At 37.4% G+C, this 72,089-nt stretch overlaps 3 protein-coding genes across 3 annotated transcripts; 1 reads left to right on the forward strand and 2 right to left on the reverse strand.

The window, feature by feature from the left end:
* Positions 1-236: 236 nt before the first annotated feature.
* Positions 237-14,681, reverse strand: LOC140138880 (cyclin-dependent kinase 20-like). The gene is made up of 10 exons (XM_072160659.1): positions 14,652-14,681; positions 9,404-9,551; positions 8,640-8,713; positions 7,410-7,449; positions 6,678-6,866; positions 5,919-6,040; positions 4,357-4,419; positions 3,690-3,813; positions 3,061-3,216; positions 237-2,234 (listed from the first exon to the last, which is right to left on the reverse strand). The coding sequence occupies exons 2-10, from the start codon at positions 9,476-9,478 to the stop codon at positions 2,058-2,060; spliced, it is 1,020 nt and encodes a 339-aa protein (XP_072016760.1). The 5' UTR covers positions 9,479-9,551; positions 14,652-14,681; the 3' UTR covers positions 237-2,057.
* Positions 14,682-14,833: 152 nt separating this feature from the next.
* On the forward strand, positions 14,834-18,942 carry LOC140138881 (2-oxo-4-hydroxy-4-carboxy-5-ureidoimidazoline decarboxylase-like). Its single transcript, XM_072160660.1, has 3 exons — positions 14,834-14,984; positions 16,050-16,245; positions 17,394-18,942. The coding sequence occupies exons 2-3, from the start codon at positions 16,059-16,061 to the stop codon at positions 17,741-17,743; spliced, it is 537 nt and encodes a 178-aa protein (XP_072016761.1). The 5' UTR covers positions 14,834-14,984; positions 16,050-16,058; the 3' UTR covers positions 17,744-18,942.
* Positions 18,943-51,659: 32,717 nt separating this feature from the next.
* Positions 51,660-54,523, reverse strand: LOC140138882 (neurensin-1-like; the record flags this gene model as incomplete). The annotated part of the gene is made up of 1 exon (XM_072160661.1): positions 51,660-54,523. A coding segment is annotated over one exon (789 nt), but the record flags the coding sequence as incomplete, so codon positions are not given.
* Positions 54,524-72,089: the final 17,566 nt, after the last annotated feature.

A 72,089-nucleotide genomic window follows, 5' to 3' on the forward strand; every position in this document is an offset into this window, starting at 1 on the left:
GACTGATATTTCGTTCATAATTCCCTCCCAGAATTCCAAAGTATTTACCATTGTTTACAAACTGGTATACCTGTAAAAACCGCTGTGATTCATGATTTCTCCGAAATACATCGACTTGGAGCGTCAAATTTCAGGATAGTAATGAGAAAAATAGTATCTATTATGTGATACCAAAACCTCATCAACAATGAAAAAAATCGGGGATGATGCTGTCGATCGGGTTACGGACCTTTAAATCTTTAAACATAATAAAGAAAAGTATTTTCCCCACCTATTTTATAATTTTTTTAGGAATTGTAACAATTCTTTTTCTTTATTTTTTGAAAATTCTCTAAATTAAAAAAAAAATGTTTAGTCCACATGGTTTGCCAAACTTTCAATCATAGTAAATAAGCTTTTAAAATACCTAAATTCTCCATGCAGGATTTTTGGATAAAGGGTTTAATAAAAAAAAACCCATTTTTTATTTAAGGGAATATTAGAAACACTATGGTCCGTATGCACAAAAGAGTTAGACCGGGTCTAAAGTTAGACCTGGTCTAAGTGGTTGCATCAGGAATGGTCCTTTACTATTATTTCCTTCAAATAGTAGCTAGCAAATTCTAAAGATTTTAATGCAAAGTTCAAAAATAATACAAAATAACAAATAACAAATTTAAAGGAAAATGTCCTTTCTCCTGAGACTAAATTTCACTCAGACCATGTCTAACTTTAGACCCGGTCTAACTTTAGACCCGGTCTAAATTCCACTCAGACCATGTCTAACTTTAGACCCGGTCTAAATTCCACTCAGACCATGTCTAACTTTAGACCCGGTCTAAATTTCACTCAGACCATGTCTAACTTTAGACCGGTCTAAATTTCACTCAGACCATGTCTAACTTTAGACCGGTCTAAATTTCACTCAGACCATGTCTAACTTTAGACCCGGTCTAAATTTCACTCAGACCATGTCTAACTTTAGACCCGGTCTAAATTTCACTCAGACCATGTCTAACTTTAGACCCGGTCTAAATCTTTTGTGCATACGGACCTATAAGTCCAAATGATTCATAAGATAATTGCACACTTTACTCATAAGCTGCTATTGAGTCTGGATCCAACAGCATTTGGTGACTGTACATCATACTCTTTCTGGTGTCCTCCTCTGGTTCTAAATTTAGTCAAACCTTTTTATGGGATGACTTACTTGTAAAATAAATAAATTTCGGTATTTATATAGCGCCTTGCCACAGATCACGGAATGTTCATAGCGCAGTAATTTCGCTGCAATGGTGAATCATCACAATCAGATCGCATTGACTAGGCATTGTGTAGCCGGAATAGCGCAAACCTATCCGCACTTAGATTGTAACATCTACCATTTATCTGTGCAGCTCCCCAAATTCCATTGGGTGAAGGAAGTTTTTGTTAACCAAACAACTAATCACTGATTTTTTAAAAGCAGGAGGAAACCGCAGATCCCAGAGAAAACCTGCCAGAGCGAGCATGGAATCAGGATAAACCAAGTGCACATGAGTACTTGAGCCGCGCCGGGCTTGAACCCGGGACCTCAGTGGTGCAAAGCAAGGGAACTACCGCTGCGCTAACTCTCCCTCCCTCACATGTAGCTGTTATTGAATTTGGATCCAACAGGGTCTGCTCCAAAGAACACCCGTATGTTTTCCTCTGCTAAAACTGTATAAGATATGAAGTCAATAAGCAGCTAAGGTCTAAGTCCTGAGTCATGATCTAACAGTGATTGCTTCAAACAAGTCAATAAGAAGAGTGCACACTTTACACATAAGCTGCTATTGAGTCTGGATCCAACAAGAAGAGTGCACACTTTACACATAAGCTGCTATTGAGTCCAGCACACTTTACACATAAGCTGCTATTGAGTCCAGCACACTTTACACATAAGCTGCTATTGAGTCCAGCACTCTTTACACATAAGCTGCTATTGAGTCCAGCACACTTTACACATAAGCTGCTATTGAGTCCAGCACTCTTTACACATAAGCTGCTATTGAGTCCAGCACACTTTACACATAAGCTGCTATTGAGTCCAGCACTCTTTACACATAAGCTGCTATTGAGTCTGGATCCAACAGAGTGTGTTCCAAAGGCACATCTACATCGTACTCTTTCTGATGTCCTCCTCTATGTCGAAACTTTTTACTTCGTTGAGGTTTTGGCAGTTCTGTGTGGTGTGCTGGTAGTGGTGCAGTAAAGAAATATGGATGTAATAATGCCTGCAATAAGGAAAACAAGAGATAAATAGATGTAATATTATTGGCCTACTGCCTAAATCTACTGGGTAGAGATGTTATCGTAATAATGCCTAATCACAAAGAATTAATTATTTTGCACCTACATGTAGCTTTAATTATAGTTATTGTTATTTTAATATGAGCATTATGAGTGTCTACATAAAAATAAACAGCGCTTGGCAAAATGCACTCCAAGACACAAAAACATAAACAACAATAATGCAAAATTACAATTAACCTAAGAACAATTGTAAGAGATGTTTGAAAGCAGACACAGACTCGGCCTCTCTAACATTAACCGGGAGCTCATTCCAGAGCTGGTGGCTGGCAACTTAACTGAACAATCCCCAGTTCTATTATACAAATGAATAGCAGTGACCATGGTCTTCTCAAATGAGGAACCGAGTCTGTCTGCTCTCAAAGGTTACAGTTTGACTAAAAAAAGTGATTAGATTGCTCAAATATGATAGAGCTGTACCAGAAATGTATGCCATTATAAACCTGAATGGTGATTTTGAACAAATTCTTTCCTTTACTGGAAGCCAGTGTAGAGAGCTTACACTATGATAAAGCTAGCTTTCAACCCATTTTGACCATAAGTCATGCATGCACAATAGGGTGAATCTGAAAAAGATAAAATTTAGATTTTTTAATGAGCTACCCTCTCATTTGGTACATTATGGTTAAAAAACATCGCATGAAAAAAATTCAGTCACTGGCCAAGTTCACCTTCTGATAGCTATTAACGGCCTGTATAAGATGTTTCCCTCCAAGTCTAACCTCTTTCACATCACTTTAACAAACCTACCTCAGCAGCAGATATTCTCCGATTAGAAGGATACACTAAGAACTTCTTGAGTAGATCTAATGCCTCAGCTGATGCATCTGGCACTACTTTTTCAAGTGGAATTGGTGGATTCTCTGGAAAAGTGATTTTGTTATAGTCTGGTAACTCTTCCATACCCTGGAAGAATACAATAGAACAATTTTGTTTTAAAAACCATTGAAAGAAAGGAAGTAATATTTTGGAAGTTGACAATGAACTTCGTCGCCTAATTAACAAGCATAATTGTGGAAAATATACACTATGTTTGACCTGAGAAACAATTATTCTGCGAAACCTGGCACGGTGTCGACAAACTGGGTAACTATTTTACTAGTCTTAATAGCAAAAACACAACAGAAAGCATTTTTTATCTCAAAATGTCAAAACCAAGTATTATGTGACACAATCTGGTCCATGCTGGCCAAAGGCAGCAAATTTGAAATTGAGGTAAAAGGCAAAAATATGGAGTAAAAAAACAATAAAATACATAAGAAAATACACATCACAAACCTCAGAACTTCCATGGCTTCCATGGACCAGATTGTGTCACATATACTAAAGATATGACCATTGTAACTAAATTGACCTGAATGGATAAGAAGTCAACTCACTGGCCATGTTTTCTCTGTTGGAGTGCCTAATATCCTCAGGACACAGCACAATTGTTCTATGTCATTTTCACCAGGAAATAAAGGAGAGTTGTTGAGTAGCTCACCAAAGATGCAACCAACAGCCCTATAAAATGAAATCAAACATAATAATCATGTGAACACACACCCCCATGTATCTGTGCCTGCAAACGCAGAACTTGTGTATTGCTGATAAAGACATCTGAAAGGATGTTTATTTAACTATGATATAGCAGAGGTATTTCTAAAATGCATATGGCATACAATTACGATCTGCTGCAAACCGAGGAAGGTGCTCGTTTGTAGGTAGGTCCATGTTTAAATGTTAAGGCAAACACCAACGCACCCTCTTACTTATGAAAGAGAATTATTCTTCCTATATATTTTTGAGTATTATTGCATATAGGCTTTATGTGCACCGTTTATTAATTTAAAACAATTGTTGGATCTTTCCTTCATACATAGCAGCCTTACAAATGCAGCTGTTGGAGATCAGGGCTGTAGTATGGCACAAAATACTGGGGAGGCATAAACTGGGGCAGGCAGCCAGACAAAGAATTTGTGTCCATATTGATATGGTGAATGTATAATTACTCAATAATTAAGGTGGCTATGTTGAAGACAGAATTGACAATATAATAAGGCTTACCATATATCCACTCCTTCATCATATTTCCTAGCTCCATAAAGTAGCTCTGGGGCCCTGTACCACCTATCATGTGTAAAATATAAAAAGTAAACTTTATATCCCCCTGCATGTGTGGAGGTAATATTAGATGGTTTATAAGCACTGATTTTCTTCTTGTCATCGGAATGATGTATTTTTGGGCATTAATGCCTTTCTTACAGAGGCCTGTTTGGTTAATTTAATAATATAATCATCTGGGTAATTATCAAAATAGAGCTTTTAAATATCTTAGCAATTTTAAGCTTAATCCCTTTCAGTTGTTAGTGTTACGTAGATCCTGCCTCACAATAGGCGCACTCCTGCAGACAGGGTAGGGTGGGGTCACGATATTAGAAACACCAAAAAGTGAAGACATCAAAAAAAGTTCTATCTAACACAAAAAAATTCACTTGACGACACAACATCCAGCACTTCATAAAAATCCACCAATAAACACAAAAACAGCCACAAATCCATCGTCGATGAGAGATTTCCTCGTGCGGTGAAGTGCAAAACACAGTCTTCTTGTTGTGCTTTCTATAGCATCAAGCCTTTGTCCTTCTGGTGGGAACGGGAGAGTTCATTTCATGGTGCAGTCCAATATAAGGCGAGAGCTCTCTTGCAGTGTTCCTCAATCCAAGTCAGGGTAGCTATTCTCAACTGCATGCTGCCTTTGATCAAGGTGGCTATTCTTACCATATCTTTGATTGGCTCAATAGATGATATAACCCATAAGAGGGGTAAACCAATCATTAATGAATATGTAAGTATAGCACTGCATGCTATCAACACATGGGTTGAGGGTACTCCCAAACTTGAGGTGTGAGATGTGCTGCCTTTATCATACACTATGAAAATTTTACACTGAAAATAACAGCATATCACTGAAAATCATCACAACAAAGTGTAACAATGAAATTGTTTTCAGTGGTATTTCAGTGTATTTTTCAGTGGTTTATCAAGCGACTATTGTCTGCTATAATGAGCAATGATCCAGGGCACTAATTTCTAGAACAATAGAACAGAACAGCTCATTTCAGTGTGATTAAATAAATTTCTGTGGGATTAATGACTGACCAATGATTTTCAGAGGTGTTTCAGTCAAATTTTAAGTGTGGTTGGAAAATGGTTATTTGCATACAGAATAACAAAAGAACTACTTCAGTGTTATTTTCAGTGGTGCTGTTTTTGTGTTAAATTTTCAGTGTTCATTTCAGATATCAGTGTGATTTTCAGTGTAAAAAAATTCATAGTGATATGGGTTAGTTCTCACAGAAAGTCCCTCAAACATGGTTCTATGTTTTAAGAAAAAAATGCTAAAAATGTGCAACAAAACATAGCATATATATTTACCGTACCCCAATATTATTAAACATACCTTGTAGATACTTGGTGACTGTATTGCCTTCCTTCATCAGTACTGAACACTCTTGCTAACCCAAAACCCCAGTATTAACATACCTTGTAGCTACTTGGTGACTGTATTGTCTTCCTTCATCAGTACTGAACACTCTTGCTAACCCAAAACCCCAATATTAACATACCTTGTAGCTACTTGGTGACTGTATTGTCTTCCTTCATCAGTACTGAACACTCTTGCTAACCCAAAATCAGCTAACTTCAGATGTCCTGATTCACTGATTAATAAATTGGCTGGCTTCAAATCCTATCAGTTCAAGAAAGAATTAGCCTGTATTAACACTAAACACTCTTACAAACCAAAGCATAATTCATTGATGTTATGTTTTGTTTCATTGCTCAACAAATTGGTTGGCTTTAAAATTAAAAACTTTTTAATGTCTCGGATAGCAACGTTTGCATAGTAATTTTTCTGGGACATGAGAGCACATCAGACATATCGAATTGCATTCTGAATACAAGGAATGTCCTTCTGATTTCAAATAATTTTAATTTTTTGAAATTCATGATACAGTACAAATTTTATAGCAAATTATTTAAAAAAAATTTTTTGTTGATATTTAACAGTCCTTGAAGTAAACTTAAAATCTAATGATAATTATACAGTGTCAACAGTGGGAGCATTGCATATGTGAACAGGCAGAGTGTTCGATAACATGGGACAAGCTACTGAGAAGTCTCTGTGTTCAGGAACCTGGAGGGGTGGTTGCTGAGCAAAAACGCTTTACTGGTGACAGAGTCTATTTGATGTCTTATCCATATGTATAGTTAAGAGCTCAAGTGATATTTTCAGCGTTTTGTAAAGTAGAACGTCCCATACGTCCCTCCTTATGTCAGTATTAAAAAAAGAGACGGTATGGTGTCCCATAGTAGCTGTAACCTACCCTATGCATAATGGAGTTGTCATGGCAATAAGCTACACCTTTGAGTAGCATCAGCATGTAGCTCTTCACTTGTGCCTCTGTTAGTGGTAGATCAGCACTTCTCACCACTTCTGATAGGTCTGATAACATGAACTCAAACACCAACACAAATCCTGTGCCATGTGGGAACACCTCTCTCAGCTTCACCACCTACAGGATATAGAGTAAAAATATGTACATTTAAAAGTATGCAGAAACCACAACCTTAAACTGAATCCTTTGCCATCTATCAACTGTGCATGTTTATAGTACTATAGTATGATATGCTTGTTAGCAATGAAAAACATAGCGTCCATACTGTGCCCGGGAGGGGGGCACTTCAATATGAAATGGATATAGGTGTAGAGCTGACACTTTCAAAGTAAGGGGCATTCGGTGAGAGCAAAATGTTACAAATATGGGGTCATTGGGAGAGAGCATGAACTTTCTTTTTAAATGCAACCTTTGGGGGAGAGCCGAAACAGTGCCACAGACGCCTAGAACATTAAATTTCTAGCTCTAAATGGCTTCAAATTTCTTTGTTTTTTCAAAATAAGTAACAAAATCAGTGATAAATGAAAGTTGCAAAAATACACTCCAGGTATTTTCTAACATCTTTTCCAATATACACAACCTAAGCATCTCCATATTTTTAAATGAAAAACACCCAAATCCCTTGAAAATTGAATACTTTTTATGTCTTAACATACTTACATGTTGGTTTTCTTCAATTTCTTGTAGAGCCTTGATTTCCCTGATGGAAAAATTAACATAAAATCAACCTTTTATTACTTCATATCATTATGAACCATAACCTTAAAAACATCAGTCTAGAGAGGCCGTCAACCTTTTGCTATCTTGTGGGCAAATTGATATTATTGTCATGGGTGTCAAATCTGTGAAATCTTCTCGCAGCTATCACAAGAATATCTTTTATATTTTAAAGATTTATTTATATTGATTAACCCACAAGAAAAGATGGTCAAAAATGATGTGACACAGACAACTTCTAGGAGCTATTGAAATTGAACTACTCCTGTCCTGATTCAGAAATAATTTAAAAAACAAAAATTATTTTATTTTGCCAAATGAAACATAGCTAAATCATAATCATTTAGTTAGTTCTAACTAGCAATAAAAGTCCAATTTTAAATCAGCTGAGTTGTGCCACATGACAACTGTATGCCAGGGACATACTTATTCGCCTGTGAATGTGGTCCGGGAAGCTGTTCCGGGTCAGCGCATTTTGCTGTTGAGTCAGGGCGAGATGGCCGAGCGGTCTAAGGTGCTGAGCCGTAGGCCGGGATAATACGATCTGTGTGGGTTCGAGCATTGGGCTTGCCTTTGGTGAGAATTCATTAACCTTTCCCAAAATGTTCCTATAAGGTCGGGAATCCTGAAATTATGTTCAGTTACTGTGAGGTTAGTGTATCAGAGATATTTTCTCTGAAAGAGTGAAGCAGTCTCTGCTTCGAAAGCAGTACATAGAATATAATTGTAGAATTCCTTCTCGCCCCCATACACTACGTAGCACATGCAAATATATGTAGTGTATGAACGGTGTCTTGTGGTTCGGATAGTCACGTAAAGCTGGTGGTCCCGTGTACACGAAGAGTCAAATCCTGTGCATGTTAAGTGTCAGAGCTATTCGAAAAGAGAAGGGGGACCATCCCCGGTTCTGATATCTGTATACTTACTTCCTCTAAGTTCCAGAGGCTTCCAGTTTAGCTCAAATGAGCTGCTATAGGAAGTACAAGAAAGGAAAGGAAAGTTGGACAACTGCTTGGTTACTAACAAGTGTTTAGAGTTAGAGTATTGAAGTAATCCTGTGTGTAATTTTGGTTCATTTTGATGGACAGGATTTTAAGATATGACCTTGCGAAATATTTTACTATATACGGGTCACAGGTATTCTTCTTTTGTTTCCACATTGGTTGCTATTACCTTAGAGCAGTATTGGGGATTCCATCATCTAGTTTGCGAAGTGGAACCTTCTTCAGGGCCACAATATCCCCACTCTGAAATAGCAAAATAAATATCAAGTTACTGAAATGGGCAGAACAATAATAACAAAACATAATTTATAGAGTTACAAACAAGGGAAGGGGCTTATGCATCGAACACTGGAACAAAGCAACATTCAACCTGCGCACCAGCTCAAATTAATGATTCTTAATCATAATTCTTAATATAAATGTTGGTATTTATACAGCGCCTTTCACATGCATCAAAGCAAAGCACTTCACATATTCTGCTCTCATAAGTCAGCTGTCATACAATGCCCAAGGCATGCTCATACCTTTGGGTGGTGCTCAATGGACAATATTCATAACAGCTCCCCATTTAACCCCTGGGTAAACCCCAGGAGCACAAAAAGATGGCACCGCCGGGGCTCGAACTCGCAATCCACCAACAGGGGAAAGAAGAACATTGCATCACACACTAACACAATTAAACATGAAATTACAATGGAAATACTGTGCTGCTACTCTGCGATGCATGTTTCTTCTTTCCCTGTAAATTTACAGAGTTGTTTATGTTATTGTCTATAATATATCTATGCTCCACCCACCTTGAGTATGTTAATCCTTCTACAAAGTTCATTACCTACACCTGAGTCACTTTCACACTATCCCAGACAAACTTGGAATATTACCATGCATGCTACTGATAATTCTATCAAGAACAAACTGGACACCATGCCTTACCTCAATATGTTTAGCTTTGAACACAATACCATGGGCACCTTCCCCAATCCTTCCTAAAATGGAATACTGATCCATGCTATTGACAGTGTTGTTGAGTGCTGACTGACCACCTATCTTGTCAGATGATTGACTGCAAGGAATACAAACTCTGTTCAAAAGAAGAAAAGACAAGGTAAAGTAAAAGTTTTTGCAATGACTAACCGGAACTAAATATATTGGGTTATATTTAATATCCTCATCAAATGTCGGAATATGTCATTGAGAGCAAGCTGATCATTGGTCTCCTCCTCATAAGTGAATTTAATAACATCCTTGCGTAGATTGTTGAGGTGGGTAAGAAAAGACGCTAAGTCACAGAATGTGACTCTGTCATCAACGTAGCATTTCCAAATCCGAGGTGGATTAGGAGCGGTCAAAAGAGCTTCCCATTCAAAAGACTCCATAAACAGGTCAGCCACTGGTGGGGAGATTAACCCATCGTCAGGCCACCAGGTATAGGTCCTCTAATAACATGAAGTAAGCATTGTTCAAACAAAACTCCAACATACATGCAAAGTCAGAGTGTTTTCAGGAAGCGTAAATTGACATGCCGTCATGCAAAATAATTCATCTTATAAGTTAGTTTGGAGATGGGCTGAGTACGACACATCATACAACATATGACATGACCAGACTGGGTATAGTGTTCTGAGTGTATGGGAAAAGTGCCATATAGCTGAGCGGTTTTGCCATCTCTCAGTCTATCATGCCACTCGCTGTCTGGTTTTAATATCTAAATTTGTACCTGGATTATACCAATATTCTATGTTGTACCGGTATGTGAATATTAATGCACATTCTGATCAATTTAAGGGGGTACTACACCCCTAGCCAATTTTTTGCTTATTTTTGCATTTTTCTCAAAAATTATAGTGCATTGGTGACAAGTAAGATATGTAGCCTATATTATAGGGGCAAGGACTAGTTCACCACATAAACTTGTATGGCTCAAAATTCGGACCGCTCGCCATTAAGTTTACTGATTTCTGTGTTTTGAAATTTGTTGACGTTTTAATGATCCCCGATTTCCGGTCGATTATTTTAGCTGTGTCACGTCACGTGCATGACGCTGGTGGGTACCAGCCAAACTTTAAGAAGAAAAAAACATGATCGCCGATAACGATGTGATGTGGGACTTACATAGGATTACACAGAGATATTCCTTGCCAAAATTTGACCATTTCTAGGCAAGTTGGCCCTACTCTGTCTGCGTTATGTGAAAAAGGACAATTTTAAGTAAGTATACGTGCAACACTTTTGATGTTTTGGGAGACTGTGAGGGATCCGAACAAAAAAATGATGGAGCCTATTCTTGACTGTGTAATATTCCTTCAACACGCTCCCGTACGGTAACAGTCTTATACGATGGACAGATAGTATCAGTTTGTGAATGAGGACATCGTATAAGTTCCTTGTACTAGGCAAGGACTACAACTACTGCACTGAAAATTCAGCAACTCAAGGCAAGTAGTTATTGATTTATTGATCAAATATTGGTTTTCCCTCATTTTTGACTGTCTGCACTCTGTTGTCTATGCTGAAATAAAATTTCAATTGCCCCTATAATACATGTATACATATCTTACTTGTCACCAATGCCCTTAAATTTTGAGAAAAATGCAAAAATAGGCACAGAATTGGGCAGGGGTGTAGTACCCCCTTAAAAATTTTGCCGAACATTCACTGATGGTTTATCCTATTTCTTCAATTTATACTTTCAACAACAAGCAATTCTCTGAAAGATACAAATAAACACAAAGGAAGCTGAGAAGATTTAGAGACATGGGAAGCTAGCAGCTAGTACATCATGCACATGATCATCATGTACATCATGTGTAGTTGGCCCTGTACTTGGACAGTCCTTGGTCTTTGACACTGCGCCTTTTACAGTCATGATATGGTTTATGTATAGGTGACCCCGGAGTGACGTCACAAGCCGTTGACCTCCGTTGACAACAAATCTGATTCAGAAGTCAAATTTGTAGTTTTTTGTGGTTTGTCCCTTTTCAAATCGGCCAAAATACTACCATTTCTATAACTTCTCGCCATGGGGCCTCCAGCCAACAACAAAAATAAAGACTCTCCTCTACATGTTCATGTGTTCAGCTTCACATAAAATGTAATTTTTGCCAAGTATTTAACCTTTATTTTACCGAAATCGGCCGAGAAATTTGCTCGATTCGAGGTCAAAACAGAACGTAAACAACTGAATGAGCTCTGCTACAAGTCTTCAAGTAGTCGCTCAGCTGCACAATCTATTGTGGGTTGAAAAGCGTAAAGCTGAATTTATACTCGATCGCCGGGCGATTGCGATTATACGCTTTTGAAAAGCGATGGGCAATCGCCCAATTTTGCGATGCATCGCCCTTCGCTTTTGCATTTATACTTATCACAGCGATAGCGATTGCAGACGACAATTAAAATATTCTAAATGACACAAAATACAGTTTTAAAACATCAGTTGCTGTCAATAATTATTAGTGCTGGTATCGGCAAGCATTTTCATTGTCGACAATCGACAAAATTAAAAAGCCGACGTCGACAACTGTCGACAATCAGACCTAATTAATTACCCCCAAAATCGTCCCACAAACCTGGCGAATTTTGCGACGTTCCGGGTGCAAAATTCGGCAACCTACACGACGGAAAACCACGACGGCACCACACGCTGCGGGAATACCATGACAGCGATACGAACTGGCAATGAATGATTGACCCCTTTTTAGAAAACCAGGCAAGAGTTAAATATGCTAGATTTTGAGCTGAAATATAAAAAAGATACCAAACATGATCCGCAAATATGATGATTTCCCGTCCCTTCGTTCGAATTTTTTCAGTTGCTAAATGTAAACATCAGAAGTGCCGAATCACAAATTACCGATATTAATCCGCCTCATCGCGCAACTTGCTCTGAACTCCGCCCCATTTCCCCAAATATGGAGAGCGTGTGCAATTATTCCGAGCACGTGACTGTTTTGTGAGTTGGAAAATACTTTTGTATGCTCGGAGGAGGCTTAACAGTTCGTTACAATAAAGAAGTCAAGTTTATTATTAACAATACCTGGTGTCAGAGTCCCTTGGTCAAAAAAGTCCATTTAAGTATGTTTGATGCCATGGTTTAGCCATCAAACTATTTCCGCCTAGATGTATTCACGCAATGTCAATTAAACCCTGTGCAAAGTACGTATGTGACCCATCGACGTCATCATGATTCGCCTTGACCTTTTAGTGTAATGAATATTAATTATAGCTTTACAATGTACATTCACAATTGAACGCTGTGGAACGCACATACGTGTCTGTGACCCATGATGTCATTGTCAGAGATGAGAAAAAAAAAACATCGTGTGAAAGGACAAATCGCAAATAAACAGCGTCTGTGATTGGCTCATATTTTACCCATTTCACATAAATACCCAGTGTGCTTGTTTCAATAAATAAAGTTGATCATCAGGGACTTTCCCTGTTTGCCAATGTTGTGTGACAGCGAAAATGGCGACTGCTGAGTGAAAGAATTGGATGCTATACCAGCGTGTGCGATAGATCAAAAAAGTCGGGATGAAAACGCTAAAGAAACATGGCGAGAATGTCAGGGAAATCGACAAAGATGTAAAGAATAAGAGATCCCGAAAATACCTTGGTAAATTTTTGTTAAGATGTTAATCTTTTCAAGCTTTCTTAGCCAAATTGTTTGTTTACTTTTTGTCGATACATGCACAGCTCTTGTCGACAATCGGCAAAAGTGCTTTTGTCGACAATATTGTCGACAAAGCCTTGTCGATACCAACACTAATAATTATTGCTTTGAATTAATTCATCGCCAAAAATTAATAATTGAGAAAGGTTAATTAATTAGCAAAATAATAGATTCAGATGGTTGTATCTGATTGTAAGTAAATGTAAGTAAACATTGAGCATGCATGAAAATCGCTTTTCTGCAAAAGCGATCGAGTATAAATTCAGCTTTAAGTGTAGCCGACTGTAGCGTCATGTAAAATAAGTACCCGGATGACCGGGGTGACCTATACACATGGCAGCATATTCAGATAGATAAAAAAAGGCTTGACTTGAGCATGGTAGGTATTATAGAAGGAGATTCCACAGAAAAATCCTAATCCACTCAATGGGGTTAAGCCGATTACGCTATTCAATGCGTCGCGAGTCATCACTTGAATGGATTTGATCAGTGCAGTCCCTCAAACACGGCCTTTGATGTTTATGATCGTTATGCGACAATATTGATCATCTATTTTAAAATTTAATTTAAACCGACCCCCCAGGTGGCCCGTACCGGAAATGGATGGTATTAGTGCCCTTTTGCATCGATCACATGATCTTCGATTGCGTCATTGTGTTTCCGAGTTCAAGTTGATTTACTAGCGAAAACATGATCGAATTCCTTCATTTCCTTCCAAAGTTACGGTGAATTTATGTATTTTTTCTGATCGTGATTAGTAATACTGGCGGGTGTCTGCGGGACTTTTAAACCAGTGGAAATGATTTGGAAAGGTTTTCCAATACTGGCAATGTTGTTTCTACGATCCGCCAAGCTTGGCCATAAGAAATATTGGCGATATAAAATTACCGGAAGTAAATTGTTTTCCTTTGTTTATGGTCACGGCTACAATGCTTTGTGGGTAAAAATGATGTCATTCTGCATAACAGTGGTTCATAACCGGCCAAGCTCAATAGATAAGAAGCTTAGCAAATCGATAGTGCACCATTCATACCTGATTGCTCAGTATCGACTCATAACGATCATAGTACAAAGGGAACTGGGTTCATGAATTCTCCTTCTATAATACCTACCATGTCCCCCACCATCCATGTCCATGACTTGAGCTTGCAGAAAGAAGAGTCTTGGGCCATTTGGTCAGCGAACAAGTTACTACGATAGGAATTGCTTTATAATTTATTCCGTGTGGAGGTAACTTGATTTTTGACCAAGATTCTGCTCGTTGCCTTGAGCTTACTCAAAATGTTGAAGATTTGTTCATTCAGTTTTTAAGCTTACACAAAGCTACACAAAACGAGTGAAAGTCGAAGTACATCCGAATTCTGCACCCTCCTCGCAGAAAAAAATCCAGGGAGACATTTCTATTATTTTCAATAACTTTCAGCAGCACAAGCAAAATTCTCGTTTCATAATTATTCTACGATTTGTGCATTTAACATTAAATGTGTAAAATTGAATTATTTTATCACTTACAACGGAAGACGTGTTTCACGATGTTCACAGACTCGGCCCGAGACTCGGAGATGGCAGACTTCGTATCATTGTATGGAATTTCCATAGCAAATATAAACAACGGATTTAACGTGCACTTGGTGTACGACTTATGCCATTTGCTCGACACGATATGCTGATTTCATCAACCGCATGATGTGAAGACATCACTAAATCTGTAAACAGGTGTCATATGACCTTGCTGGATCAGGCTGGATTCACTACCATGCTACTGTGACAGTACAGGCATTCACCAACACATTCAGAAGTGCAGAGCATCGACACCAGTGGGGCACCAAGCTCATCCGGGAGAAGGTATAAAGTAACTTTTGATAGATACAAACGGGCTTTGTATAGTTTGGTCCAAGCAAATACTATTTTAGCATAGTTTATTGATATTTGATTTTAGCCATATATTAAAGTATTAATTAAAACATTTCCATAAAAATAGATTATTTCTTTTCCATGAAATGTTTATTGTTTATTAGCTTCTACTGTCAGATAGACTGCGAACTCAGTCCTCAATGATAGTCAGTCACTTATTTTGGTCGTTAAATGACTATCATTTGAGGACTGAGTTCTTACCATACATCTTCCGAGGTGCAGTTTCAGACAATAGCTTGGCATTATTGGGGCTATCTTTTGAACTCTTTCATGACCACTGAAGCATAGTCAAGCCTGTCAAGGACATGCACTCGGCGTGAATTGAAAGACCATGTCACTCGCCACAAAAGAATGTCAAAGGTCACCCGACACCAATTTGTACATACTTCCGCGCCTCGGAAAATGATGTTTAACGTTTAGGACTAACTGTCAGATTAGTTTGCAAGGCAAACTTTGAAAAAAAATGGGCAAAACAGACATATGTCATTTATCGGTATGACATTTTCGTTATTGATGTTGCCCTACTAGCAGAGCTAAGTACAGTATGGGTTTCTCGTACTACTGTCAGATATGCTGAGCCGAACAACTGTATGTAGGTCAAGCATAGTTCGCGGCAACGCAAACTTTAAAAAAAAACGGGCAAAACAGACACATCATTTATCGGTATGACATTAATATTGGTGCTGTCGAGTCCAGATAGCTACTACGGTATGGGTTGCCTGTACTAGGTCAAGCAAATAAAATTGGAATTTACAACCAGCGCCAATGCATGTCACTCGATAGGCATAGATCCCGGGGGATGGAGGGATAAACCCCCCCCCCAATATTTTGCCGGGGATGGTCCATACAATCATCCCTCCAATGTTGATGCCTGATAATGGGTTTCTGACCAAATTAACCTCATATTTGCCCACGTTAACATTAATTCCCCGCATTAATTACATAAAAAAAGATGTGTTTATCATGTCACATTCACAAACATACTTTGTTCCACAGATCTCTAAGATGCCATCCCCAAAATCCATAGAAGAAGTGAACCAGATGCAATATGAGCAATTCATGCATTACCTTGGTAACATTGTAGAGGAAGCCCCTTGGGTGACGTCATCCATCTGGTCATGCAGACCATTCAACGATGCCAAAGAACTACACCACACTGTATGCACACTGCTTGATGAAGTGCCATTAATAGGTGAGTTGTAAGTTGTGTGCTCAGGGGCGTAGCAAGTGGGGGGACAGTGTGGACAAAGTCCATGGGCCCTGAGGGTTTAGGGGCCCCAAGCAAAAGAGAAAATGAAATAAGCGCTGATTAAACAGATGCTAAAAGGCAGGGCCGAACTTATCTGGGCCAGGCCAAAATTTGGAGGCCCCAAACTGACCGTGAGAAAGGCATGTGGGGCCTATTATAAGATCGACAGTGGTGGCAGAAGCATTGCAAATTAGAGGGAGATAAGCATAATTTGGTACCGATCTTACTCGGACATTTGCGCACGAAATAAATTGTCAATTTCAGACGATTTTAGCCCAAAATTAAAGTGAATTTTGCTATGTAAAGGGCTAGTATGATATGCACGAAGCACGCAATGTGCAATTTTACCATATTTTGGTCCAAAACATGGTGTTGTCAGGCTAAAAGGAACATGCACAGGGCAATTTTGGGGGCTCTCTGGTCCAATGGTAAATCCAGCCCTGCTAAAAGGGCCCCGTTCTTTTTCTTGTCCATGGGCCCCCGAGGCTCTTGCTACGCCTCTGTGTGTGCTTAGGAATAGATCAATGAGCATATTGCCCTGTTTGCCCAGATACATTGTAACTTTAATCTAGACTGGTCTTGTGTTTTATAATTAGAAAGAGTATAGCCAATTGATCCAAGATAATTTGAAAAAGGCACCATGGCAATTATATTATATGTGACACAATCTGGTCCAAAAAATGCAGTTTCCAACTCACTCATTGCTCATGTGTAGGTTGCTTGGTAATTGGGGTACCCCGGTTGAAATTCATACACAGTACACACCCTTGATCTCCCTGAGGGGTTGTAGATTTGAATTGGAGCCACCCATTCATGTAACTCATTAGTAATTCACTCCCTGTGTGGATGATTAAGGTCATCTCTATCATAGGGGATTTGAACTGAAATAGCTTAATGCAAACAGGCATACATATTGCCCTGCATATGTAGGGAGAAGTATACAGATCTTTACCAGATAACATCACAGACACAAATGCTTGCCTGCTACCAATTATAATAAAAGAATCATGGCTACCCAATTTTAGTCAAGAAAGATTCTGAGTGGCAATAATAAACAATTCTTTTTCTTCCCCTTCTTTCTTTTTTTACAGTCAAAGAATCTGTGCTACGTGGTCACCCTGATCTTGCCGGCAAACTTGCACAACAGAACCAGCTGACACCAGAATCAACTAGGGAGCAAGCTGCAGCCGGTTTACCAGACCTTACACCAGAAAAAGGCAAACTCATCAGTGAGTTCAACCAAAAGTACAAAGCCAAATTTGACTTTCCCTTTGTGATCTGTGCAAGGGAAAACAAAGTGGAATCCATCATGAAAGGATTACAAATCAGGGTTGAGAATTGTAGAGAGACAGAAGCAATGACAGGTATTAGTGAAATCAAGAAGATTTGTGGATATAGAATCGCTGATTTACTATCTACTGATACTGATTCCAAAATGTAAGATGACATTTGCTTTTTGACATTGGGGGTGATGGAAGTTACTTGCAGGCATGAGAATTTTCAGGTTTAAACCTGAATTCATGGGGTTTTTTTGTTGTCTAGATTTCCGCACTTTCTTTTAATTTCAGAGGAATAAAAATCACCAAAGCCTATACTCAAGGTCTCGTACAGGGTCTCACATTCAAGCAGCAATTATCAGATAGGATTTCAGTAATTGCCATTGTGAATTTTTGTCAAAAGTGAAGCAGAAATGGTTGTGGGAATTCTAAAGAAAAGGATTTTTGTTGCCCAAGGGGTTAACCTGAATTTGTAAACTATTACTAATATGTAATTCTGTACATGGAAATAGAGTCCCCCTCATCAGTGTCTTTTCTCAACCCTATTCATGTGTTATTTATGGTCTCACATAGGGTGCTCATGCAAGACTGTATGTGTGTTTGTTTGTTTGATTTGTTGGTGCTTCCACTGTTCCAGCTACTCTTGACTATTTGTGCCATTATCAATACCGGTACATTGCACCTTCAATCATATTCAATAGGGAAATTAGTCAGAAACTTTACAATCATGAAAGAAAGTCTTGTTTTAGAGGCAGAGTGATTAGAGAAACCAGGAGCCAGTATGGACTGGAAACCAAATACAGCTGGGGCTCGAGCCTGGAACCTCGGTGGTGCAAAGCGGAATCACTACACTAACAAGCAGGTCTTGTAACCAGGATTCATAATTTTTAGATAATTATATTTCTTATGGAAATGTTATATGTCTTTAAGTGGTTATCCAGGCACAATGGACCCCCGGGAATGGACCCTCTGTTTTAAAAATGTTTTAACATTTAAACATTTTTAACAGGGGTCTATATAAAGGCTGTATCTTAAAAAATAAAGCCTTTATATAGACCTTTGATGTGAAGTAATGCCTGCCCTTAGGGAACAAGCAAAAAGACCCCTGATATTGAAGTTATGTATCATTGTTGCCTGCCCTTAGGGAACAAGCAAAAAGAACCCTGATATTGAAGTTATGTATCATTGTTGCTTGGCCTAAGGGAACAAGCAAAAAGACCCCTGATATTGAAGTTATGTATCATTGTTGCCTGCCCTTAGGGAACAAGCAAAAAGACCCCTGATATTGAAGTAATGTATCATTGTTGCCTGCCCTTAGGGAACAAGCAAAAAGACCCCTGATATTGAAGTTATGTATCATTGTTGCTTGGCCTAAGGGAACAAGCAAAAGACCCCTGATATTGAAGTTATGTATCATTGTTGCTTGGCCTAAGGGAACAAGCAAAAAGACCCCTGATATTGAAGTTATGTATCATTGTTGCCTGCCCTTAGGGAACAAGCAAAAAGACCCCTGATATTGAAGTTATGTATCATTGTTGCCTGCCCTTAGGGAACAAGCAAAAAGACCCCTGATATTGAAGTTATGTATCATTGTTGCCTGCCCTTAGGGAACAAGCAAAAAGACCCCTGATATTGAAGTTATGTATCATTGTTGCCTGCCCTTAGGGAACAAGCAAAAGACCCCTGATATTGAAGTTATGTATCATTGTTGCCTGCCCTTAGGGAACAAGCAAAAAGACCCCTGATATTGAAGTTATGTATCATTGTTGCCTGCCCTTAGGGAACAAGCAAAAAGAACCCTGATATTGAAGTTATGTATCATTGTTGCCTGCCCTTAGGGAACAAGCAAAAAGAACCCTGATATTGAAGTTATGCATCATTGTTGCTTGACCTTAGGGAACATATTGAAGTTATGTATCATTGTTGCCTGCCCTTAGGGAACAAGCAAAAAGACCCCTGATATTGAAGTTATGTATCATTGTTGCCTGCCCTTAGGGAACAAGCAAAAAGACCCCTGATATTGAAGTTATGTATCATTGTTGCCTGCCCTTAGGGAACAAGCAAAAAGAACCCTGATATTGAAGTTATGTATCATTGTTGCCTGCCCTTAGGGAACAAGCAAAAAGACCCCTGATATTGAAGTTATGTATCATTGTTGCCTGCCCTTAGGGAACAAGCAAAAAGACCCCTGATATTGAAGTTATGTATCATTGTTGCCTGCCCTTGGGAACAAGCAAAAAAGACCCCTGATATTGAAGTTATGTATCATTGTTGCCTGCCCTTAGGGAACAAGCAAAAGACCCCTGATATTGAAGTTATGTATCATTGTTGCTTGGCCTTAGGGAACAAGCAAAAAGACCCCTGATATTGAAGTTATGTATCATTGTTGCCTGCCCTTAGGGAACAAGCAAAAAGACCCCTGATATTGAAGTTATGTATCATTGTTGCCTGCCCTTAGGGAACAAGCAACAAGACCCCTGATATTGAAGTTATGTATCATTGTTGCTTGGCCTTAGGGAACAAGCAAAAAGACCCCTGATATTGAAGTTATGTATCATTGTTGCTTGGCCTAAGGGAACAAGCAAAAAGACCCCTGATAAGTTATGCATCATTGTTGCTTGACCTTAGGGAACAAGCAAAAAGACCCCTGATATTGAAGTTATGTATCATTGTTGCTTGACCTTAGGGAACAAGCAAAAAGACCCCTGATAAGTTATGCATCATTGTTGCCTGGCCTTAGGGAACAAGCAAAAAGACCCCTGATATTGAAGTTATGTATCATTGTTGCCTGCCCTTAGGGAACAAGCAAAAAGACCCCTGATATTGAAGTTATGTATCATTGTTGCTTGGCCTTAGGGAACAAGCAAAAAGACCCCTGATATTGAAGTTATGTATCATTGTTGCTTGGCCTTAGGGAACAAGCAAAAAGACCCCTGATATTGAAGTTATGTATCATTGTTGCTTGGCCTAAGGGAACAAGCAAAAAGACCCCTGATAAGTTATGCATCATTGTTGCTTGACCTTAGGGAACAAGCAAAAAGACCCCTGATATTGAAGTTATGTATCATTGTTGCTTGACCTTAGGGAACAAGCAAAAAGACCCCTGATAAGTTATGCATCATTGTTGCCTGGTCTTAGGGAACAAGCAAAAAGACCCCTGATATTGAAGTTATGTATCATTGTTGCCTGCCCTTAGGGAACAAGCAAAAAGAACCCTGATATTGAAGTTATGTATCATTGTTGCCTGCCCTTAGGGAACAAGCAAAAAGACCCCTGATAAGTTATGCATCATTGTTGCCTGGTCTTAGGGAACAAGCAAAAAGACCCCTGATATTGAAGTTATGTATCATTGTTGCTTGGCCTTAGGGAACAAGCAAAAAGACCCCTGATATTGAAGTTATGTATCATTGTTGCTTGGCCTTAGGGAACAAGCAAAAAGACCCCTGATATTGAAGTTATGTATCATTGTTGCTTGGCCTAAGGGAACAAGCAAAAAGACCCCTGATAAGTTATGCATCATTGTTGCCTGGTCTTAGGGAACAAGCAAAAAGTTCAATGAAGCTTTATGAACAAAACTAGTATCCTTATTGAAGGATCAATTCCCTTTATTGCACACATAATCAATGTTAGTTTGACCCATTTCACTTTTGTTACAGAGGCAGGTAAAAGCTCAGCTTTGTAAGCTTCCTATCAGGCCGTTGCAACTCGTATACCAGCGCAATGCAAAAAGGTGGCGACACCGTCGCGTCGGCTTCCCCCGTGTATTACCCACCAGCGCCATTGATAAGTCACGGCCGCTGCCATTAATATTGAATATTGCTACAATTCATTTGTTTATGTTTCTTATTATACTTTCTTTTATAACTATGACCATTTATACATGTACTTTAAATATTAACTGTCATGACTGTATCCGTTTGTTTGGTAAATTTTCATGAAATATTGATAAATTGAAGAATTTGTAATTAAACCCTGGGCGTCGCCATTTTAGAAAAGTGAAGAAAAAGCTAAAAGCTACCTAAAAAAATATGCGTAGTGCTGTGGAGAATTACGTTAACATGATGTCACGAATATGCTAATTAAAGAAAAATGCTGCTGCCATCTACGTCCACATGTTGCAAGCGTGACGATCGCTGACCTCACATCGACGAACGGAGTTGCAAGTCCATCGCACTTCGTGCTCTATTATACGTCCATGTTCCTATTAACTGTTTCAACTACTGAGAGTGACACATGCTTATTGTTTTGGACAGCTATTGATTTTAATCCAAGTGGTGGGTGCATGACAGGATTCCCCCATCCCCCCAAAAAGAAAAAACCATGGGCTTTCCCAGGTTGCCACACCCCATTGTCAGAACAAAAAGATTTTTGGGCAAAACATATATTTAATTTGGGGCATGCCTGGTGCCAACAGTAGTCCTGTAACAAGAAGGAAATTGATGAAGTGACATGGTAGTTGAAACAGATAATAGTTGCATTTATTATAGACTAATCCCAAAGCCATAATTGACACTTTCCTACCATTGATGAGGTTAACATCGATATCGCATGTTATGAAATAACAAAAGTGAGGTCAAGAATGATACAGAGGTATATAAACTTGATAATTGCCTAATTTTTTGGTATGGAAAAAGTAAGCTCTTTTGAAATAATATGGCAGAAAAAAGCATTCATTTTTACCCATCTAATTACATGTGACATCTTGACCTCGCAGTCATTGTCTTATGTGATATTGACGTTCACCCCATCAAAGTGTCAATTATAGGATTGGTCTAAGGCTTCTTCTATGTTTGTGTTCCCTTATACATATAAACCAAATATTGTGCCTTGTTTGTACAAATATGTTATATCAACTCAAAATTATTTGATAGAGCTATTGAAGTGTTAAACTTTGAAAATATTGATATTTAAATTTTACAAGCACTCTTTTTATACAATTATATTTTTTATATATTGAGAAACTGTTTTTCAGCTTCAGTGTTTTTTTTTCACACTTTAGCAAGATCACCAATGCCGTTATGACAGTTTTTGTGAGAGATATATAATGTCGTTAAGTGAGCCATTGTGTACCTAATGTTTTACCCAATTAAGGATTACAATAATGTGTGCTTTTTATCAAATTTGATACTAATAAAATCAAAGCAGGTAATTCCAACTCAGTCAAAATGTATCAAAACAATTTGTGCGTGTTATCATTTGTGAGTGCAGGGCATAGCCAAAAGGGGTGTAAGGGGCCCCCATATGATATCTTGTCCCTCCTTCTTTCCCGCTTGTGGAATGCTGGCCCATGTATTATTTTCACCCTTCCCCTTCCACTGTGTGGTGTTTTATAATGGTGTTCCTTTCATTCTTAAGTTAAATTCACTGTGGAAAGAGTGAACTTCACATGATGAACATCAATTCAATCTCAAATAGTGCAATGTCATCCATTGGAGTGATGTGTAGGCCATCCATGAAGAGTGATATCCAGAAAGTCACTCCAGATGACCAGAGATGCTCATTGTTTTCTATTGGAAGTTGTACATTTGCTTTTTGGGAAGAAGGTTAAGATATTAAGCTTTGGATGAAAATATCTCCGGAATTTAGCCTGTTTTTATCCATGAGAATTCCAAAATTACATTAATTTAGTTTTTTTCCCACTTTTTAAGCAAGCTTATTGTGGCCTAACAGTTTCCAAATTTTATATGCCATTCATGAGCTCGTTTAAAATGGATATAAATGAAATAATTTAAGTGCATTATGGCTAATATAACGTATTACTATATGCGCACAACAAAGTTATCCATCCATGGTCTTGGTGTGAAACGGGAAACACAGAAGATTGTATCGGGTAGTTTTGGGTTGCTTCTTGATTTGGTTGGGGGCACTCTTGCTTCTATTACATTGCCAGAAGGTAATCATGGTAATTATCAATCAGTATTAAGTATAAATGTAGCAAATGTTATATCAAATAAGAATTATAAGATCTTTGTATAAGCTGATAAACCCGCTGATAAATGAGAAGGGATGAATGAAAATGAATCTTGACGTTTTGCGTCAGTATCAGTCCTGGAGAAATTTTGCGACACCATTTGGAATAGTTTGAATTTTTCATCTGAACGTGATCTGGCTACAATCTGATGAAGAAAATCTAGCGTAGAGCCTCCCTCCGGCAATTCTAATCATCCATAGGTGTACCTCAGAGGTTGATGGAATGTCTTCCCATCATGCACTGTGATTTATAATTTCAACAGAAGATTTATAATCAGTAGCGTAGCCAGTGGGGTCGCAAGGGGGGCAGAGTGCCCCCCTGACAAATAATGAAAGAAAAAGTGCCCCTCTGACAAAAAATGAAAGAGGAAATCTGGAGGGCAAAGGAAAAGAAAAGGGCAAGAAGCCCTTTTCCGCCAAAAATTCAGCCCGATCATGGGCCAAAACAGTATAAAGTATAAAAATTTGCTCGCTGCGCGCGCACATTGTCCCAATAAAGCCCTTTTCATCCCGATCATGGGCGAAAATAGTGTAAAATACAAAATTTTTGCGTGTTATACGCGCTTATCATCCCAATAAAGCCTCTCTAAAAAACAAATCCAGTATATGTATTGTATGATGCAACTGCATTTTTTTCGTTTGTGCCCCAAAATTTTATTTTGCCCCTCCTGACCAAGAAAGCTGCCTACGCCCCTGTTTATAATTTCAACAGAAGAAATATAATATTCGTAAAGAATTAATAAATATAGGCCCTATACCTTGTGGATGTTTCCGTGTGCCATTGATTACTCCCACGCCTATTTTCAAGTGTAAATGATTATTAGTAAACATAGAAACTTAAGGGATGTAGCCGTCAAGGTGACACTCTCCGTAGAGTTTTTCGATAAATTCATTAATTTCTCAAAAAGTAAAAATAGCAGTTTAACAAATAATAGTTCAAATGAAAGCCATTATTGAGGGCATAATTATCGTATCATTAAAATAGGTCTGACACCAATTAAAACATGTGTTGTGATGTCCCAAGTTCACAGTAAAATATGCTCACGCTCTTTTTACAGATGGCCTGGAATTTCATATTTCGGTTGCAGCGATTGCCCAAAAATAGGTGGTATGCTTATGAAAAGCGTTTCCGCTTGGAATGTAGATAGTTATTGTTGCTATTACTGTTCGCGATTTTAATTTATGCACTCTTTAGCCGACAATTTTCAATGCATTTTACACATTCAAAATGTCGCTCGCGTAAATACTGATATTTTAAACAGTATCCGCTTTTTAAACAAAACAACTGTCCACATTAGTTCCCAAGACTTTGATGAAAACATAGATACCAAATCAGACTGCATGTGACGAACAGATTTTAAACTAGAATTGGAAGAACCAGCGTATGCCCTATGAAAATGCTGTTTCGTAATAAATCGCGTTGTGATAAAAAGAGGGAATTTTGGACATCCTTTTGGCTGTTTTTTATACCAAGGAAATGCGTGACCTACCCCAAACTTCTCATGTAGCCTTGACTTAATGTCCGTGGCTGTTTGATATTATTGAATTTAGACGATTTTAACTATTTACTTACATTTAACCCGATGTTTGGCCAGAGAATGTTGTATTATATTCCAAAGATGGCGACGGCTACAGACTCACTTTAAACCAGTAAAAAGGACACGTTTCTGCTCAGATGTTTCAGAGTTTGAGACCCTATATTCACGGTTTTCCTAATAGCAATTCAAACCTATGATAAATTTGGCTGGTTTGCGATATGCGATTTTTCATCCTGATGTGGTAGTGATGTCAGTACAGTGAGCATTTAATTGGGCACAGCCCACAGAATTAGGCCTACTAGCGTTCGGTCAAACAGCTGCTTCAACGCGTTGACGTTGACTGCCACATCAGGGTGAAAAATGGTAGGCCTACATGTATGACTATAAAACCTCAAACTCGCCCCTCGATAAAGGTTGGCAAATGAAGGAGGCGGCAGTTTAGCGAATATGCGAGTGCAAGCGCCGCCCTAACCGTGGAAGGTTTCCGCATACCGAATATAGGTTTATATCATGGCCTCTAGGCCTCATGGTTTATTTTTCGAAAAAAAAAGCATAATCAATTGAGAAGGGAATGGATATTGCCATAATAATATCAACATTAATGCTTGTCCATAACAAGAAGGAATGCATCACGATTGTATAATATCCAGCTTTGGTATTTCATTTGATTACACTAAACATGAAGCTTTATCTTTACTAGATTTATGCACTGAACATTTGCAGACCAGGCCTTCTACATGTAGTGAGCACCACATTAGATTGTGTTTTCAAGAAATATTTATAAAATAAATAAATAACATTAATCCATATAAGATTTATATAGCGCACCAGAGGATACAAAGCGCTGTAATTTCGCTGCTACTAGTGAATTATCAGAATCAGATATCATCAACTATGCCCATGCGCGGATTTAGAGGGGGGCACAGCCGGCCCGTGCCCCCCCTTTTGGCGGATCCAAAAAATTTAAAAAAAGAAGAAAAAAAAGAGAAGGGAAGGAGGGAAAGAAAAGAGGAAAAGAAAAGAAAGGGAAAAAAGAAAAGAAAGAAAATAGAAAACGGAACAACGTAAAAAGAAAAAAAGAAAATCTTCGGGCCTATAGCCTAATCTGTAGTGAGTATCATACACCGGGGTGGCACTCTCCAGGCGCGGATTCAGGTTGGCGGCGACCCCTTCCTCCCCCCTCCCTGAGAGGAAAAGAGAGAAGAGAAGAGAAAGAGAAAAGGAGAAGGGGAAAAGTTAAATTGCACGTAATTAGTAGGCCCATGCCAAATAAACCGCACAGTAGCTCACAGTCTGGTCTATCAGAAGTAGGCCCTACAATACTATATAGTATATAGGCCGGATTCTTTTGGGCAGTACTTGTTGGTTTCTGCTGGCCCGTCGATGATGCAGGGCCCGTCACATTTTGTCACCAAAGTCAGTATTAATACGGACTCCATGCTGACTTCGATCCATGCATGCTTAAATTGCGAATCTCCGAGTCTTAGGCCTATTAAAGTGTCAGTGTAACATTTTACAAATTGAGTTCGGGCCCTGTTTTGTTTTTAAAAGCAATGATATAGGCCTACTCTCGTATAGTGTAAAACTGATGCACCAAATGGCTTCAATTGCGCCTTCATTTTGCAAAATTTCCAAATTTCGGAGGGGAACATCAGACACCCCCTACCTATATAAACAACTGTCCGTTTTCGCTTCTGTACTTCACACCCAGAACTCTGAATTTATACAATATCAGTGAAAAAAGGTGGCTTCAGTAATTGGCCTGTCATTTCGCAAATTTTATATTTTCGGCTTTTTCAAACTCAAATTTTAGGGCCTACCCCATAATATTGCCAAAATGGTCCACCAAATGGCTTCAATTAGGTTTTTATTTTGCAAATGTTTCTCATTTCTGAGGGGGCATCCCCCTCAGACACCCCCCATGTCGCGCAACGTTATGGGTAGGCCTACATATAAAGCAATAATTTTACAAAAGAGGTCAAAACTTGGCTTCAATTGGGCCGTCTTTTTGCAAATTTTAGGCTTTTTCAAACTAAAATTTTACACAATAATGTTGACAAAATGGTCCACCAAATGGCTTCACTTGGGTCTTCATTTTCCAAAAGTTTCTCACTTATGAGGGGGGCACATCCCCCTCAGACACCCCCTGCGTCGCGCAAGCAAGCTCCGGGATGGCCACTTCGCGACCATTTTTTTGATTTTCAGGAGTGTGCCCCCCTTTCTCGAAATCCTGTATCCGCCCCTGACTATGCCGATTGTAGCCGATTAGATTGTAACATCCACTTATTATCTCAGCAGTTCCCCAAAGTCCATGGGATGAAGAAAGATGTGAGCGTTATGAATTAATAAGTGTCGCCTCCTAGAAATATCCAAGATCACCAGCTTGGATGATAAAATATTATCTAGAACCACGCATCTGTTTTTCAAGGTCTCCCTTTCATCTGTTGACCTCAAAGAAAGGATTAAAATTATTGAATAGAGTCCATGACCTGATGCAACGCATTATTAATGAGTAGCTATTAGGGACAGTCATGCTGTTATGGTTGAGCGAGCAACGTATGACCACTACACAGGTCAATGGCCTGATTGCGATCTGGCGGGTTTTTTAAAAGCACGGTCCCTGAACTACGGTGTACCATGAGGGACATGCAAACTTAAAATCATTTTTCACAAACTCAAATATTTTTTTACAAACTGAAATGATTTTCTACAAACTCAAATAGTTTTTTTACAAACTCTAATTTTTTTTTTTACAATCTCAAATAACTTTCTACAAACTCAAATCATTTTTTACAAACTTGAAATATTTTTTGCAAACTTTCGACTCCCAGCGAGACTCAGGCTATCGAGATTGATCCTTGCGCGATGCGATAATATTATTAAAAAAAAAAAAAAAAAAAGGGTCTTAGACCGCTCGGCCACACGACTTGTTGGTATCCATCTTGAATTTTTTTTACATATAATCGCAACCTCAACATAGGCTTACCACGTGGCAAGCAAAGACAGAAAACGTACCAGATTTTGGAATTTTATTTGCTTAAAACATTAATGTGTATTAATAGCGCTCAATTGTTGTTAAGAGGTGCACCATTTGATTTCCAGGGGGCATGGGAGTTTTTTGAAAAAAACTTCGCCCACTAGTGAGACGAAAAAACAACTTCGCTCACTAGTGAGATGGAAATTTTTTTTGCCTCACTGGTGAGTAAAAGAAATTTCTCCCACCCAACTTTGTATAAAGGTATACATTATAATTGAAAAATAAATATTTCACCGCGCCGCCGAAGGCGGTGAAAATAAATCCTCCCTTTGGAGGCGATAAAAAAATACAAAATTCTGCCTGACCCAAACTCCCATGCACCCCTGAGAATCTAATGGTGCGTCCCCTGCGTGATCTAAATACAGAAATCCGACAATAACTGGGCCTCTACATGCACAATACATTATAATTATATTAAAGTTTGCAACGAAAAAAATAAAGTTCGTAATAATTATTTGAGTTTGTAAAAAATCATTTGAGTTTGTAAAAAATTATCAAAGTTTGCAAAAATTATTTTAAGTTAGAATGTTCCTCATGGTACACCGTAGGCCTACTGAAAATAACATATCCGTGGGCATATGACCGAAATTGCCTAGCAATTGACGTCTCATGTCAACACAGTCTATAGTGTGATCAGAACATTATTGTCTGGTGATCATTATAGTATGATCAGTACGAAAAATCCAGATTTTCAAAAATTAAAAGAACCACTTTTTAGCGGGAATTTCCGTAAGTTACACAGCTGAAGTTATGAAAGGGTTGAAAGACTACAATATTATGGCATAAACAAGAATATGTTCGATTGGTCTTTATTCATATAGCCTGTACCCTTAACATTTCTTTAGTTGTGACTAGTGAGGGCACCGGCCCGGGGGGGGGGGGAGTCACTCTCACACAAAAGTGCTACCCACCCGCGTCCGACCACCTCTGAAATGACCAAATTGCACCCCTTAATGGCGAAACACATTCAAAATCCTACCCTAAATGGCGTAGCACATGCACAAACCATACCCTAAATGGCGTCAACTGAGAAATATCCTAATTTATTACACTAAGGTGGCGTAGGCCTAAACAGGAAAATTAACTAATTTGATACCCATGGTGTCTTTTTGATGTTGCAGACCTATAGATACTAAAGAAAATATGCACAAAAGGTAACAAGAATCAATTAAAAAGTGGTGATTTTTATCAAATTAGTGCAAACTCACTCAAAACAATAATATCATACTAACCCTAAACGTCTAAGGATTTGGCTGAAAAGGGACCCCTAAATGGCGATGCCTTCTGAAAAAGTACCCCTTTTTCAAAAAGACGTCGTCGACGCTGTGTGGTGAAAAACATACCCTTTTAGACGTTTTTCTTGGACGCGGGTGCGTAGCAAGTTAAGTAGTGAGCCAAGGGGCGACCCCCCCCCCAAAAAAAAGGATTTTTCTTTGTTCCCCCCCCCTAGTTTTCCCCCTCCTCCATTACAGACAATTCCTTATTTTGGGCCAAAATTGTAAAATATTAGGAATATTAGATGGGGAGTTGTAGCTCACCCAATGAGTACAAATTTGGATATTTCTGGGACAATTGGGATATTTCTGTTCACACCACTCAATACGTCAATTTTGATGCACTAAGCAGTGCGTAGCGTGGGTCATCATATTGGGGAGGGGGGCGACCATGATGGGGGCACCGGGTCTGATTGGGGGCACAAGCCGTTTTTGGCAACTTTCCTATGGGATTTTCTAAATTTTGCAACCGCCTATGACGCTACGCCACTGGCACTATTAGCGCTGAGATACTTTTCAAACTATAGACTAATTATACCAGAGAAGATGAGAATAGACTATTCTCATCTTCTCTGATTATACTAAAAACTGACGGTCGTGTGACTTTGGTTTTATTTTTTGACATTAGAAATTCGATAAAACCAACAAAATATCTAGTACGTAGGCCTAGCTTATGCGTTATACAGGCAGATTATCTTGCCGAGTGACAATCCGGGGTGACAACTCTTTACCCAAGACAGCATATCTCAAAGTAGTAGTGAATTTCCGAACTCGACTTGTGGTTGATAGGCTGCAATATCTCACAATGCATTCTGGGATTACTCAACCTCTGGGTGAACCTCGTTAACAACAGGTACCGGTATATAAAACCTGTAATGAAAAATATATGAACAGTGATGAAGAGCGACGTTCTCATTTCGTCCCGGCATTTCGTGCGTTCACAGGATTTTTGTACCTGCAAGCCTTCGACCTCCTTCAAGAGCTTATTGCGTTTTTCACAAGTTAGCATAGAATGTTAGATCCAGTCATTTATTATTTATTTATTTCACAATATATTTCATGCTTTAGATTGAATCACATTTTGCGTCAAATAGAGTTTTACGGACTATGATAATTAGGGCCGGATTTATCATTGGCCAGATGGGCCCGGGCCCAGGGCCCCAAATTTTGGGGACCCCAAAAATTGCCCTGTTCATCTTCCTTTTTACTTAGACCCTGTTTTTGGCCAAAATAGGGTAAAATTACTAAACTTTGCGCGCTTCGCGCGAACTGACCAATTGTATAGCAAAATTCACCTTCATTTTGGTCTAGAATAGTCTGATAATGAAAATTTTGCGCGCGCTTCGCGCACATATCCTTGTAGAATCTATGCTCGTGTCCCTCTAAATTGTAATGATCTCACCACACACCGAAATCGCCTGGCTAATAATTACTTTGTCAACAGAGATACTAAAATAAATACCGATACACGTGAATTTGCTATGCACGAGTTTGATATGAGAAGAAAATCTTTGGATACCGGGGTAGAAAATGATGAATATCTCCCGTAAATGATTTCGTATAAAGAAACCAGATGTGGTTCCTTGCACTTGAATATATATTTTGAACAGATATGATAGTCGTTAGCTTGCGTCTTGAGAGAGTAGCTTGCGTCTTGAGTCAAAAACTGACAATAATTCTGATTTACATGTGCCGAATTATATAGCGCAGTGTATAGGCCAATCGTGGAGGTAATCTAAAAGCATATGACCTATGGCGTAACATGCTCGACTGACACACAGCGAGGTCAGTCACCGAGCTAATGGGGCTATTGTCAGTAGCCTTAATAGTCAGATGTCCTTCGGCCCATTATGCGACTCAAACTATTAAACAGGTCGATACAAAATGGCCATGCGTGGCGGTGGATTCAACCTACCATGGCGATTTCTGCCATGAAGATATTGGGGCGATGACACTGTGCATCAGGCCCTGGTGATAATTTTAATAATAAACATAGGCCTGTACAGCGATTTTATGTCATATGGATAATAAATCAGGGCGGTTCGGTTCAAATATTTCGTACCGTACTGCATAAGTTTTGTAGCAGATTTTGCAATTGATATTGATAAATAAACACCGAAAGAAGATGATCACCACAATGCATGACATACTTTATTAAGACCCTAAAATAATTAATTAATTAATTAATTAATTAATTAATTAATTAATAATTAATTAATTAATTACCGACACTTATTAACAAGTGACTTAAAACACTCGACACTTGGTGCACGTCGAATTTAGGAGACGGTGAGCAATGGCATTGATTATAAAAGATGAGATAAAATCAATGATCTGACTAGATTGGCACACGTCTCCTGGTCTAGGAAGCGACGGATTCTGGTCAGATTGTAGGCTTCTCCGTAGTCCACTTGCCAATTGTGCATACTCTGGCTATTACTAGGCATGTCCACTAAAAATTGAAGTACTTTTAAATTGATTCAGACCTAACTTATTGGATGGGAATTGATGAAAGAAACATTTTGGCGTTTAAATAATCTTAATCGGACGTTTCATTCCAGAGATATGGCCTTTCGAGTGTCACGGTTTTATATAGGGCTGCTAGAACACATTAAAAAGTTAAAGTCCAAAAAGGAATACTAACAGAAAGTGCAACTTTAAGGTACTTTTTCTTAATGTATATTAACTATCTTATCTGGAACATTATATTTGCTTATAACAACATGAAAATAAGATCATCCTGAAAATTTAATCGATTTTGTTGACATACAACAAAAACTATAAGACCTCAAAACCCATGGTTTGTTTGTTGAAACCTCAAGCATGATCATAGATGGCCGCCATGGAAAATATCTCCATAGAGGAGATGAACAATAAGTGCATTATTTCAAATGAAAAGCGGTAGTCTTAAACATTGTTCAATCTTTTAAGGTCAGCACATTTTATCTTCAAAAATTATTATATTTCATCATGGCATAAGTTTGGTAACATTAATCACTACCAATTTTGAGAAATTTGCTCCAACTCAAAGGTTATCTTTACTACATTGAGCAATACACTGTGTGCATGGAAGCCATGATGGTCCCCGGCTTTTATACTTCCTATGAAATGGACATGGTAGTGAGAAGTGCACGGGGAAGTGCATGATTTGAGATGGGCCGCGGTAGGCTTAAACATTCTTAAATTTCTTAACATCCTACACATTTTGTCTTCATAAATAGTTACATTTTATGAGTATGTAAGTTTGCTTGTCTGATTCACTCCAAATTCGGAGATAATTGCGTTTGAACACCTGATGCACGGAATGGTGTCACTTCAACCTGTTGTAGTTCTCATCTCATTAAATTTTTCATTAAAAAAGTTGATCTCTTCATGCAGGAAGGTCCTCTCTATTTACTGACCAAACAGGAAAAAGTTTGGTGAATGTTTTCTGGTGGAATCAGGAATTTCATGAAACACCCTGATATAGGCCTACATTTGGATCAAAACAAGTATGTACGCCATTTAACATGCCTGGGATTTCTTGTATCGATCAGTTTCTCCATAGACAATACGTGTGTGAGTGCACGCACACAGTAAATGAAAAATCGTTCTAGTGGAAACTGTATTGAGAGTGGGCATCCCTACTATTCAGTATCGAAGTTACGTAATGTTACTATGTCAACGGGATCACGCGCTAGAGTAATGAACCACGATCGAAATGATCACCACATAAAGTATATGGCACTCGAAGGCATACCAAAGTAGCGTGATCCGGTAACCAAGAGAATTACGTCACCACTTCGATGCTGAATTACATTTAACTTTGATTTAAGCTTAAAACTCTGATTTAATTAATGTGTGCACAATTGATAGATTTTCACAACTGATCTTTTCAGTCACCGTACGCTCTGTTTGTTAGCTTCCCATAATAAACTGGCAGATTCTAAAATTAGAATTGTTCAGTATTGAAGTGTCATTATAATTATGCCATTATGATATGTTGCATTCAATAATATAAGCCTACGTAGGGCCAGAGAATGGTAGGGCCTATACTTTACTTTTACTGTCACTAATATAATTATATAAACTTTTTAATAACCATTTTATACTAGTATTTTGATGTAATAAATATCAGTATAATCTCGAGTTCAACTGAATGCGTTCATCATGATTAATAACATTTTTATTTATCAAAAATCGACCATGGCATAGTCTAGTCAGATTGCGAATCTGCCAGTTGACAGATTGGTATGATGCTGAGACAAAGTTAATCAGTCAGCCACCTGGACAACCGATTCTTTAGAAATGCTTCGTCGCGCTAAAAGTCGATCGATACATGTAAAAATCAGCACAATTCAGAGATACACCTTTTTGCTATGAAATTAATTTTCTCGGTCAAATATAAAGCAATAGTTTTTTTTTTCTTCAGTAATGTCAGTTAAAAACTTGGTGCTTGGATATACATTTAAAAAAAAAAAAATCCTGGTGTTAAAATTAAGCATCAAATTGTGTCTTTTAGTGTGATATTTTGATTTTTATAGGCCTTGAGTTCGCCCGCGAGCTTTTTACGGAATTGATTTTTTAGCGTCTCAAACTAGGCTTACTGTATTTTGCGAAACGAAACGAAACGAAATGAAACGAAACGAAACGAAACGAAACAGATTTTTAAGGTGTCCCTTAACTAGTTTATGATTTTTATGATTTGTTATTATTCATGTGTTTCAATGACCTAGATTAAATTATTAAGCATTTTAAAGTTAAATTTAATAAATTTACCTTATCCGGGTATTATAGTTGACTCATCTTGCATTAAGTTTTTTTAATGTACCCGGTAGTTGATGTTGTTGAGAAACGTGTGAACATAGATGAATGTGAAGAACTATCCGCAGGAAAATCTCATGAATTGCAAGAAACACAACCGCGGAATATAAACCTTGTACACTCTGACTACAATGGCCTACACTATGGTGCAATGAGCCCGTTTCGCATTTTTGTAAAATGCGAAACGGACGAATAACTTTTTGCATTAAAATATTTTGGGTAATTTCTTTGCATAATATCATGTATTTTGACAACATGCATTCCTGTGGTAAATATCAAAGGTCATAACCCCATACTTTGGGTGCAATGAGCCCCAAACCACTTTTTAATATGAAATCATATATCTCATTAGCAAATTATTTTAAAATTATTTATAGCTAAAGAAGTTGACCTTGACAAGAAATGTATGCATGCAAAATTTGAACTTGCTAGTGTTTATACTTTGGGTGCAATGAGCCCGTTTCGCATTTTGTAAAATGCGAAACGGACGAATAACTTTTACATGAAAATATTTTGGGCAATTTCTTTGCATAATATCATGTATCTTGACAACACGCATTCCTGTGATAAAGATCAAAGGTCACATCCCCATACTTTGGGTGCAATGAGCCCCAAACCACTTTTTAATATGAAATCATATATCTCATTAGCCAATGAAAAAATATTTTTAAATTATTTATAGCTAAAGAAGTTGACCTTGACAAGAAATGTATGCATGCAAAATTTGAACTTAATAGTGTTTATACTTTGGGTGCAATGAGCCTGTTTCGCATTTTTGTAAAATGCGAAACGGACGAATAATTTTACATGAAAATATTTTGGGCAATTTCTTTGCATAATATCATGTATCTTGACAACACACATTCCTTTGGTAAAGATCAAAGGTCATATCCACATACTTTGGGTGCAATGAGCCTCAAACCACTTTTTAATATGAAATCATAGGCCTATATCTCATTGGCCAATGAAAAATTATTTTTAAATTATTTATAGCTAAAGAAGTTGACATTGACAAGAAATGTATGCATGCAAAATTTGTACTTGCTGGTGTTTATACTTTGTGTGCAATGAGCCCGTTTCGCATTTTTGTAAAATGCGAAACGGACGAATAACTTTTTTATTTTTTCATTGGCTAATGAGATATATGATTTCATATTCAAAAGTGGTTTGGGGCTCATTGCACCCAAAGTATGGGGATGTGACATTTAATCTTTACCACAGGAATGCGTGTTATCAAGATACATGATATTATGCAAAGAAATTACCCAAAATATTTTAGTGCAAAAAGTTATTTGTCCGTTTCGCATTTTACAAAAATGCGAAACGGGCTCATTGCACCCAAAGTATAAACACGAATAATTTCAAATTTTGCATGAATACATTTCTTGTCAAGGTCAACTTCTTGAGCTATCAATGATTAAAAAATAATTTTTTATTGCCTAATGTGATATATGATTTCATATTAAAAGTGGTTTGGGGCTCATTGCACCCAAAGTATGGGGATGTGACCTTTGATCTTTATCACATGAATGTGTGTTGTCAAGATACATGATATTATGCAAAGAAATTACCCAAAATATTTAGTGCAAAATGTTATTTGTCCGTTTCGCATTTTACAAAAATGCAAAACGGGCTCATTGCACCCAGGGTATAAACACTAGCAAGTTCAAATTTTGCATGCATACATTTCTTGTCGAGGTCAACTTCTTTAGCTATAAATAATTTTAAAATATTTTTTTCATTGGCTAATGAGATATATGATTTCATATTAAAAGTGGTTTGGGGCTCATTGCACCCAAAGTATGGGGTTATGACCTTTGATATTTACCACAGGAATGCATGTTGTCAAAATACATGATATTATGCAAAGAAATTACCCAAAATACTTTAATGCAAAAAGTTATTCGTCCGTTTCGCATTTTACAAAAATGCGAAACGGGCTCATTGCACCCAAAGTATAAACACTAGCAAGTTCAAATTTTGCATGCATACATTTCTTGTCAAGGTCAACTTCTTTAGCTATAAATAATTTTAAAATATTTTTTCATTGGCTAATGAGATACCCGTAAAACCCCGTCTACAAGGATATACCTAAGAAACGCCCTCAATAAAATTGGTTGCTTGTTGTATTTGGAGTTTGAGCAAATATATACTGGCACTGGGTGGCTATGCATTCCATCTAAGTATGTTGTAACACCAATCAATTGTATTGACATAATAACGACTGTTTCGTATATCAGGATCGTATAGCTCAATTGATAGAGCGTCAGACTTTGGAACTGAAGACATGCTGAAGAGAGCATGGTCCGGGCACCGGTTCCGTTTTTTCATTCTCGTTTAATTTTAACCTTTTGACATGTTCTTTTTATCTTTCTTCAAATCTACCTTTCTACTTTTAATTTTAGGTGCGTTTTTTTTTTATTTTTTTTTTTTTAGTTTTTTTTATAGTTTTTTTAGTAATTTTGTGGTTTTATAGAAACTAGTAAAAGCATTTATTCTAAATAATAGCGAAACCCACGGTTAGACAGATGTGTTGTAACTACTTGTCTGTCCTCGTCTTTGCAATAAAAACCTATGTTGCACCTTTGTGCCATCCCAATTCTTGAGGTAGGGTGCGTTTTTGGCTTAAGCACGATTTTGTTTCTACTTGAAATGAAATCAAAATAAATATTGTTCTGTTGCCACAATTGCAGTTTTTTCAATAAAAAATAGATGAGGAATAATAATTATTCCATATTTGAATCTATTGTCCCATCAAGAATAGAGTGTCTTCAAAAACTTCAATCAATTCATCTGACAAAGGAAACTATTCTGGTCATTCAATTTTGTTTCGCTTGCACCTGTTATATCACAGGCGTTGGTAGAGAAGGCACACTTCTCTTTGTCTTCACCGAAGTAGTGATGTAAACACTAACATGATTAATTACCATAGCTAGCAATGGACATACACTATTTTTTGTTCCACTTGAACCCATACTATAGGCTATTCGCTGTCGATGTGACGTAATTAATCGGATTAACTACCATAGCAATTGATGAATACAATTTCGAATATATAGCCCTGCACTTCATCGTTCACGTGGCACCTATGCATTAAACCATAGTTGTCAAAGAAATGCTAATCACTCGCCATGTAAGATTAGTATTTATGAAAAGAGTGGTATTCAATCTATGTTTGGTGACATACGCGGGTGATAAGTGCAATCTGCTTGATGGTAGTTATTGCGATTATTACGTCACTTCGACAGCGAATTGTAGTATAGACGAATCCAACAAGCCAAGTGATGGTCAGAATTTATTCGGCCATTATACGCTGGTGAAGTTGCGTAATTAATCGGATTAATTACCATAGCAATAGGTGAAAACAATTTTGAACATATCGCGCTGCGCTACAAGCAGGTTACACTCATCACCTGTACTGTGTATGTCTGCAATCATAGATTGAATACAATACTGGTCTTTTCAAAGATCTTACAGGTGCAGCATGATATGGTTCAATGAAGAGGTACCGCCTGAACGTATCAGTGTATAACGCGGTATATTCAAAATTGTTTTCACCTATTGCTATGGTAGTTAATCCGATTATTACGTAACTTCGCCAGCGTATTGGAATAAAACAGGAGGATGTGAGTTCATAAGGGCAATGTCGGGGATAGGTCACAATCGATGTGGAGAGATGAGAGGTCCGACCAACAGCCATAGCGATTCAACTAATTCCAGCGGACGGTCTGTGGCTAGTAAGGAATCGTCTTTGACCACATGCGCAGATCTGTCTCGTCAGGAAGATATTTAAGGCTACATGCTCTTTTTGGTTGAAATTTTTGGCGGGAAATAATCCCGCCAAAACATTAAAGTAATCTTTTCCCACAACTAAATATCATAGTCAGGAAATAAATGATGCATCTGGTAGCTTAAATCATAACTTTCATTATACTTAGTTGCAATTATCCCAGAAAATTCTTGATTTGTTTTTACAGAGTCTTGAATTGTCGATGTTTTTGATCAAAAAACATCACTCGGTGTATTTTGAAACTCGAGGCATTAACTCTTCTCAAATTAGCCCCAAATCATAATTTATTATATGCACGTGTAGCAAACACCAATGGGAATAATTGGACGTTGTTTGCGGAGCCTAAATTTGGTTTGATTTTATTTCACAATAATTCTAAGGTGAGAATTTTGACCTGACATTTCCTTTTTGGATTTCAAATTTAAATTCATTGATATGTGATATTTTTAATAAATAAAGAGTACGCTTACCTTTCTGCAACACTTCCCGGTATCATTAAGCATCTGCTGATAACCAACATTTGAGCTGAAAACAGTCCTTCCTATCATTTTTGAACAAAATATGGTTCAAAAGTGCGTACCGTAAGCGCATAAACTAGCACAGCGAGGTAATGAACAGAGCTATTTACGGTGGGGTATCTATTGTAAGCTATTAGGGTAGGCCTATAGTATATCTTCCCGCAAGTGACAAGATGTGTCAAGCAGGGCGGTATATTCAAACGCTAATGTCTGGATCATTGAGTATCGATTGCGCACGTATACATGCAGCACGGATGTGTGTGGTCCTCCCCAGGTTTTGACATAAATTACAAATCACGTCGTGAATGACCCAGCGTTTTCATTTTATTATTACTAAATTAATCGTCGTTTATCACGAGTGCTAAGAGTCGTACCAGTTCAATTCATCAAAATTAATTTGTATTAAATAAAAACAACCAGACAAGTAGAGTCGTATGTCTTTCTATGACCGCATTCCTACCAAAATCAATTTTCAATACACTAGAAACGTGTTGATATGTATATCTTTGAAAATCGCCGAATGTTAACCACAGTCACCGTGGCACAGTATAGGTATCTTTACCATCCATAGTGCAAGTGGCAGTGGTTCGAACCCCGGTGAAAATTTTAGTATTTTTTATTCTTTTTACTAATGCGCTGTGCCGTTTTTCAAACACGCCCCTGAATGAAACTCGTGGGCATGTACCCTTAATATCCCGAATTTATAATAGGCCTATGCCTACCAGTTCCATCGTATAACCGATCTGCTAGAGAATATTTGTTACCATGTTTAATAAATTCGTATTTATCGTATAATAAAATGTAGCCAAATGTATATTGTGTGTCACACGGTTTTCTGCTGAACCACTAGCAGGCTATGTTACCACATCTATGACAATGACAAAGGTGAATTTTGATGATTTTTACGATCGTCCGGATGAGCAAATCACTGAATGTGTCTTTAGTTCCCTCCTCTCCTTATCCTGCCAATATTATATGAATCAAAGAAAATAAAGAAAAAATAAAATTAAACAAGAAAAAAAAGACAAAGAAAAGAAACAATAAAAGAAAAACAATAGAATAAATTAAACTAAATATGAAAAAAAATGATCACGAAAGGAGTCTTTAGAAAATGCAAGAAAATATAAATGAAAAGTTTGAACAATATTTTGTTTATAAAAGTTTGTGTGACCGTGATGAGGCTCGAACTCACCATCTTCCGATCTAAAGAACCAAAGTCTTATGCCTTGCCAAGTGAGCTATGCTCGTGAGATGCGAAATAAAGATAAAATAATACATTATATACCTGCTTGTGTCGGTAAATGATTTGCTCAAAGTCCATAATGATATAATATTGTGGAGGGCGCTAGCGTGAAATATGCTATCATCACAGTCGCTTCTATTCCTTATAGACGGGTTTCTACGGTATATGATTTCATATTAAAAAGTGGTTTGGGGCTCATTGCACCCAAAGTATGGGGATGTGACCTTTGATCTTTATCACAGGAATGCGTGTTGTCAAGACTAGCGGGACACCCGCGCTACGCGCGGGTCCCCGCTAGGTGAGTAAATGGGAGCGTTCACTAAAACGGGAGGAATTACTGAACAGGTAGAATCATTGAAAAGGTAAATTTCATTTATCTGAGTCTGACCCTCGTTAAGCCTAAGTTTCCATTTTAGCTTCTTTCTTTCTTTTTAGTTTCTTCTACATGGGCCAATTTTGTTCCATTTTTTAAAAACATTTTGCTGCTAAGCTTGCAAATTTCCGTTACCATGTTTTTTATTTACTCAATCCCGTTCCCATTATTTTCTAAATCTGTCCTTTCTTACATTTCCCTGTTGACTTCATTTTTTATTTGCTGCTTAGCTTGTGATTTCCCGTTTTCATGTTATTTATTTAGTTCTGTCCTCAGTTTAATAGTTTTTTTTATTTAAATCATCTAATTTTATTAGATTTTATTATTCTTTCCTTCTTTAGCCTATTTTATTCCCGTTTTCATTTTCTTACTGTGACAATAACTATAGGCTAACCCACATACTCGTAGGCCTACCTGTTTGTCCTCATTTTGTTTTCTTGTCGGTCGCGATCGTTCACCCGTATTATCATTCATTGCGCGACTCTGCGTCGTTTACGCGCGACATGGCGTAGTGCTGCGTTACCCGCGCGCTATCGCTGCGCTACGCGAGCGGCTTGGCATTAGATACGCCCGTACGACGCGCACGGGCTAGCTTGACAACTGACTCCCTTTTTTGTTTACCCAGCATAGCAACGTACCACATTTTCACTGATTTTGAGGCCAATTCTTGACCGTTTTCAACCAAATAAAGTTTAAACACGTTCCCGTATATTCATCGATCTCCCGTATGAATTTGGCGACATTTGGATCGAAACTGACGGAGCCTTTATAGCATACATAGATAGATACATACATACATAGATAGATACATACAACATTTCCCTATTTATAGTAAGACTAGCGGGACACCCGCGCTACGCGCGGTCCCCGCTAGGTGAGTAAATGGGAGCGTTCACTAAAACGGGAGGAATTACTGAACAGGTAGAATCATTGAAAAGGTAAATTTCATTTATCTGAGTCTGACCCTCGTAAGCCTAAGTTTTCATTTTAGTTTCTTTCTTTCTTTTTAGTTTCTTCTACATGGGCCTATTTTGTTCCATTTTTTTAATTAACATTTTGCTGCTAAGCTTGCAAATTTCCGTTACCATGTTTTTTATTTACTCAATCCCGTTCCCATTATTTTCTAAATCTGTCCTTTCTTACATTTCCTGTTGACTTCATTTTTTATTTGCTGCTTAGCTTGTGATTTCCCGTTTTCATGTTATTTATTTAGTTCTGTCCTCAGTTTAATAGCTTTTTTTATTTAAATCATCTAATTTTATTAGATTTTATTATTCTTTCCTTCTTTAGCCTATTTTATTCCCGTTTTCATTTTCTTACTGTGACTAACTATAGGCTAACCCACATACTCGTAGGCCTACCTGTTTGTCCTCATTTTGTTTTCTTTTTAATTACAGTAGGCCTACCTCTTCATGTTGTTTGTACTTTTTAACACACATCTTTTCCCCGTATTTATTACGCCTACGGTCGGTCGTTCACCCGTATTATCATTCATTGCGAGACTCTGCGTCGTTTACGCGCGACATGGCGTAGTGTTGCGTTACCCGCGCGCTATCGCTGCGCTACGCGAGCGGCTTGGCATTAGATACGCCCGTACGACGCGCACGGGCTAGCTTGACAACTGACTCCCTTTTTTGTTTACCCAGCATAGCAACGTACCACATTTTCACTGATTTTGAGGCCAATTCTTGACCGTTTTCAACCAAATAAAGTTTAAACACGTTCCCGTATATTCATCGATCTCCCGTATGAATTTGGTGACATTTGGATCGAAACTGACGGAGCCTTTATAGCATACATAGATAGATAGATACATACATACAACATTCCCCTATTTATAGTAAGACTAGCGGGATACCCGCGCTTTGCGCGGGTCCCCGCTAGATGAGTAAATGGGAGCGTTCACTATAACAGGAAAAATTACTGAACAGGTAGAATCATTGAAAAGGTACATTTTATTTATCTAAATCTGTCTCTTCTAACATTTTCTTTTTTAGTTTCCTCTGCTTAGCTTGTGATTTTCCGTTTCCATGTTATTTATTTATTTAACCCAGTTCCCATTATTTTCTAAATCTGTTCTTTCTTATATTTCCCTTTTAGCATCTTTTTTTATTTGCTGCTTGTGATTTCCCTTGTAACGGGCTCATTGCACCCAAAGTATAAACACTAGCAAGTTCAAATTTTGCATGCATACATTTCTTGTCAAGGTCAACTTCTTTAGCTATAAATAATTTTAAAATATTTTTTCATTGGCTAATGAGATATATGATTTCATATTAAAAAGTTGTTTGGGGCTCATTGCACCCAAAGTATGGGGTTATGACCTTTGATATTTACCACAGGAATGCATGTTTTCAAGATACATGATATTATGCAAAGAAATTACCCAAAATATTTTAATGCAAAAAGTTATTCGTCCGTTTCGCATTTTACAAAATGCGAAACGGGCTCATTGCACCCAAAGTATAAACACTAGCAAGTTCAAATTTTGCATGCATACATTTCTTGTCAAGGTCAACTTCTTTAGCTATAAATAATTTTAAAATATTTTTTCATTGGCTAATGAGATATATGATTTCATATTAAAAAGTGGTTTGGGGCTCATTGCACTCAAAGTATGGGGATGTGGCCTTTGATCTTTATCACATGAATGTGTGTTGTCAAGATACATGATATTATGCAAAGAAATTACCCAAAATATTTTAATGCAAAAAGTTATTCATCCGTTTCGCATTTTACAAAAATGCGAAACGGGCTCATTGCACCATAGTGTAGGCCATTGTAGTCGGAGTGTACAAGGTTTATATTCCGCGGTTGTGTTTCTTGCAATTCATGAGATTTTCCTGCGGATAGTTCTTCACATTCATCTATGTTCACACGTTTCTCAACAACATCAACTACCGGGTACATTAAAAAAAACTTAATGCAAGATGAGTCAACTATAATACCCGGATAAGGTAAATTTATTAAATTTAACTTTAAAATGCTTAATAATTTAATCTAGGTCATTGAAACACATGAATAATAACAAATCATAAAAATCATAAACTAGTTAAGGGACACCTTAAAAATCTGTTTCGTTTCGTTTCGTTTCATTTCGTTTCGTTTCATTTCGTTTCGTTTCGCAAAATACAGTAAGCCCTCAAACTAATATTACATTACATTACATTACATACAAGGCATTTATAGGGCGCCATTTCATAAAGACCACGGCGCCAAGATGGAACACAAAATATTTGAAAGGCAAAATAAAACAGCAAAATATAGTTTGCTAAAGAAAGATATTTCCCACCTCTGTAAAGCACATCGTGTGGGTCTATATATTATAGTTTTGTCAGAATTTCCGTTTTTATTTTACCCTTTTTCCCTTCATGCTCCGAAAATGTCCAACTCAGTACTTTTATCTCGTGAGCAACCAGCAGAAATAGTCGATATTTTCATTGTTGTCATCCAGGGCAATTTTCCATTGAAAAGCAAATATTGCCCGACCAGCGATTTAGTAGCCCAAATCCCCAATTGGGTTTTCTGGTAAATGAGGTGAATTTTAAAATTTGCTCCCGTGATAGCCTGCAATTTCAATTTATATGGATTCCATGATTATGAAAACCATTTTGTCTGTCTGTTTGTTTGTTTACCTAGGTTAGTCCGTATTAAGAGACGCACGCTTGAGGTCCATGGGAAAATCCACGGTCCAAACCTAGAAAAATTAGCGTGTTATTATACGGGATTTTAATCTTCTGTCCCTCCTATCTCCAGGTGATTTTGTATGACCTACCCGCCCCCCATCGCGGGTTGCCATTTTCATTACACCCTTCAGACTTGTGTTCGGGTTTGTTTTTAATTTGACATGTAGGCGTATACCTAAATGTATAGCTATGCTATATAATATTATGTAATATCATGTGCATGTATCGGCCTATAGGGTGGGGTGGGTGCAGAGGTGTGTGAGGTGGGTAGTGGGGGTGTATGTATAAGGGAAACTTTGGGGTGGTACTCAACACACTTTAACCATGACTTCAAATGCAATTTCACGTGATGAAAGATCCTCATCGTGCTATAAACATGATCAGTCAGTGGCGTAGCTGCCGGGGGCAGGGGGGGAAATTGCCCCCTGGCAAAATTTGCCTATTTGGGCCCCCGCCCCCTAGTGCAAAGATAAAAGAGGAAAAAGGAGGGAGAAAGAAGAAAAAAGAGAGGAGAGAGGGAGAAGAGGGGCAGAGAGATGGAGATCGAGAATCCATACGATATGCAATACCATACGATTATATTCAATAAGCCTGGCAAAAATTGTCTATTTGAAAAGCTCAAAGGTTGATCTAAAAAAAGGCTCGCGGGCAGAGTTTAAGCCTATCAAAATCGAAAATCTTACACGAAATTACTGAATTTCACGCCTAAGTTTAACACTAGGATTTGAAAAAAAAATACAGTATCAAGCACTACAATTTGACCTGACATTTACTGAAAAAATGAAAATGATTGCTTTTTATTTGGCCGAGAAAATTAATTTTACATCGAAAAGGTGTAACTCAAAATTTAGCTCATTTCAACACCAAATTCGATCGTTTGTATTGCCTCATTAAATGACTGAATGAGTCTTGCATAACAAAAGAATCGGTTGTCCAGGTTGCTAACTGTAATCTAGCATCAAACATACACGAAAGAGGACTCTACCGCAGGAATTTCACGAGGGCTCTTAGGCTTTGAATGGTATTTATTGGGTATCATGCAATCATAAACATGATAAAAGTGTTCAAAATAAGCTCGCGAAAATAAGACAAAATTAAATTTGAAATGAAAAATGGGAACCAGTCATTTTTGCCCGGCATTTTTGACACGGAGATCAACCTAGCTACACTTATGATGTTGTATTGGGGCCTTAACCTATAATCACCCTAACAAATGCTGCCACATCGGGGCTTTGACCTAAATCATCCTAACAAACGCTGCTAAATTGGAGCCTTTAAAGTTATACAAAGAAACGTATAAAAAACGTATAAAAGACGTATAAAGTTGTTCTCTAAAACAGAGTTTTCTCAGTAACCAGATATCGCAGCGAGTGAAATGTTGGTGCATTGGATGTAGCTTAACATTTTCTTTGTAATACAAATTGTTAGAATACATTTGAAAATCCTTCGTTTAAAGCCGTTTTACGCACCATGTTCACAAGATCAAAAACACGTTCCATGACGTTTTTTTCAAATGTGCGCCCCGTATAAAACCACGCCGAGTGATTGTTTTCTTCTTTTTTGTGTTGTACTACAAATCGATTAAAGAAATAATGTTGCCATGGGGAAGAACCAAATACAGTACCGATTAAATTTAAAAAGCCCGTTTTTGGGGAACATTTTCGAGAATCTTGTCTGAGAAAAAACTGTTTTGTGAAATTATCGATATCTTGATTACTGGACGTTAATTTAGACATCTGGGGTCCATTTCACTGAACTTTTAACCCTTCGTAACTCAAGTAACCGTTCGTAAAGTTACGAATACCCAACATTAGACGTAACTTTACGAAGGGTCCCTGTAGTAAATCCCTATTACTTACGAAGGGTACCATTCGTAAGGTTGTTTAGTGAAATGAAACTTACGACTCGTCGTAAGTTACGAATGATTTTGAGACTTACGAAGCTTCGTAAAGTTTAGTGAAATGGACCCCTGAATACCTACATTATTTCTCAACATTCTGCCAATTGCTATCCCATTTGATTTTCACTCCAAATTGAAGCTAGTATTGCAAAAAACGAGGTTTTTCCTCCATCAGTTCGTTCAAAATTTCAGCGCCGACATGCGTGTTTATTCTAAGAGCCATTGTGCGGACGCGATTGTAATCAAGTAATTGCATCAAATTATAGTTAGGCCTATATATCCGCTTCGAGAACAAGTAATTGCATAAGCTGATGTATGGCCGAGTGGATAGAGAGTTGGACTGGTAATCTGGTATGAACCATTTTTGTGGGTTCGAGTCCCCGTGTGGCTGAATTTTCTTTTTTTTCTCTCTTTTCTCATTATTACTTCCTTCCATTCCTTTTTTCTTTCTCCTTTTCTTTTTTTCATTTTTTTTTCATTTTCTCTCTTCTCTCTCTCTTTCTTTCTTTCTTTCTTTCTTTCTTTCTTTCTTTCTTTTTCGTTCTTTTTCGTTCTGTTTCTTTCTCTCTCTCTCTTTCTCTCCCTTTCTTTCTCTTTTTCACTATTTCTTTATTCTTTCTTGCTCCTTTCTTTTTAGTTTTTATTTGATTGATTCGCTGACTGCAGTGAATCGTGATTGATTGTTTTTCACTTTATATAGGCCTAATTCAGAATTTTGTAGGCCTGCTAAGTCTGTCTTGTTGAATATTTTTCCCAAATTCGATTTGCAAATTGCTTTTTGATATTGTTGTTGATGTTATTGTTGTACCCTATTACATTGTAATCAGGGGAATAGCAGCATTGATTTATTTCATCAAATATATCAAGGCTATAAATTCAAAATCAACACATTTTCCAAGGCGTAGCTTGACGAAGTGCCCCCAATCAATTTTAAAATTTATAAAATCCTTATGAAAATTGCCGAAAACGGCTTGTGCCCTTCCCCCGGCATCTGACCCGGCATGCCGCCCCTCATGCCCCCCCCGCCCCCCCCCCCCCCCCCGACACACGAGCTCCGGGAGTAAGCCAAGTTTCATGTCTTGACCGTGGATCGATATTCTATTGTAAGTAGGCCTACGTCCCAGTACTCTTGTTCATTTTCTGCATGGCTGTTTCTGTTATGAACTTACGCCCCTCTGAAATCAAGCGCATGAAAAACTCTCGGCTAACCTTAACAAACGCTGCTAGTGCTACATTTGGAGTTTTACCTATAATCACCCTCACAAACGCTGCTACGGGCGCTGCTACCTTTGGGGCCTTTACATAATTATAATCACCCTAAGAAATGCTGTCACATTGGACCGCCTTTACCTATAATCAGTAAATCACCCGAACAAATGATGAGACAAAGTTAATCTAGCATCAAACATACACGAAAGAGGACTCTACCGCAGGAATTTCACGAGGGCTCTTAGGCTTTGTATGGTATTTATTGGGTATCATGCAATCATAAACATGATAAAAGTGTTCAAAATAAGCTCGCGAAAATAAGACAAAATTAAATTTGAAATGAAAAATGGGAACCAGTCATTTTTGCCCGGCATTTTTGACACGGAGATCAACCTAGCTACACTAGGAAATGAAAATTAAAAAAAACACACGGATCTACCTGTGCACCTATAAGGCCTCGTATCCATAGGCTGTTCCCTTGTGGCGTGTGCCCTTGTTCCGTGTTTACTTTTTCCCATGTGACCTGCCACACAGACAACGAACCTTTGTTTTGCTTAGTGGCCGTATCCATAGGTTGTCTGTGTGGCAGGTCACATGGGAAAAAGTAAACACGTAACAAGGGCACACGCCACAAGGGAACAGCCTATGGATACGAGGCCTAAAATGGGCACAGCAATTTGTCTCAAATATGAATGAATTTTAAGAAACACGCGGGATATGATGAACATTGACCTGACGCCATGATAGTAGGATCTATTAGTCGTTTTATATACAATGTATATACCGTATTGTCATAATACCAATATTTGTCATTATATATAATGAGTATACTAGTAATATTTAGCAACGTAAATGTGCAGTTCATATGCACAAACGAATACTGATCTTTATGATATTCAGGTTTCTGTACATCACATATAACATGTCACATATAGGAGGTCATACGTGTTGACCTGCATCTATTGTATTTGTTCATCTGTGTATGGAGAGGATTAACGCCATTATTAGGCCTCGTATCCATAGGCTGTTCCCTTGTGGCGTGTGCCCTTGTTCCGTGTTTACTTTTTCCCATGTGACCTGCAACACAGACAACGAACCTTTGTTTTGCTTAGTGGCCGCGACGGTTCGTTGTCTGTGTGGCAGGTCACATGGGAAAAAGTAAACACGGAACAAGGGCACACGCCACAAGGGAACAGCCTATGGATACGAGGCCTTAAACGCCATTAAAACCATGATGCAGTCATGTCTACAGTAGAATTCATCTCGACCTTTGCAGGACTTAAACCCCATTAAAAGCTATTAAACCAAGATAACACTCATTGAAGCAGCTCAACTGATTAAATCAGATCTTCTCTGGTTGTGTACAAGTGTCTGTTTTCAATGTGCGACATCGCAATAAAGCTGGTATTACAGCTTCAGTTGGGTAACCGATTATAAAGGAAACGAAAGGAAACAATGGTACGTGTACCATTGTTCACGAAATAAGACAAAGACCTGCTTTTTGTTAACCAGCATTCTTCAAAATGAGCAACATAATTATTGTTGACTTAACACAGTTTGGAAATAATTTCTTCATATTTTTGGTGTTATCTGTCGTTTACATATCCTTCCTAAAACACAAAAGTGCGACCCTCTCCAAACATCTAAATTAGCTAAAAATTTAGGACATGTTGCAAAACTTTATTTTCTAGAACCTATTTAGAATAATTTAAATGTAGCTTTTACTGGTTTTTTTGTTGCATCCTTCAGAAGTGAGCGGTCCGATACCAATATTTTCGGTCAAATCTCCATTCAATTAACACGGGGAGTTGGCTAGCTATGCCTTGCCCTCACTCATATTTTACAAAAGTGCGACCATTTCTGAACATCTAACCTAGCTGTAATTTTAGGTCATGTTAGAGAAATATATTTGCTAGAAGTTTTGGAGAATAAATAAAATATTGGCTGGTTATTTTTCACACAGTGATGTTAACTAGGCAAGTGTCCATTCTCCCAACATACATCATTTGTTGAGGTCACACGTCAATGGTGAGAGCACTGTGTATTGTGTATAGGAAAACGGACAGTAACTGCAGTATGCTCCATCAGTATTAGGGCGTAGTTCAGTGAACTCACCGTATTGCTATTCCAAGTACTTTGATCATCAGATAATATGTATTAATGGGTCGAGGCGATTGCATTGAAAACCTAATAAATTATTCATAACAGTTACGTAATCAATCGATAGTGCGGACACTTTTCATTTGCAAACCACCAAAATTCGTGATCTTTTAGCGTTGGAAAAGAAACCGCGTGAATAGAGTGCCCTCTCAAGAATAGGTTCTCTGTGGTTAGTAGGCCTACATTTAAGGGACCCTTGGACTATGTTTGCCGGAAGAGAGGTAGAAGGTTAGATTTGAGGTACATGTGCTTGGTTAGAATGTTAATTGAAAGTTTATACTTGGCCTAGCACCTACGGACATGTGCAGACGTGTGACGATGTTAACCTTGCGCGCATGCTTCATACCTAATTCGTTTATTTACACACGCCACACGAGAAGCATATTCGAAAGGCTAGCTTGCTTTGGGCGACGTCGCAGTATGCTGGTAGATGCAAGTATGAATACAACACCATCCAAGTGTATAATCTTTTGTAATCTTTAGGTCCGAGAAGTACTAAAGTTTGTTAATGATGTTCTATATACTTCAGTGGGGAATAATGCTATGCCACCGCATCCACAGTAGGCATATATGGTACAATTTGACCCCTCGTGGGAAGTATAGGGGGCATAGAAAAAAATGGAACCAATTCTAGTTTTATCCTTTGAGGTGTAAGGATGCCAAAAAACATTGGTTCCACAATGTAGGAAAACTAGATTCTAACTGAAATATCACCCTATAGCGCCCTGTACTACATGTTTAATTTTTAAATTGAGACAAACCTTTTATCCATTGATTAGTACCCTCCTTACAAAGATATCTCATTACATAATATAACTAAATTAATACAAATATCCACAAGACAGCCTTGGATATATCGCATATGATTCACATCATCACATATCTACTTTGTCAATAATCACTAATCACACGTATATCAATTATGAAAATTATGAATACATAATTTCCTTTTATTGGTGTTACTTAGGGGCCGGTCACACACCATTGTACAGTATTTTTGTGGGGCCGGTGAGCTTATGTTTGGTCTTTTTGTGAAAAAAATGTGTATCCGATACGAAAGGTTAAAATGGTCAAATAGTGGACGGCTTTTCCTCCCAGCTGCATACAATTTAAGTAAACATCATTAGATTTATTAAGTTTATTTCGAGGACTGTTAAATGTCAAAAATATCATTTTTTTGTTCAAATAGTTGGTCATAAAATTTGTATCCTATACAGCCAATTCAAAAATTATTGATATCAGAAGGATATTCCTCGTATTCAAAACGCAAATTGGTGTGTCTGATGTACTCTCATGTCCCAAAAATACTGTGCAAACGTCGCTATCCGATCCCTTAACAGTTATTATGCATTATAGGAAAATATCATTTGGAAGTTTATTTATAATATTTTTTTTTTTTGAATTGCACATTTCAAAGATGCATTTATCCTAAAGAGTTTAGGCCTATGCTTTCTGCTATATGTGTATTATAAATTTACATGGATAACATCTACTCTTCTGACAGATGTGGTAAGACAATTTGATATCGAAGTTCAATAATTAAAGGAGGATTGCCCGATAGGTAGATTCATTCCCCAGAATCACACTATTCCCAATTTACAAATGCAATATTAAGTTTATTTCATAAACAAATTGACATAATTCGGACGGGAGTATGTGATCGGAATGTATAAATGATACATATCTCTTGCTGGCTGATGCCTGGCTCTATGTATAGGCGTGCACACGTGCCTCTCAGATCAAAATGAAATAAACTAAAATTAAATTTTCAATGAGAAGTAGGGCTCAAGGTCATTCAATCAAGGTGCAAATAGCATTGTGGTGTCAGAAATGGTACCATCCTCCTTTAATCGCAATCTTTGTCCACATCGTAAGTAAACCATGACAAAGGAAGTATTTACCTTAATAATAATATTGTTTTTAAACATTGGCCTACGGGCCTGTCAGATTATCAACATGGAAACTCTAAGTTGCACCCCAGTTGCACATATCCAATAGGTGCATACACTCACTTAATTTCAAAATTAGTTTTATTGCACTATTTAAGTGATATAGTAAAAATCGACATAGTTTTTACCTTTTTATTAGTGCAGCTTATACCAAAGTATCACTTCAGTTCCACCGAGCCGTGTTAAAAACCTATTCAGTGATCCCAACGAACGTGTAAATTATAAATTTATAAATTGCCTAAGAGTGGAGAATAAGTCATTAATATTAATATTACCATTGAAAACAAAGAAAACAGCAATATCTCTCAGATTCATGTCAAATGTCTCATTTTGTCTCTTTTGGCTTAACAAGCAGGCTATGACAGCACAACCAGGACACTAACAAAGATGCCCAAATCTGAATGAAGTGCATGGCTTACGTGTATCTATGCATCTGCCATATTCATTAATAAAACTAAAATGTAATATGATATTTCTTCGAAAGCACTTTATAACCATGATAATGGAGTACTTGGTTTATATAAAATGAGAAAAAGTAACATGCATAAGGCGGATATCACTCCTCGCCTGCAGATTTTAAGTAGCATATAGGCTAATAACGATAGAGTTCCAGCAACTCATTTCCGACTCGAATCGTGACGTTGGTGACAGGTTCCAAGTCCGCCATGCACAGCACTGATTTCCTGAACCATTTACATGCGCATATGTGAGTAACTCCATTGATAATTTAGGCGCGTACACAAATGCATTATTAGGCTCCTACATGTGCAGTACGGAATTTCTAAATTCTAGTCATTCATTTTATTAATGTTGGACAGTTAATACTTTCAAATATAGAATATTGAGTACAACGTTATAATATAGTACATGAGAGTATTATCTGTATGATGTTATATATTCAATACACGCACACGCCCTGAATTCGTTAATAGGTTGCTCTAAATTGTTATCCGCCATGCATTCAGTGTAATTCCAATATGGTGGCTATCGAGCAGCAGAGAGCTCGGGCAGAGAGCTGCATGCTGGTAAATTTATAATGTACCAGTCTGTTTATTATTTAATCTTGAAAAATAACACAGACAATGTTGTGAATGTGAACCTTATCAGTCCAATCTGGAATTGATATTTTCGTTGTATATAATGTATAGTTTCAGTGACACTATTTCTCCACCTGATTCTCTGATAGCCCCCATTAATTGTCTTCTAGCAGGCAGGTGTTAAGCTGGATTTATACTCGATCGCTTTTACAGAAATGCGAATCGCACGCATGCTCAATGTGTAAAACGACTTCACTTTTGCACACTGATCATGCGCGCGACACAGTTTTCTGCAAAAGCTATCGAGTATAAATTCGGTTAGAAAAAGCTATGGTAAACGCTTGCATTCTATTATAATCACACCATAATATCTGGGTCAACCGGGCCGAGAGGCTTATAGTTTCATGTTAATGAGAGGGCAAATTTAATTAAAAAGGTCAGTGTTTTTATGAACAAGTGTCTTAGAACCATATGTTTGCTTCACAATCCAATAGGCCTAAATCAAAATGGGATAGCCAATCATAAAAACTAGACATATAAATTGAGTTTATTCCCAAACGCAGATATGTCGAAGTACTGCTGTTGAAGACTTTTATGGTATACTAATGGAACTGCCCATTAATTATGGCAAAATTAAAAACAACTTGTATCAAAGAAAACAAATTGACGATACTCATTATCGATAATCATTAAAAATTGGGTTTTTTTTTTCAATGCGATATGACATTAGCTCCACTTAAACTGAGCAAGATTTCAATACTTTCATTACGTTAAGGGGTCGATCACCCACCTTTGCACAGTATTTTTTGTGGCACCTGAGAGCACATCAGACACACCAAATACCCAAATTGCATTCTGAATACGATTTAAAATTAAAATTTTAATTAAAATTTTAATTAAAATTTAAATAAAAATAAAAATAAAAATAAAAATAAAAATATTAATAATACCGAAGGTTCATAATAAATTTATTAATAACAGCCTAATTCAGGGAAACATTTCAACGGAATATTATGATTCCATGTTATACCTGGTTGTGACCATGTTTGTTTTTCCATCATGATTACATACAGGACGTGTACGTGTGCGTGGGAAGTATGGAAGGAGGTGGTTTAATGAACAAGAAAATCAGTATGCGCGAACTACCCGGACACGGTAAAAGCACCTTATGTATGTGTGTTGTTTGATGTGGATGGAGCAAGTTACAACATGAAATTCATATCTTACTTGTTTAATTTGAACTAATTGATATTTGTGGTTAATTGTTCATGACCTTTGCTTTCCGCACAGTTAATTAAATGTTTTCATTAAAAAATAATAATTTAGCAAATATAATGTGGGATAACAGAAGGGCCAGGTCGTGACATGCGTATGTGCCTTCTTTTTGTATGAAACGCCTGTTTAATAATTTCATTTACAACTTTACAATATTATATTATATTATATTATATTATAATTAAGCTATTATTAAAAATACTCTTTTTACACTATGTTATCATAATATTATCATTAAATTTATACGCTATATTTTGTCATTCTTAGTTAGTGTTAATATCTGCGTGTATAAAAGTATCATAAATATTCATCGCAGTTGTCAACTTTGGAATGACGATAAGAATAATCTCCCGTTTGGCGGTCTATCGTGAATTTATTCTTCCTTCTTCACATTCATTCTTCTTTCTTCACAGACTCCCCTTGTACCGTAACCATGCCAGACCCTGCAACAACAAACTCTCCTTTCGCGCGCAGTGGCTGGATATTTGTCACGGCAGATGTCACTGGAATTCCTTCTTCTGTGTTTTCGTCACCGGAAGTAATAGGCATATAAGGTGGAAATGTTCCGTCTGGATCGATTCTCACCTCTTCTGTGTTAAATTCCTCTTCCTCCTCATCAGTGGCATGAGTAAAACTCGGAACGAGCAGAGATATAGCGAGAACAAACCCCCCTGAACACAACAAAATTAATCCGGCTAATTTGGCGTCGTCCAGTTTTTTGTTAAAAGACACCGCATCTTGATTGATTACGGGAGTGTCATCCGTGTATCGCAAAATCTCTTTCTTTGGCGTAACAAAATACCCTATCATAAGGGCTAGCACCGCAAGAATTAGAATATTAAGCCCCACCCATGCCCCAGCTTTCCACCAGAGAGTGCCCTTCGCGCAAGCTCGTCTTTTATGACGTAGTCTTGCAAGTGGATGATCTTCGGCTTCACAATATACATCAGCTCTGTCCTTAAACTGGGGGTCATCCTCATAGAACTTGTGCAGATAGGACTTTACCCCGAAATCGGACCCACTGCTTAAACTTGGAGAATAACTTTTATCACTATGTTCGCTCTCTGAGACGCTCTCTAGACGCGGAGGTCTTGGAAGCTTCTTGCGAATTGGCAACAGGGCGGTGGTGCTGATTGCAGCTGAACTTTCTTGGCAACCGATGAATTTGGACAATTGGTGATATTATTCGCCGAATTGGATTGATAGTTTGCTAGAGTTTGTGGCGGCGGTGGTGTTACGTCATGATGGGGCTCGTCATCATCGTCGTCAAACGGCAAGAGCGTAACCTCATCTTCTATCATTTTGGTTTGGTTTACACAGCAGTACTATAGGTCAATTGTTTCAGGCTATGCTTGATCTTCGACCAATCACACCATACACGAGCTGTAAGAGCACACGTCAATGGCATCTGAAATGAGAAAAACGAAAATAAACAAGTTGTAATTCAAATATTTCATACAAAGATGTACGGCCTCCGTGTAGTTTTCGATGTTTATTGAGAAAACTGCCACTTCCAAACATTGGATCCACTTTAAGGCCAGAATAATATTTAGCTTTAATGTAATCAATCATGTCACTTTAGGTATATATGTTAATATCGTTCATTTTAAGTGGACCCGACTTTTGGTCGTGGCAGCACACGTGAGTATTATGAAATGAATAGGTGTACATTTAATAATGTGCTGTACACGTTTCTGTAAATGTTATGTAAAATGTCTCCCCAACAAAAAACAATTGATTGCACATAATTGAGTAGGACCATGCCTAAAAAACCGCACAATCGGGTCAATCGTAAATATAACATAGGTCCTGTGATCGTTTTAGGCAGTGCTTAAAGGCGATTCCTTTTATTTTAAAGCAATAATAATAGTGTAAATATGAGGCACCAAATGGCTTCAATTGGGCATTCATTTTGCACAGTTTCCAACTTACACTAGTGTCAAACCGTCCACTGGCTTCAATTGGGTCTTCATTTCACAAATTTTCGTCTTTTTCAAACTAAAATTGCATTAATTGCTTTAATTGGGCCTTCGTTTTGCAAAGGTTTTTCGCTTCTGAAGGGCAACACCCCCTTAGACAGCCCTGCGTATGGATAATCAAGTCGCCCTTTTCTCATTTGCTTTGGATGTTTACTTTATGTTTTCATGGTTTTAAGCAATAATAGTGAAATCTTGTCCACGAATGGCTTCAATTGGGCCTTCATTTCACCATTTATTGGCTTTTTCAAACTACAATTTTACACAATAATAATATATACCAAAATAGTCCACCAAATGGCTTCAATTGGGCCTTCACTTTGCAAACGTTTTTCACTTCTAAGGGGCAGCATCCACTCACATAACCCCTGCGTTGCGCAAGCGCAATGCTATGGCCGCTTTGTGGCCATTTTGTACATTTGAAGAGTTGAATCCAATAGTTGCCTTGTCACATTTTTTTCTGGTATATTAACATTTTCATGTTTAAGTGACATTTACCGTTTGTAACTCTAGCTTATTTTCTTACTATTTTCAACATCATTGTGTCCCCTAAAAATTCTCAAATGCAAAGTTGAAAATGACTGCCATTGGATTTAGCTCTTTTGGGAACAAGAATTATTTTATATGTATTATTTTCTTCTTCGCACATGGGAGGTTAAAGAGATTTGCAATTATTTTTTTAATGATAAACCAAAACATTGGTCCAATGCTATTAGATTTGCAAGGTTACTGCTGCTCTTAGGGAATATCTTCCAATGAATTTTACACAATAGGCTTTGGAGTTCGCGCCTTTTGGAACCAAACTCTTCATTTTCCAAATTTGTCTCAAATTGGGTGCTCCTGACTGCTCTAGATTTGACACTGGTAAAATGTTATGAGATACAAGAGATATTTAAAATCACATGGTAATGAACAAGTAATATGCAGGTTTAATATTCTGTTGGCTTTAAACATCGTATTTCATCTGTTTGGTTCATAAATGTCAACATTGACAGTGATCAAATAGATGACATATCTTTTTGCCCCAGGCTTTTAATAATCTTTTTTCTTTAAAAAAAAAAGCTAAAAAACCGCTTTAAAACTCGTGCGTAATAATCTATGTTTGGAAACGTAATCTCCATTGCTATTGCTACACTGTGACATGACATTATTATTATTATTATACAACCGGCAGTAAATAGTAATGACAACTCCGACCAATCCATTGTCATGATACTGTCAATTATTGTTAAAGAAGTACATAAACTACGCAAAAAAGTTTCTTTATGGTTAGGAAATTTGCCCACTGTTAAAATCTAGCAACTACTTTTGTTCGTTTGCTAAATAATCGCATGCGGGTGATTGTCCTGCGCATTTTGACACCTCAATCACTACCCTACGACACTCCTGAGAAAAGATATGAATGTTTAAGTAACACGAGGTCGAAAATTAAAATTGCAAAGAAGCCTATTCAATGGTTTTAGAGCTGATTCACTGATCAAAGACGGTTTCATTATTCCCGCCTTTTCAATTTGAATTTAAAGCATGTTCCCTGATGCATGTTGGATAATTCGTTGCTTATTGTGCAGATGAATGATCAAAAACAAAGGCGTGTGGGTACTAAGACATTTACGTTTTGAGAGATGGGTTTGGAAAAGGGATTGAAAACAGGTCATGATTACAGCAGTTTGGAAAATACTGTATGTTCAATATTTTCTCAAAACAGAAGGAATTGAGACACTTGAGTGGCCCTCCAGAAGCCCTGATATATACTCCTTGGAGAACCTTTGGGATCAGCTCAAGAGACGAGTCAAAAAGAAGATAAAGGCAGATACAACTCTGGTGGGATTGCGTCGCATCGTTATTAATGAATGGAACGGGATTGAGCAAGGTAACATTCGACGCCTCATTAGGAGCACGAGACGCCGCGTGGCTGCTGCAGTAAGGGAAGCCAACGATGGACACACAAAGTACTGCAAGAAAAAGAGATTAGTCTCAAGTGAAGTTGGAAGTCGCGGCAGTATGATGCCTGAAATGTGCTCAGCAAGTAAACAAAAAATGTTATCTGCATGTTTTTTTTGTGTGTTCTTTTATGCTGAAAACTTGAATAGGCCTGTTTGCAATTTTAATTTTTCGACCTCGTGTTACTTAAACATTCATATCTTTTCTCAGGAGTGTCGTAGGGTAGTGAGTGAGGTGCCAAAATGCGCAGGACAATTACTCGCATGCGATTATTTAGCAAACATACAAAATTAGTCGCTAGATTTTAATAGTGGGTAAATTTCCTAACCATAAAGAAACTTTTTTTGCGTAGTGTATAACTTGTCGCAAATTCTAATGGGTACCTAGAGAGGACGTGGGTTTGAGTCCCTGAAGTGCCATTAAATTATGTTGTGCACTTGGGCAAGGCGCTTCAAATACAGTACCTCAATTGCCTCACCCCACTTTTAAGTGCAATAGGGTATAGTTATTATCTACAATGTTGAGATGAACTGTGCTACCGTTGTGTCCTTCTGATGTATCTCAGTTGCAGCGGTAGACTGTTAAACCCGATGTTAAATCACATTTTATAGCTTTATTCATTTTAAACAAAATACTGTTCAGCCAAGTTTTTTTTTCACGTGGATATATGGATATTTGTGATAATAGGGTCAGAGTTGACATGGTAGAGGTCATATTTTGGAACATTATTTATGAATGTAGTTTATTGTCATTGGACAATTGGAAATGGGAACCATTTTTGTGCATTGTATAGACTACTCCGTAGTCCACTTGTCCATTGTGTATACTCTGGTTATTGCATTTAAGCTCTGATTTAATTAATTTGTGACAATTGATAATCTTTTCAGTCACCGTACCCCCTCTGTTTGTTAGCTTCCCAAGTGGACTACTGACTTTGGATTGCGGTTTGCATGCTTAACACGGCTGTCTATGGATGATATTGTCGGATTTCTGGCCTACTAAAATTGGCCATGATGTAATGCATCTTTAAATGGATCTGGCTTGTGATTGGTCGCCCATATCTCGTTATGGTTTAAATCCTCCGGGCACCTGACATTACCATTAATAACTACATGGTACACAACTATGCGGCCTTTTTGTTGGCGGGAACATTAAACTCCAGTATGTGCATGAGAGCGCGTCTTGTACCATGCTTGTACTTCCAAGCTTTGTGCATGCGGTTACATTGGATTGATAAACAAGTATGATTGACAGTGTGTGTGTTAGGGACTTTGCCCGATCAAAGTCCCGTTTAAAATGCAATGTCCATAGTCGATTTTTAACCCGGACTTTCGCGATTAATAAACTGGTAGATTCTAAAATCAGAATTGTTCAGTATTGAAGTGCCAATATAATTATGACATTATGATATGTTGCATTCAATAATATATTAAAGCCTACGTATACTTTACTTTTACTTTCACTAATATAATTATATAAACTTTTTCATAACAATTTTATACTAGTATGTTGATGTAATAAATATCAGTATAATTTCGAGTTCAACTGAATCCTTTCATCATGATTAATGACATGTTTTATTTATCAAAAATCGACTATGGCATAGTCTATGCATTGTAGTGTGAGACTACCAATATAAATCCTAATATCTTTATAGAAATATCCTGTAACAGTGCATCTGTTCTGGTGCGTACTTCTTCTGTTATAATACAACTGATAAAGATATACGACTGTCTCGCATATATGATCGATTTGTCCGGCGTATCACGGTGACAAGTTGTTTACTTCATGTATAGCAAACAAAAGGCATGGTGACTTGGATGGCACTTCAGTGTAAGTAACAAACTCAATCTTTGAAAAGAAAATGGAAATGTTGAAAAGTGTTATATTTTTGTGTAGATTTTATCGTTTGTAAATCGTTGGGAGTAAAGTTTATCATATTCTATATTGTTATAAAAGTGTGAAATTTCACGCTTTTAATATATACGAATCAACACTTTCTCGTGTATTCTTCTTACGAATGCATGCGCTTTCAGCTCAACATGTCTCCAGATATGTGGCAATTATACGCAAACACTCATATTTCTACCACTTGGACTTATAGGCCAGTATGCTCCTCTTGCTAACTGATATTTGCAAATACCTCTACGTGAGCCCAGTTGATGTGTGCCTCTGATACGATCACTCAAGATGGCGATGAAAGGCTGTCCAAGTTCTAGTTGTCCAGTAATCTAACAGATCGTATAATGGGGTGAGATGATGAGGTACGGTGAACCAATTCCCTCCATTATAACTGTGTCTAGCTGTGCGTTGCAAATATATTTGTCCATTTTTTAATGTTGTCAAGCTTGCCAAGCTGTTCGTTGGTTGTGGTCTTTTAGATTGGTTTCTAGACAATATCCAGCTTTCACATCTTTGTTCTTGTGGGCATGTTGTTGCTCTTGTTGATCCTCGCCAATCTGGAGAGAGACTGTAAGGCCACGGCAGTAATTGTTCTTAATTCTTGGTCCGACTTCCCCTTCTTTTGGTTTTTCTCCTTTGACCTTTACCTCTTGAGTGTAAGTGTCAGTCTTTCCCGTTGTCACTGTTTTGCTCTTCTCGTCCATGTGTTGCTACAATATTATCTAGTAGCTTCTAGTTTTGATGTTAAGTCGCATCTCTTCCCTTGATCCTGCAAGTAGGTCAATGTCATCTGGAAATCATTACATACACTTCTTCCTCTAATTGATAATGTCGCTTCAGAGCTCTACAGAGTATCCACTATGCTTTGTCCATTGAACAGTCACGGACCAACCTGGGTAAACAAACAAGGGAGAGTAAGCGGCTTCATCTGATACCAATTGTTGTTCGTTCTGAACCATTCACTAAGAGTGCGCTCGCGCTCACAGTATTGTTGTACATGAACTCAATCATTGACGTGATTCGTGTCCTGATGTTGTGCTTCTTCATTGTGGCCAATAAAGCTTCGTGCCAAATCCGATCAAAGACCTTCTTAAGGTCGATGAAGTTGTGATTGAGTTCATTGTGATGGTCAATATAATATGTAATATATTTTTCGTCTATGATTCTCAGGTTAGCTCAGGTTGAAGTGCTCTTTGGTTAATACTTTTTGAAGCCCAGAATCAAGCTAGCTCTTCTGAGAATATATCCTCAACCTATAAACCAAGGACAAAACATTGTTGAAAAACATGAGCAACATTCATGAAGAACTTCAAGCAGACTATATACTCCTCCATAGTTTATTATAATCCTCCAAAATTTACTACGGAATATGGATTAATGCTCACAGCTAGCTATCATGCATTTTTATGCATGCGTGATTTTTCGAGTATTTCCTTTAACATGTCTCCAAAGAACTAAAGAATCAATAGAATATTAGGGGTTGTATGCTATGGACATGATAGAAGGTAATTGGCATGCAGATTATAATAAACGTGCACCATCGGCATTTAAATGACATTCGTTTGACTTAAAATTACATTTCGATATTAGATAGAGGGAATCCGTGAATGTCTATAGACACTTTATCTGTTTAGAGTAAAGACAGCGCTAAGGTTTAGATTTTCTTGTGGGGCCACTAACGCTGGATTGTGAAATTCTTAACTTAATATTAAAGTGCTATATTAAAGGGCAGGTCTATAGCAAAAACAAGTTTATCTCTATTCGAAGAGAATAATTATTACATTACAAGTTGACACTTGTTGCAATTTTTTTGTGCGTATTTCTCCTGAAAAAGGAGAAATTGTGTGGGTACAGTTCAGCCTCGTACGTGTTCTTCCCCCGTTTGAAGCGTACGTGTTCTCCCCTGTTTGACTGATGACGTAGGTAAATGAAGCGGACACTTTATCGTGCTCTCATCATACAATCACAATCACTTTGACAAGTTTGACATTAGCAACAATGAGTTGTACTATCACTTACCATGCATAACAATATGCACGCTTGTGTTCTCTTTCGGGAACAAAGCCCACACAGTAATTGTTACTATGCGTTTGCTTTGTAATATTCCATCCAACTGAAACTATAGCATTGCAATATACAGGGAAACCAGATACATGAGTTTGTGGACTAACACGGTTTATATGCTAGTCTCAGATGAAATTCTAAGCTCTAATTATGTATTTATTTTTTAGGCCTAATATTTCTCATGATATTGATATACATATGAATTGTAATATCACAATTTACTGATATATAAAAAAGAAGCACCTGATTTTATCCATATGTTTAAAAACCATGAAATTTGTAATACTTAATTTGGAATATTTTTCTGTGAACAGCAACAGTATACGTGCTGTCCATTGCGAGCGTTTATAGTTCCTTTTCTCACAGCGGGCACATCTCATTTCATGACGTCACCGGTTTTCTAGGCCAAATCTGTCTCATTCGAAGGAACTCGCCGCTTAAGTTGGTTTTTTGCGGAATATCAATTTTAAACGTCTTATTTTCTCACAAAAGGAGTCATTTTCATTGTCCTCATAATATTAGCTTGCCAATGATATGATGTTGTTTTTGCTATAGACCTGCCCTTTAAAGCACCTCTGGCCAAAGGTAAGACGCATTGCGTGTGAAGTCACTTCTCCAACTCCATGTTTCGAAATCAATTTCAAAGATACGGACGGAAATGTAAAATACAAATTTCAAAATATTTATACGTACAGGCACTTATATCACACTACGGCCATAAGATCGGATGACCAAAAGTATGTAAGCCTGTTGAGAAATTGAAAGGGTTAGACAACAAATGTATAGAGATGTGTAGTCACTCACTGTGCCAATAGTCATGACATAATTCAATTAATTGGCTCAAGCTTGAAATACAGAACACTTTATGCTCCTCTCGATATAAGTGAGATTTACAAATACCTCTTGTGAGCCCAGCTGACATGAGCTTACGATACGATATAAATTTGAAAGGTTTTTAAACCAAGGCAAAACATTGTTGAAAGATATGACAGCATTCACGAAGAACGTCAAGTATATTATTAATGTATTCACTCCTTGAATCCTCCCTCCAGAATTTAGTACTGAGATATTTAAGTACAGGAGACATGACTTGTCATACTCCTTGCATATTTAACGTTCCCAGCTAGCTATCATGTATGCGTGGTTTTTCAAGTATTTCCTAAGACGTCAACATCTCTCCCAACAACAAAAGAAGCAATATTACTAGTGTTTGCAAGTCATAGACATGATGGTAGATCATTGTCATGCAGATTGTAATAAACATGTACCTACCGGGTGACAATCGCCCATTTGCATCTCTCTACATGTACCATCAGTATTTAACCAGGGCATTCGATAAGGGTCAGATTAAAACCGACAGAAAATCCGGGAACGTCTAGTTGTCTATAGACATATCTATAGATATTTTATAAAGTAGATTTGATTATGGGCCACTAACGTTGTATATAGATTGTGGAATTCTTAATAAGAAGTGCTATTAATATAAAGCACATCTGGCCCAGAGTAAGACATATTGCTTGTGAAGTCACTTCTCCAACTACATTTATTTTCAAATCTCTCTTTCAAATATATTTAAATGCTAGAATACGGACTGGACGCAAATGTCACCAATTCCAAGACTGTTTATTTCCCCTTGTACTATGGCCATATGATCAGTTTATGGCCAAAAAATAAATTGTGCAAACCTTTGGGAAATTAAAAGTATTAGAAAACAAATAAAGATGTGCCAATTTTGCTGACATCTCTCAGCACTTTAGAAGCTGGAATCCGGAACACCATACCCAGGGCACTATACAAGACTCTTCGGTAATAATATTCAGTGTCGAGCACAACAAAACAACAAGTTCGGAAATTATCTAAAAGTACAAACCAAAAAAAAAAAATAGTACTTTTAAATGCCAATACATTGTACAAGTTGCATCAAAGTTATAGGTATTACTGATTTGTTTGCAAGATTCATCTAACTGATAGGTAATAGTCCCGAGGTTAGTAGGTATATTCTAAGCCAAACTACATATCTGGGTATTTGAATTCAAGTCTGTGCAATAATTATGAGCTCCCCGTTACTTAACAGCAGCCTTCTTTTTGTTGTTGATTACTAAATTCTGGCTTTTTTTCATGTATATATCCTGATTCACTTGTCCTGCGAAGATCAATGTTCAGCTAAGTTCACTTAAGACCTTTATATCCTTTGCATGAAATCCTCACACAGATGAAAATCTCCAAAATGGTGCTCTATTCACCTTTCACATGCACAATTTCTTCGGGAAAACAGGCCTGCCTCCAGTGTTGTTTCATAAATCAGACTTCAGCAAGTCGACAGAAGAATATTTCCTTTCTCGGAAGAGGTACACACTTTGACGCATTCTAGATCTTCTCCGTTATTACTACACAGTAGTACCTTGACTACATAAGATATGCCTGGTTTGCAATTTCCTTTCTTTGAAGGAATATGGACTGTAAGCACATTAGCTAGCCCACAACAACACTGTAATAACTGAGTCAAAAATCATGTACATTTTCTTATAATACCAAAACACTAAAATAATCCCATATTATATTAATAGCCAATTACTTCATTCACAATGTCACAACATAATTATGATGTAATCTGGAAATTCCCAAGATTAATTATTAATATTAACCTTTCACATTACAACAATGTCATACCCATTTCACTTTCATGGGGAATACCCAGTCCATAACTAGTCCTGACTTTGTTTACTGTGGTAGCATGGCAAAGGGGATTCCCAAAATATCATCACATACGAACTCTTACAAAGGGGATTCCCGTCTCTCATGAAATAACTTTAAATTGAAACAAAGATAACTAATCAAATTATATTACTCATTACTCAGGGCACATCACATACTTTTCATCAAAGCCAAGTACACATAATACGTCGTACGTTCGTCTTGCCATGCCAAAGATGTTCCTTTAAAAAATAATATCGGGTTTCTACAAATATTGTTGATTATTTGAGCATTTTTTCTTGTTAATATTATTTCGTTGCAAAATAGTGGCAACGACGACGACGACGAAGAAGAAATTACAGGCAAGTTCATTATGTTTAAGGGCTGGGGTATGAACGTTTGGACAGTATTTATTGTGGGACATTAGAGCACATCAGACATATCGAAATGCATTCTGAATACGAAGAATGTCCTTCTGATATCAAATAATTTTGATTTTTTGAAATTTGCAATATAATACACATTTTATGGCAAATGGTTAAAAATTGATATTTTTGATATTTAACAGTACTCGAAGTAAACTTTATAAACATGATGATTTATACTTAATGTGTATGTAGGTGGGATAAAAAGCCGACGATCAATTGAAAATTTTGACCTTTCGTATTGAAGATATGGATTTTTTTCCCCAAAACACCAAAAAAATCAGGTCTTTTTGGGAAAAAAATCCATATCTTTATTATGAAAGGTCACAATTTTCAATTGATCGTCGGCTTTTCCCCCCAGCTACATACACTTTACGAATATATCATTAGATTTATAAAATTTATTTCGAGGACTGTTATATATCAAAAATTTGAAAAATATCAAATTTTAATAATTTGTCATAAAATTTGTATTATATCGTAAATTTCAAAAAATGAAAATTATTTGATATTACAAAGACATTCTTCGTATTCAGAATGCAATTCGATATGTCTGATGTGCTCTCATGTCTCACAAAAATACTGTCGAAACGCTCAAAACGCTCATTCCAGATCCCTTAAGCATGCAGTACATTTTCGCATTAACAGTGTGTGAAGTGCATTGTCTTATTGAAGAGGTTCTAAAAGTTATAATGCGCGTTCAGCTGAGCATGTCTTTTGGTTCTTCTGCAAATAATGTGGTAACAGTAGCAAAAATCATTCTGCTACTTTTGTCGCCTTATTCCGTATACAGTATTTGAATTCCTGGGTAGATTCCCTCTAAGATTCAAATATCATTAATCTTCAATTCCAATTTTTAAAATATGTGAAACTGTCAAAGTTTAGGTTAACATGATGGTCAAGCATCGCTTTAAAAATGTTCAAAGGTTTTTAAAACCCTCTACGTAGCCTCAGTATGCACCTCTCGCTATAAATGAAATTGCAAATACCTCGATGTGCGTCTATCAGTACACAAGAGCTATAAAGTGCTGGAGACATGGATTGTCATACTCCTTGCAAATTTAATGTTCCCAGCTAGCTATGCTATGTTTTTCAAGTATTTCCTAAGACGTCAACATGTCTCCCAACAACAAAAGAAGCAATATTACTAGTGTTTGCAAGTCATAGACATGATGGTAGATCATTGTCATGCAGATTGTAATAAACATACACCATCAGTATTATTTTGAAATACTGGTACATTCGTTTGATTAAAAATTACATTTAATATTGCAAAGAATTGATCCGTCAACGTGTAGACACTAGAAGTGCGCGTGAAGTCACCTCTCCAACTGCATGCTTTCAAATATAATTAGGCTATACAAACCGGACGTAATAGGTCACCAAACTATATTCTGGTTGTTCGAATTCAAGATAATCTAATCAATATCAAAATGGACTGGGTATTAATCATTTTGATACACCCCACAGTGTCAACACCCTGTATTATAAATATTTTTCCATACAGCTCTATACTCCGTTGAAATCAATATTCTATTATTGACACAGATAAAGAAAGTTTACATATGCATTGTGTTATATGACTTGCACCTGGAACTTAACTGAATGGGCTAAACGTGTTCCTTTATACCTATAAAGTATAATTGTAATTCTCAAAATTAAATATGACAATTTTTACTTTGGATTTCAAAATCTTTACTTATAAAATGCAGTAAAAGATATCCACAGCAAGCTGCAAGGCCCCGCTAATTAGTGTATTGCTTTTCGAGTTAGTGTACTGGAAACAAAACCCTGGTTTTACCTGAAAACAAATCGATTTTCTTGTAATAGAAACATCATATCGGGTACTAGAGCATGCACAAATCATAATAATGTGTAGAATATAGAAACTCTGTGGTATCTCATATGATAGTCATGGTATGCTTAGCCTGAGTCGCTCGGCCTATCTCGAACAAAATCGCCATGCGTAGCTGTTGAAAAACGAGAGGATTCGCTGTACTATCACGGCAATTTTTGACACGAAGATATAGGGATGATGACGATGTGCACCCTGTATATCATGGTAACTGCTCTGATTCTTTCGTCTCTATAAAATGTAAAATGTATTGAGGCGCCAATATCCATTCCCCTGAAACTCTCTGTTCAAGTTAATGTATTCATCACACCAATATTAATATTCTCTCCCTCACCGTTCTGAACATAATTGTACAAAATGATTAAAATTCGAAATGAAAATTTTCACCCGATCTCCTTCAACTCATGCAGAAAGTTTAGGTTAATATCATCATTGCAGCAAATAAAATCTGCTCTGACAATGTGTAGATTTTATGTAAAGATTTCTACCTCAAGGCCACTTAAAACGGAGATGAACTTATTGCAGACACTGAAGAATAACCAAGTAAAGACCATTCATTTACGTAAGGACCCGTGTAGCAAACGCGGGTACAGCAAAAGTCCCTTGCGAAGTTGAGACTCATGGTCAAGAATCAGCAGAGAATCCTGGATTTGGAGCGTAAACATGGCAAAGTATTTCTTTCATCTCTTTTTTGCCATGCTTCGCTCGGCACACTTGCAGAATTCACATATCAATTTTTATTACATCCATTGATTTTGATGAAAGCGACGTCATTTTTTGTGTCAGTTCCTGCAGAACTGACACCTTTAGTACAGGTTTGACGATCACGTGACAATTCGAATCATCATATCGAAATATCACGTGGGTAAAAATATCAATATCGATATCAATACTATTCGTCAATTCAGCCCCAAACCAATTCGCCCACATGCTAATTCGAACCCTGTATATTGATGTACAAAAAAGTTGGCCAAATTTAACTATTTCGTGATTTTCTCCATAACCGGTGTTTTTACACCAAATCTGTATATTTAGATGCCTTGATGTCTTGCATTCGGTCACAAACCAATTCGTTGTACTTTGTGCACTTAACCCTCTATCTTTTAAACCAAATATCCTAAAGAGTCGTGTGATATGTCGAACTTTTCCTCAGGTCATAAAGAACAAAAAAGTCAGCGTTCGCGTATCTGTACGTAGCGGGTACGTAGCCGCAGTTATTGTGGCCCTCACAACACGGGCTTCCGGTGAGCTGCCGGTCCTAGGAAATGGAATATTACTGATAAATATATAAAGATGGCAAAATCAGTAAACCAGTTTAAGTTACAAATAAAGAAAAGTCTAATAAAAAATTACATCTAATATTTAGGCATTATTTAATGACCTCACCCATCCCCACCCATCCCCACCCATCTCCACCCCAACTATCAATTTCTTCTGTGAACTGTGGAATGTCTATATGAAATGTTATAAATATTTATATTGCTTCTTTCTTTGCATGTTCTTCTCCTCTTTCTTTTATTTGTTAGCTTTGTGTAATTGTATGTTGTAACTTAAGGCAGTGTAAGGGGTGCTCGCTTCAGGCCTTTTGAGCATCTCCTCATTCAAATGTTGTGTCTTTTATATATATTTTGTATGTCGATTTGTATGAAAATAAAATGATGATGTATGATGATGATGATGTACATCATTTCCTACAGAGTCGTGAGATATGTCAAACTTTTCCCTTAGTCATAAGGAACAAAAAAAAGTGGTCGCATATCTGTAGGATCATTGGTCAATAAGATATAGTCACTTTTTAAATTTTTAACCAAATATCTTAGAGAGTCGTGCCATATGTCAAAAAGGAACAGAAAAGTCAGTGGTCGCATATCTGTAGGATCATCGGTTAATGAGATATAGTCACTTTTTTGTACGTTGTGCACTTAACCCCCTTGTTTTTTACTTCTGGATATCGTGTGGAGTCAAATGATTTTTCATTTTAAAGCTTATGATATATTTTCTAAACACGAAATAAAACAAAATTGACCGCCAGCCGACTTTACAGCTGTTTCGTGATGGACGGTCACATATATTCATTAACATATTAAATCATTTATCCCTTTTGGTCAATATCGAATTGGTTTGTGGCTGACTTAGCTTGGGGCCAATGCATGAATTGGCATATGGCCAAGTCAACTGTGGACGAATTGGTTTGGGCCGAATCGACCTGATACCAGGAAATGCCGAAAAATTACGTACTTTTACAAGGCAAAAAGCAACTTTTCTAGGCATTGTTGACATGGTGCCCCCGCTAAAGAAAGTTTCCTACTATAGAGACCTAACTTTTGAGATGGTTGGTACGGTTTGAAGGTGCAAAATTAACAATAAGCTTAAAATAGGCGCCGTTACCGACTTTGACAGATGACGTCATCAGACGCAATCTCTGTCTTGATAATATCGACATGGACTAATATATAGAGCACGTAGTGTGATGGACTGGAAACTTCACGCATCGATCTGAGGACAGCTTTCAAACATAAGTCTTGATAGTAATACGCTGTTTTAATTAGCCTATATCTGGTGGCAGCAGCATTTTTCTACAGTCACGTGATAATGGCACCGGCGGATAATACATGGGGGAAGCCGACGGTGTCCACATCTTTTTTTTTTTTTTTTTTTTTTTTCCCCTTTTTCAGCTTTTTGTATTTTATCTGTACTTGGAGCTGGTGAGGAGAGAAAGCATAAAATACATTCAGGAAAAAACACAACTCGAACCAAAGATCAAGGCTCCATTTCAAATTTAACCCTAAAAAATCCGCATGTTGGCTTTCCTCAACGCAAACTTTTAGACTAGGGTTCATTGATTTTATTTTCATCGGTGACTGCACACCCAACACTCTTTGTGTACTCATCTCCTTCAATCCACTCATATAAACTGTTGTCCAATGTCATCATCCACTTAAGATACTTGACTTAAGTACCAAGTATAGCAATTACTTGCGTTGGAGTCACTCAACCGTGTACCTCATTTGGAGACATTTGAGTAGATTCTATTCTAAATGTTTGCGTTGCTCAGAGTCAGCATGCACTCATTTTTGAAACCGGACGTTGTTCAAATTTGCGCCAAAACTTCACCTCTGAAATAAAATATTGGGATTTTTTCTCAGACTCCTTCATGTAGACACTTGCCAGAAGCAAATGAGCTGAAAACGGGCGAATTTTGACAATTATCTTAGAAAATAAAGCCGCAACAAGCTCAAATAAGCGGTGGACTATTTTAACCGAATTTCACTGGTACATAAATCGTGGAGTGATTTGGTGGTGCGCCCTCTGAAAAGATTTGAAGAATAGAAGGCTGACGTTGCGCCAAAACATGTGGGCCTATTTAATGATATATGTGACCCTTCGCCACAACTGAGCCCGGATGTCGCTAAACTTGATTTTGCGCTACAGTGAAAATTGGCTTGAAAGGTCATTCCGATGAAAAATGAGATTTTAAAGATTTGAAATGATTAATATGTTTTCTTACACTAGACCAAGTTTCATTGCAAAATATAGAGTAGAAACAAGTAAAAAACCTCATTTTCTGAAGCTTGTCGTTCTAAAAATATTCCTAAAATTGAGTAAAAAGTGTTTTAGAGCGTCGAAATAATCGTGAAATTTGTCCACTGCTACGAAAAATTCTCTCGTTCGAGTGCCGCCATGTTTGGTATTGCCGGAAAGTTTGGTGGTAATAGCATGTATGGAAGGTAATGGTTGCTATGGTCAAAAGTTGTAAATCATTTAAAAATTGGCAAATTTTGAAACCCCTGACTTTAAACTGTGTTTTCTCGGTTTCGCGTTTTGAAACCGTGACACCTTTGAACGACCATAACTTTACTTCTAGATATGCTATGAAGCTGGTTGAAGTGTTTTTTTAAAGCTTATGGTATGGCCTTTGCAATGTGCCAAAACCTCAAAATGGAAAATTAAATATATTTGCCGGAAACGCCTTGAATCGATACTAACGTCACAACTGATTGATTTCCGTAGCAACAGATTGATAGTCGCTGGTAATACCTTTATCATGTTTATCCCGTTGATATTACACCAATCTCATTAATAAATTAATTTTGATTCTACCTAATGTAAGTGCAGATTCACAAATGGTGATGTTTTACCACGGACTGTAGAAATATTTCTACAGTGCATGGTTTTACAATGATCCTGTGCGTATTATAATGTCTCTTGTACGCGTACGTATAGAGTTTCTTATAGAAGAAGGAGTTAAACAAGAATGCGCAGTGGCAGCCATCAGGAATATTTTTCGGGGGGTAGGTGGTCATGGGGGCAATGTGAATTTGAAGGTGGGTGGGGTGAATCAATATATTTTGCACAAAATTGTGTGGGGGAAAATATGGGGGCGGTAGAGAAGAATAAAGATGATGAAGAAGAAGAAACATATCCAGAAGTATAGCATACAGAAAATAACATTTACTATTAAATAATGACTGAGATATGAAGGCAAAGGAGAACTTAAGAAGAACAAGAAGATGGAAATGAAACGAATTAGATGAAAAGAAGGAAGAGGTGGAGGAGAAGGCGATGATAATGGCACTATAATAAAAGTGGAAAAATTATAATACCGCAAGATTTTTATTCATAATATATTTTGTAATGAAAGCGTACAACGCCGACTAAAAAGACGTAACGCTCTGGCGCTGAAAATATATTTGTACATGTTTGTTTTACCCTTGTACTAGCCTTACATAGATTGGCTTTACCTTGCACAGTGTCAACACGCTATATTATAAATAATTTTTTTCATAAAGCTTCATACTCTGTTGGTGATCAATATTCTATTGTTGACACAGGTAAAGAAAGTTTACATATGCATTGTAATATACACGTGTGATCGAATTTTCTATTATACACGCACCTGGATCATAAATGTGTTCCTTTATATAATTGTAATTCTCAAAATTAAATATATCACAATTTTAACTTTCGATTTAAAAATCGTTACGCCAAAAATGCAGTAAAAATGCATCCAGAGCAAACAGTGATGGCCGCTAATTAGTGTATTTAATTTCAAGTTAGTGTATTTAAAACAAAACCTTGCGTTTTACCTCAAAACAAATCGAATTTCCTTGTAATAGCAACACTATATGGGATACTAGAGCATGCGCAAATCGCAATAATGTGTAGAATAGAAATTGATGGTATCTCATATGATAGTCGTACTATGCTTAGCCTGAGTCGCTCGGTCTATCTCGAGCAAAATCGCCATGCGTAGCTATTGAAAAACGAGAGGATTCGCCGTACTATCACGGCCATTTTTGACACGCAGATATAGGGATGATGACGGTGTGCCTTGTCCCTTTGATACTAATGAGTATACACAGTTACTTATCTAGCTACTTTGACCATTACAGTAGCTTTGACTTTAATAATTGCTCAATGTGCGAAATTGTTTGCACAAAGTACGTGCCATATGCCATATTGGCGTTATGGTTAACTGGTCAAGATGACATAGCATCTTTCATCATCTTCATCATCATCATCATCATCACATACTGCATCATTTGTTTTAATTAAACTGTTCTACCGTGATTAAATTGTGACACGTCTACAGGCTAATGGAACCACTCCGATGCATCAAGATGCGATCGTACATCATATAATTATGCAAGGTGTCTTCAGAGATTCCTTTGCTTGTTTGTTACTAGTTGTTTTTTATCATATTATAGTATGTTCAATAATTCGCATTGAAATATTAAACGGGTGTTCTTGAAAGGCGTGTGTAAATGGGGCCAATGCCGCTAAGAATGGTTTCAGGCTCGAGTGGAAAATTGCAAACAGGTTAGAGAAGAAGGCTTTTCTCAAAATATCGCATATGTGCTCAATATTAATTCATATAGCAAGATTTACGA

The sequence above is a fragment of the Amphiura filiformis genome, chromosome 18 (genome assembly GCF_039555335.1).
Source record: "Amphiura filiformis chromosome 18, Afil_fr2py, whole genome shotgun sequence".
NCBI lineage: Eukaryota > Metazoa > Echinodermata > Ophiuroidea > Amphilepidida > Amphiuridae > Amphiura > Amphiura filiformis.

Coding starts and splice junctions, on each gene's coding strand:
- LOC140138881 (XM_072160660.1), top strand. CDS start 16,059: ATGCCATCCCCAAAATCCATAGAAGAAGTGAACCAGATGCAATATGAG. Junction 16,246..17,393: donor TGATGAAGTGCCATTAATAG/GTGAGTTGTAAG, acceptor CTTTTTTTACAG/TCAAAGAATCTGTGCTACGT.
- LOC140138880 (XM_072160659.1), bottom strand. CDS start 9,478: ATGGATCAGTATTCCATTTTAGGAAGGATTGGGGAAGGTGCCCATGGT. Junction 8,714..9,403: donor TCAAAGCTAAACATATTGAG/GTAAGGCATGGT, acceptor TTGCTATTTCAG/AGTGGGGATATTGTGGCCCT. Junction 6,867..7,409: donor AAATTGAAGAAAACCAACAT/GTAAGTATGTTA, acceptor TATATCCTGTAG/GTGGTGAAGCTGAGAGAGGT.